We start from the raw sequence: 72,089 nt of genomic DNA, 5'->3' as shown, positions 1-72,089 counted from the left end.
ATAGCATCATAAATTTAAAACAGACACTGTCTGTATTTTTGTACCCCACCCACTTGTGCTCCCTCAGGAGCGCTCCACAACTGCACGGAATGGTGGCAATCCTGCAGCTGAGGCCTGCACAGGAAAATGGGTGGAATAGTGTCTACTTTGTGCTTGTTCAGTAACTTTTTGATGTGCTATATGAAAGTGTAAGATGGTGAGCACAGGTGGGTTTCTGACCCAAGGTGCCACAGATGCCACAGGAAACCAGAGCACGCTGTCTCTCTCGTGTTCAAGCCAAGTGTGCAAGCAACCAAATCAATTCTGCTGCATATGCTCTTCCTTATGGGTTTTTCAAGGCCAAAATGACAAACATTAGATAATGATTTTGTCTGTAAGGTTTTAATGACATAATAAAATTTCCTTTTCAGTATAAAGGATAACTTTATAATGAACTCATCGAAGGAAGCAAAAACATTAAATGAAAAATAATTAAGACTGCTTTCTGTGTAAATACGGCATAGACAGTTTTATATATATTGTTTGTCAAAGACTGTATTAAATGATAGCTAGCACAGAATTCCCAAACTTCATCAAGCTTTCATCTTTCTTGATATGAAGAAATCTAGAAAGATCTTGTCCCAGCTTTGCAAGTCCATGTTAAATGCTGTAAGTTTGTATAAATTAGAACTGTACAGTCACCCTAAACCCCCACAATGTCTTGTCTCAGGCATTAAAATTGTACTTATAATACTCTTTTCATAAATCTTGGCATTGCTGTTAAATTATTTATATGCTGTTATATGAAAACACATGACATTTTTTAAAAAAATGTATCCATCAAGCATCTTTCAATCAGCTGAGATGCCACTCTGCTGGTGATTTTTCTGAATCTTGCCATCTGAATATTCTGAATAAGTTTTAGTTTATTCAGTAAGTTTCACTCTTGTTTCCAAGTGTTTCTTTTATGATTTCTAAGATTCACTTGTATTACCCTTCTATTTTATTCTTCTCTTGTCTCAATTTCTCTTTCTATCTGCCATGTTCTCTTTCTTGCCATTCTTGCAATCTATAATTTTAGCACTGAAAAATATATTCCTTATTATCTGATTTTCCCTGCATGTACTTAACTTTGTGACATTTTTCTTCTCTGAGTGACCTTTGTAATATAAACTTTCATTTCTGCCTCCTGAAAAGGTATTCTGACAGTAAAGTCTGGCACACCTTTAATTCTTAAACACAGAAATCACACTTCTTGATGTCCCCATACCCCTTTCCATGCTTACATTCCAGCAATATGACAATTGGATTGGGTTGTTAAGTTGCATTATACCTTTCCATTTTCCTTTTATGGATTGTCATACACCATTTCTTTGGTGATCCAAAATGTGAACAAAGAGTGGGTTCTCAACTGAGAAAGTAATTCAAGAACAATGAAGTAAACAAAACTCAAATTCAATAATAATAATTTTCTTTGTTAACATGTGTTTAAATTGCAAATATCTTTTGGTTATTTCTAGCACAGAAGTCTTTAGAGTGTATTTTCAGTGTTAGTGCCCAAAATCAGAAATAATTTGAAGCACAAAAATGACATGGGGTAGTTTCAATTTCTAAAACTCAGAGCATCATGAATATGGAGAGGAGCAATTAGGGTATCTAAACTACCCAAACTATCTTAACTCTCTACTTACGTCATCACTTTGACAAAATAAAGGAATGTCAGCAAACTCTATCAGAATGCTACTGGTGTACACCCAACTAGTGACCCAGCCTAGTGTTAGCCCTCATCTTGATACACCCCTCCACAACTTAGGAGCTTGTTTTATTCTCAGCTTATACTTGTAGGACTTATTGTAACACCCTGTGATTGTTTGGAAGCATTGAAAGTTCAGGGAGGTCTCTTTATTGAATTCACTGAAGTTTAAACTAGGAAAATATCTTCATGAAAGGAAACAAACATAAACATCAAAACAGCTTAATGCAATTTCTAAGTACATTTCATTTTATTTAAAGATACTTTTTTTGAAAGAGCAGAACCTTCAGATTAGATTTTCAGACTATTTCAGAAGTGTGAAAAATTGGTCTGAAAATCCACAGGTATAATCCCTGCATCAGTTTGTTGTGTGTCTGTTAAACAGGAAGTTAGCATGAGGGAGGCACAAGTTTATCTGTATTATAAAAGAAAGCTACTGGGGAAAGAAAAGAAAAATGCAAACAAAAATAAATTATATTCTTTCTCCCAATCAGAGTCTTATGTAAATCCTGATGAAAATTTCCATGTTTTTCTTTAACACACCACAAAAATTACAAGAATGACAACAGAATAATATTAAGATTAGTTTTCAGAAAACAGTTTTTGTGTCCTTTGCACCATGTTCACAGTGTCCTGGACTTTAAAAAGGGCACAGAACTGAGCCAATGATCATTAAGCATCTTGATGATTTCTCTAAAACTCCTAGGATGCCCAAAAATCAAGTCAGAATAGAGATACAGATAATGTGTGTGTGTGTGTGTGTCTGTGTGTGTGTGTCTGTATTTTCTATCCCTGTCCACTTCAAATTCATCTGGTGTTTTCCCATGGACATCAGCTGACCACAAAGTAATTTATTCCTGGAAACACTTCCAACAGGTTATAATTGAAGAACTGAAGTTCTGTACAAATTTGTTCACTCCTTGACTCCCTATTTCTATCATATTATTATTTATTTGTGACCTATCATCAAGCTGAAATTTATAGCACTTATTTTATTCAAGTGTTATTTACCTGAATTATCTACTGAACATGTCAAAGAAAGTGTTACATTTCTTAAATAAATCCATGATTGAATTTAATTGATTTAATAATTAGTTTCAATAACAATTTTCTAATCCCTGAGAAAGCACATAAAAATATTTAATAAGAAGTTTATGAAATTTTTAGGTAATACAGAAAAAAAAAAAGAACAGTCTATTTTAACTAAAAAAACCCCAAACAAAACAAAAACTGTGACCCCAAACATTTGCTTCCAAGAAAAATAATTTTAAAGGAAAAAGCATATTTTTAGTCAAAACACGCAGTCTGTTAAACTGAAATGATATTAATTGCATGCACCATATTTTTCTCTAATAGGATTCTTAGCAAACTAGGCATCAAAACAAAACAAAATTTTCAGTAATAAATAGTGTAAAAATGTCATGCCCTTATACTGAAATGTTTCTTCCTTCATAATGTCTCTAAATATAAACAAACTCCTTTTTAACCTAAAAGAATAATTCCTTCCAATTCAGAAACTGCTTAGGAAAAAATGCCATAACTGGATAGCAGAGGAAATTACTTTAGACAAACATAATAGCTCTTTCTGGTCTTGCTGTTTAAAAATCTAGTAAAAACCACTCCTAATCCCACTCTTTTGCAAGTCTACAGCAAAACATGCCTTTACAGCTTCCCTAGAAGTCAAAAAATATTCTCTTGGCATTCACAGAAAGTATATAAGAGCAGGAAAGAACACCCTGTCAGCAGAACTTTACTTTTATAATCTCAGAAGATAAGAACATAAAATTACCATGCTAGGTCAGGCTACATGGTCATGTAACTCAGTATTGTAACTTTACTGGTGGCTACTATAGGGCATGTAAGTTCTCTGTATAAACTTTGACCTTCTGCTCACTTCATAGATTACATATCAAGCCTGGAAAAAAACCCAAACAGTTTCTTGTTTTGTGATTAATTTTTTTTCTTATTTTTCCCATGCTTAAAAAAAAAGTTATTTCCATTTTTATGTGCCTTACTGTGTGGGATTTTTTTTCTGTAATTTTTCTACATTTTTACTTTTTAAAGCATTTTCAGTTGGCTATGAATAAGGAGGCTAATTCCCCTTTTTTTCAGATTTGCTTTTGCTCTCTACCTTTTCTGTTCAGCTGTACAGTTTCCAATGAAACACATGAGAAATATATTTTGGTGGTAAGAGTGATTCACTGTTAATTGAATGGCTAATACATGATCTTGAAAAATTTTCTATCACTTGTAGGCATTTTATCCTCTTTTTTTTTCAGTTTCTTTCAATTTGTCTTTAATTAGCTGCCTTCTCTACGGAAGTGTGAATTTTTTTTCTGCTGCTCTTAGCTGCAGCAGGAGGAGTTCTGCCAGGTAAGTGTACATCAAAAAATTTAACACTCTGCTAAGCTAATATTCTCATTTTTGAGTATGCCTGGAATAAACAGTTCAAGAAATCCCCAATTTAACTGTCACCACAAAAGTTCTAACAACATTGTGGTTTGTAGATTGCCACTAAACTTTGTGTAATACATTAATAGCAGACTACCTCATTACCCATTTTGTTTGGACTCAGCATAAGTCATAAATAGCAAGTAAAAATGACCAAACCCCAGAATCTTTACTTATTTGCTGAAATCCTTCCTTTGAGATTATTCTATTTAGATGTCAGAATGAAGGCTAAGGAACTTCATCATGGACAGTGGTAAAAGACTCCTAAAAGTAGAAAGAAGTTGTTAGGTCTTGCCTCTTCTCCTTTGCTCCCAAGGACATTGGAAAGATCGACATACAGAAAAGATTTTTGTGATTCATCCAGAATTCCCTGAAGAACTATGATCTCAGGTACAATATAATCTGCATACCAGAGATTCCCCCCAAACAAAAATTACTTTACTGAACCTCATGTTAATATGTCATAAGACAGATGAAAAAATAGGGTCTTTCCTACTTATGGGCCTTCCAGTACACTCTCAACAACATTTTCAATTAAAGTTTGCAATTTCTCAGTGGTTTTGGGTCAAGATACAGGGAAGAACATGAGTCTGCTACACTGTGATTTAGAAAGAGGTTAATTGTTTCTGTGAGTTCAACTTTCAGATCCCTTTGTCTCACCTGAAGGAAGGAAATCAGAGTGAGGAACTTAGTGTTGGTTGGTACAAAACATGACTGAGAACCCCTTATAGCTGACAGCTTCTTGTGCAGTGCATGGCTGGATCTGCTAGGGCTCCTGGTGCTTTCCTTCCCAGCTTCTCAGTCCAGGGAATTTTGTTCTGTTTCATCACATTGGTGATTAACTGTTGTGGAAAATTTAATAGCGATGGCTTATGCAAATCATGTGCTCTACAAGTAAAACAAATAAAAATGAGGAAATGTACACATTGTACCTTTGAAAGGTTGCGAGCAGTGGCGCAGAAGACTTGGGTTACAATAACATCTGAAATGAGCCTGGGAGTGAGAACATAGCAAGGCCTGTTTCAAAGGAGAACCAGTTCACTAAACACCAGAGTGATTTAATGCACCATCAATTATTTCCTGCTTGTCACTTAAACAGGCTCCACATATGCATGGCAGGTCATGAGTGCAAAGAGGAGGTAGAAGGCATGATTTATTGGCTGGGGCAAACACCTGCGAATTAAGCAGCTCAGAAATTAGCCACAAGTAGCATATTAGTGCAGCTAATCAGGCACGGTTCAGTATTTCAGTTTCTTGATTTGCCCATAAATAAGGCTGTATGTGGCTGCCCTGGGGCGTTCTGGTGATTAACAGCCCTGACCTACAGTAAAGTGTGCAATCTAAACAATTTAGTGGGATCTGCAGGTGTACATTGTAAGCTTGTTGCCTATAAGGCTGCTACATTCAGTACACAGAAAAATTCTGGTATCTGTATGTCTTGTTCATACATTTAATTGCACCATTTAATGATCAATTTTCTTTTCATTCATTTACCAGGGCCTGTTAACATTAACGAGTTTCAAACTATGAGGCACTGATGCGCAACTGTGAAACCAAGTTGTCTTCTGTCTAATTCAGATGCCAGAGAACAAGATCACCACTCTTCGCTGCACATTTCCATATCTGACACCACAGTTGTTGACTTCCAACACGGCTGAAATGACAAGCTGCTACTTCATTATTTTGAGACCTGTGTTTAGCTGGCCTACCTGTTGATTGCTGATGTAAAGTGCTCTGTGGAGGAGCCTGTACACAGCCAAAAGCAAACTGCTGTTCTGGTTTTGCAAGATGCTGTGACAAAGACAGAAATGCCTGATCACTAAAAACTAGCACTTTTAGCTTGAAGGAGGTTTGGAGGTCTCTTGAAACACTACATCTGAATTCACACAAACCTCAGCACTAGCCATGTGACTTTAACTACACTTACAGGAAAGAAAAGAGAGAAAAATATAAAAAGAAAAGAAAATATCCTCCCAAAAAGCTAGATACTTGATAAAGCACCCTCGTTACCCAAAGTGCTCGCAGTAGTCTGCCAATTCCTCAGCTCCAAAAGAATGCACAGGGACATGAACAAGGATGAAGGTGAAGGACTGGTGAGAAAGTTATGTCAGATAGCCTCACCTGTGAAGTAATAACATGGCAAATCTAGACCTGTCCATGTTCTCATATAAAAAAGTGCTGGAACATTTTAGGAAGGAAGCACAGAATGATAAAAGATACATGACTGAGGAAAAGCAAGGTGACCATTGCTATTCACCTTTTTCTCCTGTTGTATGAATAACGTGGTAGGACTTCTTGGACCACAAGGCAGCAATTATTTTTACACAAATGCTTTATTATTTTAACACTGAGAGCCTTGAATTATTTGAGCAAAAAGTATTAAACTTAAAAATTATGCACACTGATAGACAAAGTCCACAACTGTGTTTCATAAGGGAAACTTTACTCACAAGGGATACATAATTTCCTGTTTCATATTAAACATTAAATTTAATTAATGCTTTTTTCTTACCATTTCAGTTTATTTTTTCATCACACTATGCTGTACCAATGACTTCTGGGGTACGTGACTCAGTGTGATACTGAACCTGACCTGGAATGCTTAGGTTTCTAGATTGAAAACACCCAGGCTCAGTTCTGGTCAGTTGCTGTTCACAACCCTCATCGCAGAATGCCCTGATAGACTCCACTAGACAAGCACAGACATCATGTCCCAGTATTCTCAATAGAGGGTTACCCCATGTCTTGCATAGGATAAATAGAGGCACCTGTCAAGGTTGTTTTTTCTTGATGTAAAGGTATTGGTTTTGTTTTTTGGTTTTTTTGGGGGCTCGGTTACAAAATCTGCTAAAGCTTCTTTCAGAATTCACATCACTTTATGTTGGAACAGAGATAGTTATGTTCAGTGAAGTGAAGCTGAGGGTGTGCAACCTGTGCAGAGGAGGGTGGGACGAATGTGATTTTGAATGTAAGGTATTGGATGACTGGAATGGGCAACAAAACAAGATATCTTATTCCTGTACCTGCCTACCTAAGTTTTCAGCCAAGCCTGGGTGCTGCCTGGGTAAGCATTGCTTAATTGGTATTGCTCAATCCCAGGAAATATCCAGCACTTCTGAAATGTTGCCTGTCAAAGAGGCAGTGCAAGTGAGTCATTGAGTCATTAAATTGATGGCATAGGCACTTCTCTGGGCTTTTTGTTTTTGTTTTTGTTTTTGTTGGGGTTTGTTTTTGCCTTTTTTTTGTTTTGTTTTGTTTGATTTTTGCTTACGTTTTTTATGTTTAGTTGTAGCAGAAATAAAATGGACAAAATGGTTCTCCTGGCTGACATGAAAGATAGCTTGTTTTGGAATAGTTTAAAAAAAAGTGCTCTTTCCTAGTGCATGTTGTCCCCCTCATACCAGTGTATTATAAACTCCTCATGTATTCAGTAAGAGAGGCATAGAATCGAAAACATAAAAGAACAGAAATGTAATGGAGAACTTTATAATATTTTTATATGTTACTGTGACATTTAGATGATTTACAAGGTATGTGTGCTAGAAAACAATCAAGAGTCTTGCAAGTATTGATAACAGAATAAAAAATGTTCAAAATATGATGTATAATCTAGAATAAATACGGCAGTGTAGGAGCAGAATGAGATTTATTAAGATTCTTTTGATGCATCACAGAATTTCAGGCTATGTCTTTGGCAAAGTTAAAGTAAGATTTGAAGATGTATCTATGATTTTGAATAGTATATGGTATCATCACATCACCAGTGTGTCAGAGCTTTTGTTATAAAACAGCCTTTGTGTTGTGGTAAAGGAGATGCTACATTTCAAGTACAGGAAACTCAAAATGTACAGGGTACATAAAACCAAGCAGATTTAAAAAGTGGTTAAAAAACTCCCAGATTTATTGTGAGAACTATGAAATGATATCTAGATGATTCCCCTAGCAGCCCTTGAGATGTCAGAGATGATAATACAGTAACAACATTTGGGAAGTATTTCTAGTTTTACACTTAGCCTTTTGGCAGGAATTTATTAAGACAGAATAAGCCTGTGACTTTTCAATTCCAAGTACAATTTGTTTCTCTAATATATCTGCAGGAGTAATGTGTGATGGAATTTTTCCTTTGCTGGGCCCAGTACTTGTGGGTGATGATGTGCTATAATAGGTTCTCACAAGCCATATCTCAACGAGATAAAACACAACACATGTACATCTGTGGCCCAGTGTCAATGCCTTAAATGTACATCAGAAATGCATTAAATCTTCTGATTGCTATTTTGTTTGTACAGCTTGTTGGTTCAGACTTTCCTCTGTAATGTAACCTGCTGATTGCCTTGAATTATTGGCATATCCTTGGTAGAACAAGCACACCTTGTCCTGAAATTCAACAGTACAGATGTGGCTTGAATCCTTTCCTTTATTAGTAGAAAGAGAAGAAATATTCTTCAAGTAATCCCAATATGCTTCCTGAAAGCACTTATTTCAGAATCAACTGGGTCTAGCAGAACTTTGGACCAAAAGTGAAGGCAAGTGATATCACATCAGAAATTCAGCTACACAAACAGTTGTTTGTGTGCATCTGTGCCTGTGCCTATAAATAAAGAAAAAACCATGTAGAAAATAAAGTATTATGGACAGCTGTGGAAAATGGTGCATCAGAAGAGGCACTTTTAGTTTTGGATGCTGTTTCTGCACTGGTTTAAAGCTGTACATCTCACATCAGCTTGTTTGTTCATATGTGAAACTTTTCTTTTTAGAGAAATCAAATATTTTTGAAGTAATCTTGAGCTAAACTGTAACGGAAGACATGGTGTCTGATACAAATGAACAAGCATATAAAAAGTAATATTAATTAACAACATTCAGATTCAATCTCCTGTGTTCCTGAAACATGATTTCTGAGCAAATCAGCCTGCTGAAAGCATATTCCTGGGCACAAAGATAGAGAGGTGCGTCCTTGGGGTTTCAGTTTATGTTAGACTACTTCATAAGGTGTACAGCATGGGATGGTTACTGCTTTTGTAGATGAATTCTCCTTTTTTCCCCATTTGGTCACCAGCTTTGGTTGTTAAGTGTTGGGTTTCTGTGCCTGCACTGGTGCTGTGAAGCTCCATGAACTGCACATCTTGTGGCCTTAAGGACTGACCAGATTGGAGACGTTAATGTAGGGGGTCTTTTCTCATTGGCAACCCAGTGTCTTCTTTCTGAAGGAGAATCATGGTAGAGTTACATAGGGAATGACAGACGTATTTTTCTGGGAAAATCTGTCTCAGGCAAATCTGGTGGCCTTCTATGATGTGCTTATGATGTCAGTGGTTAAGGGAGGACTGACTGATGTCATCTACCTGGACTTGAACAAAGCATTTGACAGTGTCCCACTCAACCCTTCATCTAAACCTGAGATATGGATTTGATGGATGAACAGTTTGGAGAATAAAGAATTGGCTGCATGGTCACACTTGCAGTTTTGCAAGGCAATGGCTTCAGGTCCAAGTGAAGACCAGTGACAAATGGCTTTCCTCAGGGGTCAGTATGAGGAGCAGTATGGTTTAACATCTTTGTCAGTGACGTGGACAATGGTCTTCAGTGCACCCTTGGCAATTTTGTCCATGTCACCAAGCTGTGTGGTGCAGCTGACATGCTGGAAAGAATGCATGCCACACAGAAGGATCTTGACAAGCTTGAAAGGTGGGTTCAAACCTCATGCAGTTCAATGAAGCCAAAGGCAAGGTCCTGCACCTGAGCCAGGGCAATCCTAAGCAGAGATACGGACTGGGTGGAGAATGGATTGAGAACAGCCCTGGGGAGAAGGACTTGGGGGTGTTGGTGCTTGACTTGACCTGGCAGTGTGTGCTTGTAGCACAGAAAGCCGACCATAAGCTGAGCTGCACTAAAAACAGTGTGGCTAGCAGGGCAAGGGAGGTGACTCTCCCCCTCTACTCTGCTGTCTTGACACCGCTCCTGGAGCACTGCATTAAGTTCTGGTGCTCCTGGAGAGGAACCTTCCAGAGCAAGACCGGAGGAGGGCCAGGAAGATGATCAGAGCTGGAGCTCCTCTCCTATGAAGGCAGGCTGAGAGAGTCAGTGCTGTTCAGCCTGGAGAAGAGAAGATAGAAGAGACCACACGAGCCTTGCAGAACCTAAAGGGGGCCTAAAAGACAGCCTGAGAGAGAGTTGTTACAAGGGCATGGAGTGATAGGACAAAGGGTAATGGCAGGTTTACAGTAGATAATAAGAAGAAATTCTTTATTCAGATGGTAAAGAGGCACTGGAACAGGTTGTCCAGAGAAGTTGTGGATGCTCCATCCCTGGAAGTGTTCAAGGCCAGGTTGGATGGGGCTTTGAGCAGCCTGGGCTAGTGGAAGGTGTCCCTGTCCATGGCAGGGGAATTGGAATCAGATGGTCTTAAATTCCCTTCTAACCCAAACAATTCTAGGAAGCTACAGTGTAAATTTTATTAAAATTTCAATTTATTTTTGGCTTTAAAAGTAGATTTTCATTCTTTTCCATACAAATATATAATGTGATTTCAGTAGAATAAATTCATTTCCACAATCCATTCAACACCTGATTAATTCATATTATTGAGGCAACAGAGATATGATTAACTTACTTATGTCTTACAGTTCATAAACTCTGTTACAGATAACAATGTGAGTCACTGCTTATTCTTTATGCAATAGAAAAGCTTTAGAAACATCAGTAGAGACCTGCTTTTTCATTAAATATGGTTGTAATCTAATTTAGTTGTAAAAATCAGCATATTTCTTGAAACTGGCATCCTACATCAAATAAAATGGAGCTTGACAGCAGCGTTTTAGTCTTCCTAGCAGAACTGAAACACAGCTATGGGAAACTTATTGTGCTGGCCCCATTTTAGATAATATCCCAGAAACTTTTCTACATATTTCTAAGTGGATGAATTGTATGACTCAGTGAACTCTCCTGAGCATTCTAACCCAGTACTTCATTACAGTGAAAAAACACACAAGGAATATGCCTTTTATCCAGAAGATGTTTTGTAAATACATCAGTGCCCTAAATTTACAAAGCACTCGTATTGGAAACTGTAATGACAGAACACAGTGTCAGTGCTTGGTTGCCCTCACAGTAAAAAAGTTCTTCCTCATTATCATATGGAACTTCCTGTGTTTTGGTGTGAGTCCATTGTACTGGGTGCCATTGAAAAGAGTCTGGCTCTGTCTTTGCTTCTTTCCCTCAGGGTTTTGCACAATTTGATGAGTTCTTCCCCGTAAAATTTTCTTCTTCTCTTCTACAACCATGGTTGACTCATAGGACCAGCTGTTGACCCATAGGGTTGATAAAATCCCCAGGTCCTCCTTTGCCACTGGCAGGATTGAGGGGAGCACTGGCTCCTCCAGTGTGACACATTCTCTGTGGCACTCACCACAACAGCTAAGGATGAGCATGTTATGAGATGTTTTGCTGGCCTCTCCTTTGTGCTCTGTTTTACTGAACTAGGTGATACTTCAAACTATTCATATTTGCATAAATGTCTTGGCATTTCTCATTGCCTGAATGTATTAGGAGAATAATTTGAGAAAAGAGAAAGACTTTTAAGTTAGTTAAATTTAATCAGAAAACAAGTGAGCAGACAGCTGGAGAATATGGTCAGTGGTTGTGAACACAGAGACTGGTAACTGGTAACCAGAATACTGATTCTTTCTTCTTGAGACACTACTGAATGTCATCTCCAGCATACCTGGCCTTCTGGAATGGTACCTTTCCTCTGGGAGTGAGTAGAAAGACTCTGCAACCCATTGCTTAGATGTAATGAAGAAATTATTTTGGTCAATTTGAGTCATTTCTGTGAAACCATTTAAGGCAAAGAATTAAAAACCCAGTGATTTTTAAGTCAAATATATGATGAAAAGAAACTGAAATATAGGAACATTGAAATAAGGTGAAGGCACTGATTAGAAGAAAATGAATATATAATTAATGTGTCATGCATAAAAGTGGATAATAAATTAAAACATTTGCTAAAGTTAGAAATAAACACAGGTAGGTATGTAGCTATAAGTTGTACAGCAACACAGTAGCTCATATTTTTGTAAATTTAGAGCAAGTCAGTCTCAATGGAGTTAACGCCAGAGATTTTTATTAATTTATTTATTAATAGGATAGAATATGTAATCAGTACAAATTTATTATTGAGAGGGCAACAGCTTATCCTAAGCTGCAATAGCCTAATATTCATCGTTGGAAGAGTTGGGTTATTCACAACAAATAATAATTGTTATCATTTTTCTCCCATTTTGGCCTGTAAAGAATTCACAAATTCTATCTGACATCTAAAATAATTTACCAGAACTGTTTTACCTTAACAGATTTCAGTGTTATTTCTGAACAAAACACTCCAAATTGTATATTTTATATATAGCACTGTGTTCTTCTGAATACCAAAGCATAATATAGTTTTATATTATATTACTTAAAGAGAAGAACAGAGTTAACAGTGATAAACAGGAAATTTTTCTCTTCTGTGAAGATGTTCCTGAACAGTCATGTTTCAGGATTACTGCTTTGGATGTAGGCTGCTAAATTTATCTATAGTCCACTTCTTCAGCTTTAGTTCTCTTTGGATTTGGCCATGAGGTGGCAATGTCTCTGGGAGACAGGTATTTTTCTGTGTGTTGGTTTTGTGATTCATGATTTGTGGTGTGGATTTGTGGACACTATTGCAAAACTGGTCATAGAAAAAAACTTCAGTAGCTATTGTGTTCAGCTTTGGGATGTAACCTTCACAAAAAAGTCTGGTTTGCATAACCCCCACAAAATATGCCTCACTTCCCTTTTAATTTGATTATGCCTAAATGTGACAAGATGCAGATGATTAAAGCTCTCTATTTTTCACAATCCTTGTGAGGACTATGTGCTTTTGCCTGTAGCACTACTCAGTTCCTGGCTGAAGTTTTTTATCTAAGTGACTAATTTCCTTCTAATAATCTCATTCTCTCACAATGACCAAAAAAACCTCCCTCTTTCATAGACCTTCATATTTGTATGTCAAGAAAAGTCCTCATGGTGAAAAGCCAGTTGGAACAAAATTGAGTGAACATATGATGTTAATAATTTAATTCTGCTGCCTTCCATTATTATTCTTTAAACTGAATTATTAGACCCTACTTGCAAATCTCAAAGTGTTCTGTGAATTACAAACACTGTCCCTTAGCAAAAGTCCTATAACCAGACCCTATATTACCACACAAGAAAAACTTTGTTTTACAAAGCTGAAAAGTGGACGTGCTATTTAATGGCAATATAACATAATAGTGATAACATATCTATCCTTAAATCAAAGAAATTTAGACCTAAGTGGCACTCAAGAGAAATCCAAAAGTATTAGAGTACAAACCACTCCAAAGACTTTACTTTTGATCTGTGATGAGGCCTTGCAGTGGGTGAAATCATATGATTTCAAAGCACTAGCCCTGGAGATCCAAATGATATTAAAAATTTCATAGTCATTAGATTCCTTCTGTCTCCTTTTAGTTCTTGTCGACTAGTAAAGAGATCTGTATCAATTCTGATTATAATAAAGGCTCTTTCTGTAGGGTCAAAGCATTTTTGTAATTGCAAGAACCATAAATGAAGGACATAACCAAACCTGGCAAGGTAATAGAGGTGGGCACTGATATTTGTCTGCTTCACATGTATAAATTTTCAGACAGCCTTGATCTCAAAAAGTTTGTGGGTTTAGTGTCAGCAACTTAAAAGAAAGAAACAAGTAATACCAGGATTGTATGCTTGGTTTGCTTCTAAAATAGGTGCTCCTACAGTGAGCTTGGATGGGTGCATCAAGAAAGTTTGCAATAACCTCCCCTCCTGCCTCACAGCCCTGGGATGGAGATGGAGCTGTGCTGAGAAGGATTCTGCAGTTGGCCAGTCTGCAAGATCTCTGTGGGAACTTCTGCTGCAGTCCTGTATGCATTCCAAATAAAGCAATTTAGTTTAAGAGCATCTGCTTTTCCCTGTTGCAAGATACTACTAATCAGCTAATTGGCATTGTTTTGCCTCTCTAATGCCAGGGGCTCCTGAATAAAAACATTAGTGCTGCCATGATGGATCAGATGAAAGAGTCCATCTTATCCTGGTTTCCTTTTTTTTGTTTGTGACTAGCAGCAGATGCCTAGGGAAGCAGTGATAATTCCCTCTGTGCACCCTCCTAGCTAGGAGAAGCATGTGGACGTGGTGAGTCAAGGGCAATGCCTTTTTTGATTTTTTTTTCCTGTGGATCATATCCAGGAATTTCTGCTTCTGCTTCTTGTATTCATTAAATGGTACAGTATCACTCCTTTAAATGCAGTATTTTGATTCACCCAGGTCGCTTCTGATTTTATATCACTTTCTCATAAATCTATTTATAGACTCTTATCTTTCTTCCCTATGGTAATTATTATCTCTTTAACAGTTCTTCATGGAGAAAATGTGCCACAGATCCTCCTCACTCCCTCTCCCAGTGCTGTTTTACCTTCTGTGGGACCAGAATGTCACCTGAAATAATGTTTTATTTTCTCCTAAATAATGGTTAACCTTTGTCCTAGGCATTTTCACATACCTAGACCTTCCAGCTTGAGAACCTTGAACAAGCTAGCAGTGACAGCTTATTTTGGACACTGCAGGAGCTAATGCAGATTCCTACCAGTCTGCATTATTGACCTACCTCTCCAGAACCACAATTTATCCTTCTTTATGTTCCATGCTCTACAAATAGGTATTTGTGTTGCACCTTAAAATTTCAATTTCTTTTAGAGTCTTCCTCAAGAGATGTGGCAGATAACTTTGAAAAAATCAAAATATAGTATTTCAACCAGATCACCCTCACCTTCAATCCTAGAGAGATCACTAATAAACTGCAAGCACATTCCTTCTCAAGGAGTTCTGGGTTATTTCTTCCCCACTGATTCACAACTCCTTGGACTGATTGTTTCCATACATTATTAACACTTTTTGCAGGTTTGCTCTGGGTTAGTGCCATCTGTGATGATCTCAAGTTCCCCAGATAGATCTCTCCACTGGAGTAATTTAAAAAATCTGGCATCCTGTGCTGGCAGACACTTTTTAGAAATTGGCATTCTGAATCACAAACACTGATAAAACTAACATAAGCTAAATATAGATATGCAAATTGATGTTTGGAAGCACTGCTCTTGAATTACCAGCAATTTTATTTCATCCTATTCTATCAAGTGCACTGAATCTTGTTTACTTCTGGAAAATAATTTTTTTTTCTTTTTCTAAAATCTAACCTTCTTCCAAAAATAATGGATTCAACCAAACTCATTTGTGAAAATTCTTTTCTAAGTTAGAAAGAGTAAAATAAATGCTGTTTTAATAGAAGATCTCACAGAAATGCTATGTCACTGTATTGTAGTAAGAGAAAATTTTTAGAAAAATAACCATGACTCCATGATATTCTTTTTTTTCCTTAGATTTTCTGGTATATTTTTCTACTGGACAATATTTGGTAAACAGGATTTAAAGCTACTTAATTTCTGTGAAATATTTGACTTTTCTTCAAAAATGTTAGTTTATATTTCTTTTGTTAAAAAGTTAGAGTGTTTTCTGACAGAAAGTAATCTGACATGCTTAACACTTGGGTAAATTAGGCCACAAACCAGACACTGTGCTGATGTCAGGAAGAAGAAATGAATGACCTAACCTTTTATCCAAGCTACCAGAACTGTAGTGCCACCTCAGCATATGGAACACCTAAAAATCACACGTTAGTACGTTGTGCTGATTCTTCCTCACTGTCTGGCCCCTTCCTTGAAATGAGTTGGACTTCCTGGGGCCATCTGGGCAGTCGTGTCACAGAGATCTGCCAAGTGCCTGCAACAATTTTATGGCGAATATAAAATGGCTCTCTAGATGCTGGCTTCTATCAGTGAAGATTGGGGTTAATTAAGAAGTTTGCATCTTGAGAAATGTGAAAGTTGTTTCAGTAGAAGCTCAAAGGCTTCCTCAGACCACATAGTCAAACCCAAGGCAAGATGACTGAAGAACTGAAAAGATTTGCTTTAATCTTATTAACCCAATCTTGCAGCCCAGCTAAAGCTACTTTAAACTCCTTTTACATTCCTGAAAGAAGACAAAGTAAATAAGTATATCCATGAAAAAGAAGCAGTGCTGGCTTAAGAATGAACAACAGGAGCCTGTGGATCAAGAATCCTCCCAGCTTCACTCAGTTCTCCCACTTTCGGTTTGGAACAAAGAGAGTCTTTGTTGGGATGATGCATATTAATAGTCTGTGACAAGTTATAAATATATTGTGGTTGAATGGATCTTTTTTTACAATAGATTCTTGCAGTGTTTCTCTATCAGAATTATATGCGTGGATTTTAAACAACCTGAATACATTTTTGGGATTATATCTCTGAAGGTTGACTTGATAGGCAATAATGCATATTTAAGATGATACAGTGTAAAGTCATTTGGCAAGTCTGTGACCCACTAAGGGAGAAAAGAAAGTATTCTCAGTAAAATAATAAAAAAACCCAACTAATTTTTTATCATGAAAGAGATTTGAGAAGTTAAAAAATGTCAATTTCACTCAATTTTCACTACCTTTTGTGGCTTGAATTTAAGGAAGGAAGAATAACTGATAGTATCCTGATTTAATATTCTGTGTTTTCAAAATATGTCAGTGAAAAAAGGATAGTATTGTCATATTTCCTTGACAGTTAACCCACAGTTATATATTTCTGTAGGGACAATAAACTTTGCTTCACAATACTCTCTTACTTCCCCTTTGGAGGAAGCATATTAAGGTTTGAAAAGAACACTGCATAACTTTTATTAATTCCTCATAATTAACAGTGGATATTTCTAGTGAGACTCATTTGAATAATTTGAAAAAGCTTAGATTCTTAAACTGCTCTAGAATCTCAGGGAATGACTGCAGTGATCAATGTTATGATGATTTAATTTCTTTCCAAGGGAAAAATGTGTGTCTGCAGTTTGAATTTTATGACATCCAGAAACCAGAAGACTTTGCATATGAAAACCAGTGAAAAAACACCAAATTAAGACTACTGGTTATGAATATCTTCCAGTGATCTAATTTCCTGCAAATATATATAAAAAAAAGAAAAATACAAAGGTTCTTTAAACTCCTAAATAGTAGAATTTAAGACTGTCTTCTGAATAAGAAAAAAGAATATTTCATAATTAATAAGATGGTGACTAGCACTCCATCAGAAACCTGATTTTGAGTTCTCTCAAAATGTGCCTCTGGCTGAATACTGAATGTATTAAATGTATATTAAAATGCATGTTATTTGAATACACCCATGATGCCATGTGATCTGGATGCCTCTGAATAAACAGCCTACTCTCACCATTAAATTTAATCAGCCAATCCCTGTGTCATTGATAAATCTGATCAGCTTTTTCTTATGAGTGATAGAATTACTGAATACACTGACCAGACTTATTCACTGGAAATAATCCCACCAATTTATTTTAAAGTGTTTGGTTTTGAGATATGACAAATGGTTATTTTTTAATTCACACAATATCTATTGTTTTGATTTTGTATATTGTAGTTTTTTTAAATAGTGCTGATATCCAACCATAGTTAAAATATCTGAAAAAAAGAGAAGTATGTAACTTGATCACCTTTTTTCACAGCCAAGTAAGTAGAGCACCTTCTGAAAATAATTTAACTTATTCATGGTCAGTTTTTTCTTAATGATTTGAGATAGCAACTTAAAGTAGTATTACTTAAAAGAATCATATATATAATGTAAAGCAGCACCTGTTAAAGGCTTTAATTTTATTTGCAACACTACTGTGGAGCTCTTTAAGGTCAGTGAAGGCTAACAATACTTTTTGTATCACTATATAGATTTATAGTTTGGAAAGATATTGTCCATAATCACTTCAGTAAATATTAATGCAATGGTTGCCTATTTTTTTTTAAAAAAACAACCAAACAAAAACCCCAAGAATGCTATTTTGTTACTTACCTTACTTTGTTGAAAGTGGAGGGGTAAAGGAATGGTGGTTTATTTTACTAATCTTGGTTTAAGCATTTCTCTATGAAATCCAAATTATCTTCTAAGGAAGGAACTGCTGAGAACTAGCATAGACAGTCATGCTTGAGCATGTGCCTGTCTTTTTCCAGACTCTGGGAAACCTATCCAGTCTGGAGCAATAGAAAAGAATGTTAAGCTTTCTTCTGGAGAAATAGATTACACTTCCTCCTTGAAAATATAGTAAAGCACAAAGCCTCATGTTTAAAACCTCTGCACAGTGTGTGGTGGCCTGGATTCCTCAGCCTCAAGTTATTGGGATCAAGACATTCTGTACTTTAGGGTCTACCTGAACCACCTGACTACAATAATAGCCTTGAAACTGTTCCTACACAGGGCAAAACCTTGTCTGTCCACAGGGTTTAAAGAGTGACAAAGAAGACAAGAGAGAGCAAGTTCTCTAACTTGGCACTTATTATGATATTTTTAAAGTATCATCGAGTGGCTTGGATTGAAAGGGACCTTAAAGATTGTCTGAACTGTCTTCACAGGAGAATTGCTCCAGCCCAGTGGTTCTCCAGAATATTAAAATACAATTTGCCAGACCTTGCTTCCAGGTTAGTCTTTGCATTCTATCTAATGACCATATAAAAATAAGCAATGCTGTACTGACATTTTATAGTACCATAGGAGCTTCCAGAGACTTACAGAGAAATGTAAAAATAAGTTTAAGGGAAGCATGAACTGACTTGTGAATGAAATATGATTTTGATCAAAAATGGAGATCCTGAATAAATGAAAAAACCCCAAAGTGACAGTTTAAGGGCTGATTCCTTAAGTACATGAACAGTTCCTACACAATAAATGTTCAAGTTTAACAGGGAAAGGGCCACTTTGATATTATGCCTTGTTTTTAAAATACCCCAAAACCCAGTTTACATATAAAATGTATCTGAGACAGAAGACTAATCTATTAGTTGAAGAACCTGTTTTTTTACTTGATATTTGATTAATTTTTAAAAATTGCAAAAGTTCTGTTAAAATAGAAAAAATTTCCTTGTTCTATATCAACGTATTTTAGTAACTCTGACAGTCTATATTTTCTATTGGCAACTATGCCAACAGATTTCATATAGATTTGGTTTAAAATGAGTTTGGATGGATATAAAACTTGCCTTAGAAACTTGGTCACTTTTGAGGGAAATGTGGCAGTGTTTTAAAGGCTGGTGAAAACCATTTTTTGGTGATTTTTTTCCTGAGCATACGAAATACATTAAAAAATGTGTGATATTTTTATAATGTTTTTGTTTCAGCATGGAAAATGAGGATGATCAGGTTGTAAAATGTTTTTCAGTTGTTCACTTACATGGGAAGTCAGTCTGAAATTACTTTAACAATTTTGGATCATTTTGCCTCTTATAAAAAAAATATTCATTTTCTGAGTTATTTTTGGAGGGCGTGTGTTTGGGGTTTGTTTTGTTTTTTCTTAAATGCTGAGGACTGTCACTTCTCCTGGATCTTTGTTATGACCCACGGGGCATGTGGTTCCTTTGACATGAAGTTTATTTTTCTAAACCCACAGCTTGATATTCTAGCACTTAATTTCAGAATGCAGCTTAAATCACAGAGACCATAATATGTCAAATGATCCTACACTTGCAGGGGAAAACAGTAAGTAATGAAAAAGCTATGATTGCTTTTCTGTCCCTCCAAATGACAGTTATCACCTCAGTGACCTGCTCCGGGCGGACCCATCTAAACATGACACACTAAGGGATAACGTCATCTAACAGGGTAGTTATAAAAATCAATACAAAACCCATTTCAAAGATACTCTGTGTAAGAATCCTGGTGTAACGTTTATTTATTGAATAGGCCTGAGGAAAAAAACCAACAACTTTTCTGATAGATATGCTTTACCTCCCAAGCAAAGGAATTCTGTAGGTAAGCAATAATTGCATTTTTCAATCTATTATTTAGTCTTGCCGAAGCTCAGCCTAGAATCTAATATGTGGATGATTGCTATAACTCAATTATGAAACCTAAGCAGAGCTCTAATGCATCTGTAATGCAAAAGGAGCATAACAAGACAATTGACTGTACTTCTTTTAGTTGTGGAGTAGCTGTCTGTGTTTGTGCAGGGATGAACAGAAGCAGGGAGGGAGAGTGCAATATTGTATTTTTCACTGAAGGATTAGGAATGTTCTGTACTTATCTTCACTCATGAATATCGAAGGTATGGTTACATCATTGAAACAATTGCAGGCTCACAACTGACTGAAAATAGGTTTCTATTGTTTGCTTTCTCAAATGACAATAATACTGAAGCCTGGAGCAATTTTTTCCAGTCATATCCCATATGCAAGGCATGCAATTTGATTTGCTAAAAAGTCTGTTAAAAAAAGCTAGTATTTATTTTCCTTTATCAAACTATTTTCAAATCTTTGTGAGCTTTATTAATTTAGAAAGTAAATAATAAGTATAGGATGTATCTTCAGTTCTGATTTCTTACAAAAAGATGTAGTATAGTTTGATAGCTTAAAAAAAAAGATTTTTTTTCCCCTGGATGTTAATGTGAAAGCATGTTTATATTTAGGAAAACATAAGGTTTAACAAATATTGAGATTTTTTTTATGTTGGCTTTTATTGTCACCATTTTGTTTTGTAGCATTATATAGGATCTTATTTACCTTCACACTTAACATAATTCTGGAGATTCCACATTCATTTTGAGAGGTGTTTGATTACTGAAATTGTCTCACTGAAATAATCTTACAGACTTTGAATCAGAAGTGTAAGGAGAGGATGAAAGAAACAATGCAACAATTTCTAGGGCTACTCAGCAAATTCCATGAAAATCTGGACTTTCTGGTATATAGAGGTTGCACTTCCGAAGTCAGAAAGTATTCTGTCAGCTGTCTGCACACCTAAAACATCAATACAATTCAGGAATGAATGACCTATGATAGTGGAATCTGAATGGGGATGCTCAGAAATGTTAGCTAATTTTTCTTCTGAAGCATTGATCTGCTAAAGATCTTTATATCCCTCCCAAAGCCAAACAGTTTTGAAACAAAAAATTTGCTTTGCTGGATCATCTCTACTTTCCACTCCTTCCTGCAGATCAGCTGCCATATTGCACACAAAACAAACCTTGGCATCTGAAATAAAATTTACTGAAGCAGACTTTCCTGTGAAACAGAGCCAGTATTCTCTTCCTGAGTAAACTGTACCTTAATTCCATACTGTGTTTCCTCCAAAAACATGAACTACTTGGATAATTTGAGTGCCTTGGGCCTTTGTATTCAATTCAGTCTGGGAAAGTCTGAAAAAAAACAACCTCAGAAAACACTACCCATACAAAGTATATCCAAGTGTGGAAGAAAAGGTCTGCAACAGTCTGCATATATGCCATATGAGTGGCATGCAGAAAGACACAATTTTGATTCTTTCTAGTGTACTTTATTAATTGGCACAGCAGACTCTTTTTAATGTAATTAAAAAAAAAAAAGAAGAAAAAATTTAGTACTGTTTTACTGTTCATATCCAAGTTATGGTACATATCCAAGTTACTGGTACATATCCAAGTTATGTCACAGAAAAACAGAGCCCCGATGAAATTGGCAAGGTAAATCTAATATTGGGACATGTATCTCATTAACAGGTGCTAATGAGAGGCAGGAGAACACTTTTTTTTTGGAGAACATGATTAATACCTGACTTTTGTTTAACAAAATTACAATTGGGAGAACAGAGAAAATCTATTTTCAATGATCATTGACTAGAAAACAGCAGCTAGCAGTGCCCTTTGGCTTAATGGCTGCTTTGTGGAGCTCTGTTGCTTATGTTGCTCAGATACAGATGCTGATATACATTTTTTATTCTTTAGAAGTAGTGATTGCTTGCTTTCATCTTCGAGCCCCTTGTTCAAAGCAGTATATAACAGCCAGGAAAAACATGAGCATGAGTCAGGGTGGGGGAAGGCCTCAGGACACTGACACCATATGTGGGAAGTGATCTTTTTAGCTTGCTTGATATTGTCATGGTTGCTGTCCTAAAGATGGAGACCTGGAAACATCATAGGATGGGACATATATGGGACTATTGTTTTCCTTTACTATAGTTAAATATTGCTATTGGAACAGGGAGGGCACATCTGGTGTTAAAGATGCCTTCAATTAGTGCATAAAGTTTCTCTTCAAGCAATTTAAACTAGAATTTTAAATTAATGAAGAGAGTCTTCATATTAATAAAACTCTTATGAATAAAGGACTATGGCAGTGTGCGTGCTGAAATGTCTTAAACCACAAACATCCAGCTGGAAATTATGTTTGGAAAAGCTGTTTACAGGCTGTACCAAATTATGAGGTCAAAAGAAAAGTCATTATTGTGAAAGCCCAGTTAATGAAAAATCAATCACAGACCCTTCTAAAGGTGTCTCAAAATCCCTCGAAGGAGCAGGGGTCTACAGCTGTAAATCAGTCCAGTAAAAGACCCAGACCCTGTGTGACTGGTTGCCCAGAGAGGACTGAGAAAAAACTCTAGCAGCCATTTTTCTGATGTGTCAGTGTGTCCTTTGAGAAGAGTAAATGGCTTTGTATGAAAAAGCCAGGGCAATATAAAATGTTGTTTTAGCCAAGGAAAGTTTATTTAGAGAAACCCCTCTGCATTGCTGTGAAAGAGAAGATGGTTGTCATGTGGGAATCCAGGTTGGGCAACTTGTATTCCTCTCTCACTATGGCTGTAAACTAAAGTCCTGACTAAAATTCCAAGATAGGCACTGATGACTGGAGGCTGCTTCACAGATCCACATTCATCCTTCAGGTCAACTCACCAGATTTAAAGTCTAATAATCTTGACTTTGAGGTGGATCTTTTCCAGTGAGGTGATGCTTCGGTTTTAGGGAAGAATGGAGATTTGCAGGAATCAACTTCTGAATTAATTTATGACATTTAATGTTCTTGTAGAACTTCAGTAATGTCAGATGGAAGAGTCAGATTTTGAAAACTCTTTATTTACCAAGATGGCTTCATTTGTTTCCACAAAGCTTTTGAGGTGAACATCTGGGAGAAAAACTGTGAACTCCAAAAAGCATTGACTTTTCCAGAGAACAAACTTTATCAACATTTTATGGAAGAGACTCTCCATTTCTCCAGGTATGCAGTCAGATGCTACACTGTGACAACAAGGAGAATAAGAGTTGCTGCAGAGAATAAGGGTTTTAGAGGAACAATTGCAACTGCACAACTGAAACACCATGGCATGGGTATGCCACCAACTCAGAATGTCCAAGAGATCACTTTGCAGCAATATTCTGCAATATTCTTTCTGTTCTTACTAGAATTGAGCTGAACCTTGCATCCTTGGATGTCATACTCAGACTCATTATTGAATTGTTGTCTTATTGTTGCTTTGATCAGAGTGTGAGGGGGATGCAGTATTTACTGGAGCTCTCACGTTTTTTCAATAAGCTCTTTGATTTCTATAGATGAGTATTAGAGTGTTTGTATCATAAGCCACATCTCAGAAAACAAAGAGAATATAAGAAATTTGAGAAGGCATTCCTAGTTTTCATTTTTTGTAAAGATGGTCTGTACTAAATTCTTCCTCCTAAGCTGAGCACTTTGTTCTCTGTCCTCTATCTTCTTCCACATTTTTTCCTTTCTCTCAGTTGCTGTCTGAACCTTCTCACATCCATGCACACATACAGTCTGTCTCTCCAGAAAGCAGGATGTTTTAAGGCTCCAGTTAATGTCTTTGCATCAGTGCTAAATATTTAACCATATCTTGAAAGGTGCTGAAGATAGTTAAAACTCTTTTTAAATTAAGAAACCCGTTGTTTCACAGGACTGGGTAACTTGTGTGACAACAGTGAGGCCATTGTAATTTCCTGGGAAATATATTGAGACATTGGCAAAACATGTCCTATTAAAAAAAGGGGAGAAGTAACCAGAGCATTTATAAAGAGCCCAAGATGTCCTCAACCAGAAGTAGCCAATCAGCCAGTAACATTAAAATTAGATGTGTTGAGACATGTGAAGGTAGTCTTTATTTCAATATATCAACAGGGGCACATGCTGAGATTTTTCCAGTATGACAATGAGCATCTGGCTCATATTTGTAAACCAGTTAGAGACTCATTTATATTTAAACCCCGTGTTTGCCTTTTTGACCTTATTAGTTGGAAAGGAGGTGATACTTTACATATAAGGTATATAGCCTCATTCTATTAATCACATAGTGTTTTCCCTCTGTAGTTTTAGCCACTGTCTAATGCCAGCATTAAATGCTTTGCATTTTTGAAAGGTGGAATTTGGTCCAGATCAGTTATGATCAGGTAGGGCAGGAGGGGTGTGAGAGGGCTCTGCAGTTGAATGACACGTCAGTGTCATGTGAACTGAAGCATGCAAATTGTATGAGGCCATGGTAATCATGGGGAAGAGATTCAACTCCCTGTGTTTTCTCTCCTTACCCAACAAATTCATGCTTGAAAAATGTCAGCCAGACTTTTTAGCTCTGTAGGTACTTTGATGCATTCGTGAAATTTTGATATAATCAGAGATGCATGCAAAATATTACAGTCTTGTGTGTATTACCAAAGTAGTTGTGCTTGGGTAACACTGTGTCTTCATGTTACACACCAGGATTTCAGAGTAGCCTTTTCAGAGATGAGAATCAACCAAGTCAGGTCAGGTCATAATGTTAAGTATACAGTATCTTGAGGGAAACTCAATCAAACCCAACCAAACTTTTCATAAGGCATCACAAATCATCCTGTATTAGCATCACATGGATTATTTATGAAAATGCTGTTGCTTGTCTGACAACCTAGGTGACATTACCTCTGGAGGATGAGCATCACTGTGGCAAAACAGACATGTCACCATTAGACATTAGTCTACTGTAACTAATTTATAAGGCTGTCCTGTAATTTGTTTTGATCAGGCAGCCTGAATGTAGTTGAAGGGGATGAAAGGGAGGAGGGAGTGCAGGCAGGGAGGAAAGAAAATCCAATATTATTATTAACTAGAGAATTCAAAACTGTAAAAAATAAAGCAAGAAAATGGGTAGCAATTTTTTAATCTCTGTACCTTCTGTCTTTATACATAGACAGAGATCAGAACCTCTAATATAAGTTTTCTTTCTTGTGGAATTTTTCCCAATATTTTTCTAACTTTGTTTTCTATGCTTTAAATTTGTTCAAGACACTATATGATAACCATCCCCTTCTTCTTTTTTTAATTTTTTTTTTTCAAACAAAGTACAGATATAGTCCAAAAGTGACTTTGCAAAAATGGCACCGGAGTTCAGAGTTAATCATGTTACAGAGAATGTCATATCGAGTTTGTCTGTCAGGAAGAAAAAGGGAGTGTTTCAAACTAAGGCTTACAAGCCAAAGCAAACATGTGAATGTTCAAGCTTTGGGCTGTGTCCCTTCTAACTTAGCAAATTCTTCAGTGGAATTTTGCAATTTAAGTAATCATTTTTCCTAGCTGATAAATAACATTAAATAAGAAATAAAGAATCAATAGGATAAGCATGAATATGAAATAGTGAGCACTTCTTCAACTGCACTTGATAACTGCTAAAAAGAGATGAGAAGGTGCCATAATTACATAATAACATCTCTATAATTTCATAATAACATCTCTATAATTACATAGTAACATTTCTGACCATAAATGACCTTGAGAGAACTCGTTGTCATAGACCCTGCTTGTGCCTGTGTTGGGATACAAAGCATTCTTTTGAGCTGAAGTTTGCAAGACTGTGGCTCTGACTTATAACTCAGTTTTGAAGGAATATATTTACCTTAGGAAAACCAAGATTGCTGTTCTAAAAAGAAAGGTATTCTGTTCAGAGTTGGAAAAAGGAAGAAGGATATCAATCATTCAGGGAAATTACCAGCATTTTAAAGGCCTACAGAAAAGGGTTTTAAAGATTTCTAAAGTGTTCCAAAGAAAATTATTCAGCAGTCTGAGAAGATGCTGCTATTGACACAGAAAGTGAAAATTTTGGAGCCAGAAGAATTTTATTTAGCTGTAGTAAAAAAACCAAAGCATTCAATTATCTTTGGTTATTTTTTTGTTTTGTTGTGGTGTGTTTTTTTTTTTTTTTTTTTTTTTTTTGAGGTAACATCCCCACTTCTTCTGTTTTCTTTCAGAATATCACAGCCGCAGAGTAATCTATATTGAAGTATTATATCATTATTAATTCAAGTAGTTGCAAATAGAGAGTTAACAGTAAAACATAAATGAGGGTTGCTTTTCTATTTGGAAGTAAGTGTGGTTAGGAATAATAGATGGAAGAAAGGGATTGCTCATTTGGAAGATTTATTCCTCTTGTGAGCAGACATGTTAACTTTGTTAACATTTTTGCTCTAAAATATCCCACCAAAATTTTCCTCTCCTCTTCCCCAAACTTTACCAGACATTGCATAAACCTAGAGGCAAAACTGCTTCTGTCAGAATGTCTAATCTAAATAGAAAAATTAATAATGATAAAGAAGAAATTAATAGGGGAAACATGGGGAGATAAACAAAGCATCAAGAACAGGGCCTGCTTATACTAATTAGATTTACTTTTCCCCTTGTATTATGGGTACTCTGATAAACTCAGGAGGAAAGCAAGAAAAATACATGAGCATAATTTGTCTGGTGGCAATGTGAGCTTTTTCTCTATAATCACGTGATAATGACTTCTTTTTTCTATTTTTACTTTCTAGTGGCTAAGTTTCATGCCATGGTTTCTGGCTCAAAAAACCATGTCTGTCTGTGTCTCAGATCTTTAAACTTTTGGTAGGCACATCTGAAAGCAAAAGAATGGGCCTTTCATCCCTTTCAGCAGTTATAAAATGTATCTTTTCTATTTAAGTAATATTACAAAATGCCACCAACTACTAGAAAAATATATGTTTCCATCAAAAAAAACCCTTAGCATAATTTTATTTGCTTGAGCCAATTATTCTGGTAAATTGTTTATGGATTTGTGTAGGTCCAGTTTTTTCAGTCCCAGCTGCAATATTCTTTTGTCCTCCAAGTGGACAGTTGGCATCACTGGGCATGGTGCACTGTATTCTCCTATTTTTTCCTCTGATTGCCAAGGTATTCAAATAACACAGCAGCATGGAATGTGTTCTTCCTGTCCTTTCAACTCCTTAAATTCTGGCCTATTTGAAACACAGCTTTTACTGTATATTAGTCAAGTTCTTAAAAAAACCCCAAACCCCACAACCTAAAAATATATTCTCTAGAGTTACCATCTATAGCTCCTCTATAATAATAATTAAATTCAATGGTAATTAAAAATTAATTAATATTGTCATTGAGTCTTGTATGGGGAGCCTTTTGGAATATCTACTATGAAAAAATTAAAAAATCAAGGCAGCTTTTCTTAGCCCAGTTAATGATAAAATTCAGCAAGATTTTCTGTACATTACACATAAAGTTAAATTGCTCCCAGCTTGTTATTGCCCATAGTGATTTTAAAATCCAAGTCTAACATGTGCTATTGAAACAACACGGTGTTCAGACATCTCTCAATACATCAAGTTATGACATAAGCCTGGTAAATATATTTAACTTTTAAAGAATATTATTGTGTGGCATCACCATTCTAAACTGACCTTTACATTGCACAGAATGCAAATAGGAGCAGCAACAAATACCCCATGTACACAGATTTCTGGTTTTGTAGATTGCTTGCTTTTCCTCATACACTAAATTTTCATGTTACAGCTCATAAAATTTCAAGATAAACCAAAAAAAAATCCTTCAGCAGAACATTTACCTTTATGGAAATGCACCTTTTATGCAAGATTTCTTTTGCAGCATTCTAATTCTGGGCATTGTTTTCCAGCATTCATACATAGTAGCATATATGCATATATGCATACAATATTCTTTTTAATCTTGCACACAAAACTTCAGAAAAGTAAAACTATGTCTACACATACACAGCAAAAGTAAAGCACAGTAAATTAGCCTTCATAAAACTCCACCATGCTGCCGTGAGGTTGATTTCAGCCAATAGTTGAAACAGTTTCTTAAATTTAGGCTGGGTATTGCGGCAGCTTGAAGTGCACATATAATGTTAGAAACCTGCTAGTACTTCTACAGTTTATTATTTTTCTTTCCCTAATAGCAAGATGCACTATTGCTTTTTGTGCCAATTTTTATAGCAAATTTAATTTTTAAAAAACCCCAAAACCTTCTTTTGCTACAAAAGTTGGTTTCATTGTATTTAAGTCTGTAGTAAAATTTCTACTTTATTCAACAACTGGAAAGGACAAGGGTGCTGAGGGTCATAGCAAGATTGAAGAACCCAAACAATATACGCAGAAAAGTTTTTCAATTAGTTTTGATAAAATCATTTGTAGCATGCTAAAATTATCTTTTTGAGAAAGACATTATCAGACTCTTGTTTACAAAAGATCTTTTGAACATGCGGTATCAAAGTGAGAACTGCTATAAATGTTTAGTAGCAGTAGAACATGAAAAGTTTGGGTTTTTTTAAGGTACTAGTTTAATAGAAAATGCTCAGAATGGTTCCTTCCACAAATAGGAGCTACAAGGTGTGTCTTTAATTAGAGGCTCTTTCCTAAAATTCCCAAAATAATGTTTCTTGCAAAAAGATTATCAAAATAATTTCATTAATAAACCCATTTACAAGTATCAATCCAAGAAGAATTTGTGTCTAATAAAAATGCTTGTGGGGAGGTTTTGTTTTATTTTACTTATGATAAGCCAGAACATTTGGAAGATGAATAACAACATTAATATAGATGCTGGGTTATTTGAAAGCTAAGCTTCTTGTGCTGTTCATTATCAGACCTGACTAAATCTTTCAGAACATGAGATTCTTGTTTATTTTTCTCTATTTCAATTAGCTGCACAGTGAGATGCAGACTATCTCCTCTTACAGAGGACAGAGGTTTGTGACAAGCAAGCAATGTTTGATTTGAGCATGTGTGTCTCAAAGTATCGCAGATCTGACACTCAGCTTAAGGCAGAAATTCTGAAAACTGTTGTTTGCCCCATTAGAGCAACATGAACAGTTCCTCTGTCCTGCGAGTGGACACATGAGCAGACATCTCCACTGATGGAACTTTACTACTTTTTCTTACTCACTGCTGCTTGTAGGACCTCAGAGAGAATCTGGGATCCACCGTTCCTCTGCACCTTCCCTCCTCAGCCTCAGTTACTGTGGAAAGGATACCCAGGCCAAAAAAATCATAAAGCACGTAAATATTCTTTGCAAGAAAAGTTTGTATCAGTAGAAGTGCTGCCATGATTTAATTGCAATCACAAAATGGAGCACTTGCTTAATCTCTGCTGTGCAAATACATTTTGAGAAAAATCCTACACCTTCCCATTTTGAGCATCTCTCCTTTTGTTCCCTCTTTTGTTCACAGTGTCTGAAAAAGCATAGCAACTTGCAGTGCAGAACCTTTGACTTCCCAGGGATGTAAAATATATTTCTAAAACTGCATATGCCCCACTTTCTTCAGCTGTGAAATTTAGGTAAAAATATTTCCTGATCCCAAAAGGATGTTGTTAGATAATAACCAATAAAACAATGTCAGGAAGTCTTTTTTTTTAGGAAGTGTTTGAGAAAAATGGTAACAAAATATTATTATTTATTAATCAAATAACTAATTATTTATTCATCAAAGGAAATGAACACAGAGCTCCTGTTACCTACATCATGTCTTAATTCTCTGTTTCATATTCTGGTATTTGTAATTAGGAAAATGAATATTACTGGTTTGTCTAGGAGCTGAAAATGTGCCTCCTCACAGAAATGCAACATAATTATAATGTTAACTATAGAAATGATGCAGGATGAAAACTTGAGTTTGGTGCAAACCCTCACAGATCTCATATTGATGACAATATGCAAAATAATATATAAAATTACTTTCAAAATAAACTTTAGTTTTTGTCAACAATAATGCATTTTTACTCCACTTCTACATGAAACATATTTTGTGGTGTTAAAAAACCATTTCAACTCAGAGTGTAATTTTCTCTTTAGTGGTGATATTAAATTTTATAGATTGCTTGTATTTGCTTTATCTGGCTGTCTCTTTTAATAAAATTTGGAGGAATTTCACCTTTGAGACCCTAATATATGGTCTGCATTTGACTGAAATTGGTAAGTTTGTTTGAAAGTTAACGTGAGGGGAGGAACAATTGTTTGCCAGATGTACAAAACAAGAAGACAGTCACACAGTCACACATTTTCTAAGAAGTACAGGGAAAAGTAATAGCTGGTTATTGAGTTAAGTTTTTGGTTTGTGTCATATCTAGTCTTTCTGGTTCCTTTTTTTTTTACAGATAGGCGACATACATATTCAGTATGTTTGACATAAAATGAAAAATTATTAGGATAAATACTAGTACTATAATATTATTTTGTCAGCTTTTCCTGTTTGCTGTGCTACCATAAATGTAGCTGTGAAACAACTTCAGCACACTGAAAATGTTCAGGACAACACATCAGCTGGTTGACTAATTTTCTTCAACCATTACTTGCATACCTCAGACCAGTAGTAATATTGTTGTTATGGTACTGTCAAATTACGATTTCTTCAGTGAAACAAGAAATTTCTTATATTTCACCTGAAATAAATATGAATTTTGAAGAATAACTTTTCCCAATGAATCTGAAATGGACATTTGATTTGGACCAAATATTTTTAGAAACACAAGATATGTAGGCTTGGGAGGGACCAGTTATGACCTCAAACTCACTTAGGTCACCAGATTTGTCCAGTACAGTAAAAAGCAGTCATGAAATTAGGTATCCCATGATGAAGCATTTCCAGAAATTGTCCTTTCTATATGTGACACACATAAGCAGAGTTGTACACTCTGCTTTACCTTCTTTCCAGCTGATTTCTAATTCTTAAGAAATGGATGGATACCACCTTTCTTCTCCTTGTTCTTTATTAAGATAAACTATTAATGGTTAGCAGAAAAAACTCTCCAACAGCAAGGCAAGCCAACAAACATATTCCCATTTTCCTTTGTACTCATTGAGTAAGGTGGTCCTACAAAACTAACAGGCAGTCTGTTTCCTCCTTTTAAGCAGACAACAATAGTGTCTCACCTGTTGTTTTAATTCTCTCCTGATGCATAAATGTGGCACTGAGGGACATGATTTAGTGGTGGATTTGGCAGTGCTGGGTTAACAGTTGGACATGATGAGGTCTTTTCTGTCCTAAATCAAGTTATGATTCTGTGATTGCAAATGCTGGCACTCCTAGACCAAGAAATAAGTACAGAAAAAATTAGTTTCAAAATAAAAACAGAGGACAAGAAGAAACGTAAGTAGAAAATTGCAAATTGAAAAGTGTGTGGAAGGACTGAAAGCTGCAGTCTGAAGATATTGACCCGTTCTTAGTTCCCAGATAATTAAAATGCAATGGACAAGAAGTGTTTTCTTTATCTGCTAAAGTCTGCTATGCAGGTAGCTGGTCCAATAGACTGACAGAAACAAAATGTTATCTGTCTTCTCCATCCCTTTTCTTTTTAGACATTGACCCAACTTCCAGGAATGAAACCTATATAGTGAAGGCTCCTACTTTTATTGAAAGCACAGGCTCCTTCCAAAATAACTAAGGTAGCTTCCTAAATTACAGAGCAGAATGTACACTGACTGGTGTGTTTTGGGAGTCCTCCCTAAGGGTGGATCAATGGACCTAAAGAAATCTAAGGTAAGACCAATAACTTTTTGAAAAAAACAGTCAGATCTGTTAGTGCTGAGGCAGATAGGGGGTATTAGAGATTGATCTTAATAATTGTTTTATTCATAACTGGATTATAAACTTGTTAACTATGCATGTGAGGAAAACATACAGTTATTTTTATTAAGTGATCTAATTCTTACTACTATCTGATTCCTATTATTTTACCTGTTATGTATGGAGACTGGAATTTTCACGTTGCAGCAGTGTCATTTCACCAATATCTTTTAGAAAATTTGGAATCTGGAGAGATAAGATTCCTCAGATTTCCCTATGGTTATCACAGAATCACTGAATTGTTAGGTTTGGAAAGGATCGCAGGAGATCATCTCATCCAACCCCCCTGCTGAGGTAGGGTCACGTAGAGCAGGTGACATAGGAACTCTTTTAGGTGTTTGGAATGTCTCCAGAGAGGCAGACACCAAACACACCTCCACGACCTCCCTTGGCAGCCTGTTCCAGTGCTTTGCCATCCTCAACATAAAGAAGTTCTTCCTCATGGAAGGAAGAAACTTCTTGAGTCTTAGTTGATGGCTACTGTTCCTCATCCTGTTGCTGGGCACCACCGAAAAGAGTCTGGCACCAACCTCTTGACACCCACCTCTGAGATATTTAAATGCATTTCTGAGATCCCCTCCCAATCTTCTCTTCTCTAGACTGAACAGGCCTAGCTCCCTCACTCTCTCCTCATAAGAAATGCTCCAGACCCCTCATCATCTTTGTGGCCTCTGCTGGACCCTCTCCAGTAGCTTCTTGTCTTTTTTGTGCTGAGGAGCCCAGAACTGGATGCAGCGCTCAAGGTGTGGCCTCACCAGGACTGGGTAGAGATATGTGGTCATCCTTGTTCTTTACAGGAGTCCAATAGCTCTGGGAAGCGAGACTTCAGACCTGAGTTTGTTTAACTCTGCAGCATGTATTAGATCATGCAGAAAAAAAACTTTTTCATTTTTTTTGGGTTTTTGTTTGTTTGTTTGTTTTTTGGGTTTTTTTGTTCCACATTCTTCCAGAAGTTCAGCATCAACAAAATCCTCTAACAAGTCCTGCACAGAACAGGGGGTATTTTGGAGAATCCTTCTTATTCTTCTCCACAGGGAAAACAGATGGAAAACATGTGCTGAGTTTTCCCACTATAACTTTATCTTCTTTGAACATTCCTTCTATATCTGGTTACTTACTGGCCCTACAGGTACTTTGGCAACTTTCCTGTTCCTGATGTGTTTAATATAGGGTTTATTAATTTTATGTCTTTTGGACATTTTCCCTCAAGCTCTTTCTTCTCTTCCTTTGTGCTTTTAATTTTCATCTATTGTGTTCAGTATAGCATCTTAAGTCTTCACAGAAGTCTGCCATACCACTAAAAGGCTTCACATGAATTTCAGTTCTACAAGGACAGCTGCTCTGAATAAATATCTTTGCTGCTACTGTGGAAAGGAAGCCAATTAAAACTGCTGCAGGAAAAGTATAGACTTTCCTCCACAAACACTTCAGTGGTAAGAAAGATTTATGGATAAGAAACTGGTATTTGCATGGCTGAGGACCAATGACTGATTAATCAGCATTCTTATGTTGGGTAAAACCTGGGTGGAGTTGGTCATCAGGATACAAGAACTCTTGCTGTGTGAAGCAGAACCAGCTTACCTACATTTTGAACACTTGACATCTCTGTAGCTGTGACACAGTCATGGTGTGGAGGGTAAGAAGACAAATCAAAAGGACAGATCCAACACAGTTTCACATTTAATCTATGTTTTAGTTAGTATTTTGACTTTAAATGTCTCATTCACTATTTTGAAATCTTAGCATTGCACTGGTCTAAGGAATACAGCAGGAAGTATCTCCTGCTTTATTTTTTCAAGGGCTTGCTGCTGACATATGTACTTATTAGGCAGAACAAAGATCTGATCCCAAAAATTATTTAAATGTTTTTTGATTGTTATTTGTTTGGTTTCTTCCTTAATTATAGGTTTATTCTTTAATCATTTTGTCTTTCTGTATATGCAGCATGCTTTTTAATTTTAGTCATTGTGCAGTGCCAAATTCATAATTTTGTGTAGATTTGAAAATTATTTTATCATTAGTTATAGCAGTTAATTATAGGTTTTAGTAGATTTTATTATTTTAAATGTAATTAATAAAATATACCATAAATATTTTTTTTCCTGATATGAAAACCTTATGACCAGACCTTGAGAAAACACAAGGGGGAGCACAAGGCAGGGCAGAAAATGTTTTTCATCGGCATATATTGTTGTGAGACAATGAAATCTGAATATTGCCTATCCTTATCCCCACTGGGATGCCTGAGTCCACAGAATGATCCTAATTGAATTTTCCCTGCCTAAATGGAGTATGCCCTGTTGTGAACCTGCTTTGAGCATGATGACAGGATGGGATGTCTCAGAGCATCACTTCTGTGAGACCCAGGGCCTTCCTTCTATTACCTCTATTATCTAAACAAATAACCTTGGACAAATCAATTTACATTAATCCAGCCTCATGGTTTAAACCTCTCTCCTTTCCTTTACAATGTCTCAATCAAGTTTCAAGTGAAATTTCTTGAACACTTATCTCTTAAAATGTGCCTGTGTATTACAAGAGAAATCTGTAATTTTTATTAAAAAATAGAGATGTTTAAATTAATGCATGGGTCATAGCAAGTTCTTTCTGCTTTGTAATACTGAGCACAGAGTCCCTTAGGAACACTTGTGTTTTTATTTTTGCTAAAACTAGTTTGTTAGTGAGATTAATCTTGGATTTTTACTGTTTTCTTCTTTCATTAAGTACATGAAGGACTTAGTATTTCAGCATTTAGCTGTAAATTAAAAAAAAAAATTAAAAATCTGCACTCACAGTGAGCTTCAGTCAAGTTCACTGCAGTAATCACAGAGGATTACTTCTCTATGATACTTCCTATGAAAATGCACCTGAAATAGATAGCAGTATGAACAATGGTTCTTCAAAGTTATGGGAAAATTTTTGAAATTTAAAGAATTTCATTACTCCAGTAACTCATATGATTACTCATATCAAGTCTTGCTCCTTTTTTTGCCGATGAAGGATTTTATCTATAAATGAACCAACTGTAGCTTTCTCGTATTTTGAAAATTAGAGATCAGTACATTATTGTTTTTACATATCCTGAGGTAATCCATAATCTGTGTTTGTGTAATCATTCTTGTTCTTTATAGAAGTTAAAGAGCTTTATGAATAAGAATAGCTGTATTGTCCAGTTAAGCTCTTGTGTATAGTATATTTTAGCTGTTTTTCTTCTGATTTCCTATTCAATGAGACTAGGCACTGACAGTGGACACTAGGAGCCTTCTCTTACCCAAGATGAACAGTCCCAAGTCACTCAGCCTTTGTTCATGGGAAGAGTTGTTTCTGTTTTTGTTGCTGTGCTCTGGACACACATGGTTGTTTTATACATATTGAGTTACAGCAAAGAAATTGTTGGCCTTATCTGTGTTGCGGATGCAACAGAAGTTCAAAGATTTTCTAAAATGTGAAAAAGTGGATCTGTCTCTGCAGTGTTTGTATTCTCACAGCACTTTTTTATCGGTCTTGCAAGAGGAAGGAAGTATTCTTCAGTTAAAACCAAGCGACTCATGGTTGAAAATTTCTTGTTAGCTTCAAGTTTTTCTGTTCTCCCTAGGAAGTTTAGCTCTTTACATTTTCTCAGAGTGGCACTAGGATGCTTTTCAGCAGCCCTTCTTCCCTATCCACAGGTACTGATTCTGGTTTGCATGGGGTAATCAGCATACTCTTCAGCAACCCTTCTTTCCCTTGATGCCTTAAGTTTCAGCTTTTGTATTTTTTCAATTCTGTGCTGCCTGGGTGTGTAGTTCTGAGCTTCATATTAAGTGTTGGTGAGCTCTCTTCACAGAGTAGGTTGACAAAACAATTCCTTTTCTAGCTTGGGACCAAGGACAACCAATACAAGTTTCAGGCCCAAGAGCATAAACAATGTGGACTGAAGAGGGAAAACCAAGAAGGATGGGGCTTCATAATCTGAAGCTGTAATTGGACAATTGACCCCAATGTGCAAATGGACCAGAAATAATAAAAGTGTGAGACCTCATGACTGGTCATCCATTTAGTGACTATTTTGGGTGCATCTTGGGTGTAGTCCTGGCCAGATTCTTGTACTGGCCATGGTGTATCCATTAACAGCTTTTAATAAATACCTATTTTATTCTTTAACTCTGTCTAGCCTCTGTTTTAGGTCAGCCTTCTCAAAGCATCACCCTATCCTCCTCAAGCACTGATTCTGGATTGCATGGGGCAATCAGCATCCCAGCTACATTTCTCCTGTGTTCTGGTACAAAGATAAAATTTGAAAATCTCACTGAAATCCTTCTGTAAATATTGCAGGAGGGGTGAGAAATGTCCCATCTGGGAGAGCTGTGATCACCTTGCCCTCACCAGCCTGGTGATGTCATGGCCCAATAGCTTCCTATAGATCTTGCTCTAGGAGATCTGCACAGCCTTTCAGCCTTAGACTAAATTATCATCATAAAACCCTCAGCTGATTCCTTTGTGCTGCACTTTGGTCTCTATAAGGGAAAGTTTTATCACTTCCCTCACATTTTGATTGCATCCATTCTACAGATGGTAGCAAGATGTCCACACCAATGACATGGCTTGACAATCCTTTCAAAAGATTGCAGGGACTGGGTTGTATCTCTTCATGTGGGAGAGGAAAAAGGAGAGTAAATGAGAAGAAAAAGTAAAAAGTTTCTTCCCATGCACTTTTCTCTCCAACAAAGCAAAAAGGTGAAGATTGTATAACCCTTCTAGCCTCCTGCCTGTTTATGCAGTAAATCTATACCAGTAGGAGATTTATTAATTTAATGGTGATCTTGCATATAAGAATGGTATGGACAGTCTCAGAACATAATTATTAATCTGGTAAAGGGATTTATTGGAAATGTCTACTAACCACATTTTTTAGTTTAATTGTTTCCCCTTAATATTGATAATTTTTCCCTTTCTATTTAAAAAAGACGACTCTACAGACCCAAACAGCAAAATAACTTCCCTCTTTATCTGGATGACATAATTTTCCAATCACCAAATTAGAACAGCATGTCGCTTCTGATGGAAAAATATTAAATATGTGTCTCATAACTCTGCTGCTGAGCTTTAGTTAAACACATAACCTTTATTTGAACTTATCTCATTAATCATAGGGAAAAACATAGCTATTTCACATATGGGACTATGGAAAAAGATAGCATGGTCATTTACCACTCATTCCCCAAAGAAGAAAGATAATTTCTGCAGGGAGAGTTGACAAGGTGCAGGTTAAGTGCCCATATTGGCTTTCCCCTGGAAAGTTCATGAAAATGAGTACTTTTTTTCCCTTGAAAATTATTAAAAGCTCTTATTATTAGAGGCTGTTAAAAGCTGTTAATAATAGCTCAAATTTTGCAGGATTTATTCTCTTCAATGTGACATCAGCATACTACGATGGACCCCCAAATTATCTTCTTTTCATTTGCAGTCACTTGCTCATTTTTTTTGTACTTATATCTGCAGCTTCCAGCTTCATACAGACAACTAACTAGTTTCTCAGGATTTTACCCATTTAGGTATTCCATTACTTCATTGTTTTCTTGCCCCAAGTTTTGCAGCATCCACCAGCCACTGTTTATCTGACTTTTATCAACCTTTTGTTCCTGAGTGTTAGAGGCAGGCTCATTGCTGGATGCTGTGACCTTAAAGAAAGCAGTGCCCTGTGAGTTTAAAAAATGACCCTATGCTACTGAAACACTCTATACAAACCCTCCCCTGAGGGATGAGCACAGTACAGTGTTACACTGAAATGTTGCTGTTTCCTTCTGCAAAAAATTACAGGTCCAGGATTCTCCTAACAAACCAAATCCCTGGCTCAGTCCACTCTGACATATGTGGAGATTAAATTTCATCCTCCTAATGATGTGGGAATTTGGGAAATTAGCATTCAAAGCTTTTATTTCTAAGAGGAGTGGTGAGCCTGTCAATTTCAAATGATGACATGTGTGATAAGACTGTGATCTTACTGAGTTTTCTTAGGAAACCAAAGCAAGTGTATTTTGGATATATACACTTAACACTAATCATCCTCTCAGGGAACCACTCATAGGCTGCCCTCCATCTGTGAGGGCTGTGTATTTGGGCTGTAGATAAAGCATGAGACAGCAAATATGATTACTAGGCAGGGCTGGGTGTTACTTCCTTCATTGTGGGGTGTTTTTGCTGTTAAATAAGAATGCTGTTAGTGCAAATTTCTCCAAAAATTTGTAGTACCTTGAACACCAAGCTCTTTAAGTAGAAAATATAATTGTAGATTGATTGAGGCTGGAAAAGGCCCTTAAGACCATAGAATCCAACTTTTAGCCTAACACTGCCAGGTCCATAAGTGCCACATCTACATGTTTAAATGCCACCTTGGATAGTACCAACCACTTCACTAGACATCCCATTCTTATGCTTGATAACACCTCCAGTGACAAATTTTTTTCCTACTATTCAATCTAAATATCCCTGGGGTAATTTGAGGCCATTTCCTCCTATCCTATCTCTACTACTAGAAAGGATCAGTGCAAGTATTTGAAAGATAAAGTTTTTGGCTATGTATCTCTTTTTTTTTTCATGTCCTAAGTAAATTGTATATTAGCACCAAATCAGGCCTGTGCATCCCCAAAGACTGTAATGACATTTGACTATGAATCATCAGATAAATACTTTGGGACCCCCAAGATTTAGGGTCTTTTGCAGGAATTCAATTCCAGTGAATGTCTGGAAAGTGAGGATCCAATACCGAAGTGTGTCTCATTGCAGATAAGTGATGAAATTTAAAAGGTTGTATAGTCAACAGCTTTCCTTTGATCTCAGTGAATGTAGAAATACTGGTGTAACATGGCAGAGTCCCAGTGAGGCAGGCAATATTATCTAAAGTAGTCCCCTGGGATGGAAATTCAAGTCTGTCCTCTATAACGCAGAGAATGAACTTTGAAGTCAGGGACTCCACCATTTCTGGTGATTGATTGTAGTATGAGTTTTCGGCAACTCTTGGACTCTTTCTCTTGCTGTTGGCAGAAGGGTTTAGTACAAATCCCACTAATTAAACAAAACAAAACAAAACACCACTTTGGAAGTAGCTGCCCCTTTTTCTGGTTTTCAAGACAAGAATCTTACATGATCATGCATGACCATAACACTTTTGCATGTATTTCTGGGACCTAGGAGGCAATTCCCAGTTTCTAGTTAACATCTCCTTTCTTCTCCTCTTCCCTCACTTCTCCCTTTCCTGCCAGCCAGAAGAAAATCAGGGAGTAATGTGCTACAGCAGAATATTTAAGTTAAGACATGAATGAGTTTGGCAGGTTTGAGACAGATGCTGCCTTCACAGATTGCCTGGGAAGGTGCACATCCATAAAGCACCCAAAGGCCTCCTACTGAGAACCACCCATGTGTCCTGCTTCAGGAATCAGCTATAGTCTGATTTGTTTTCAATATGTTGCTACATATTAATACCAAATGAAAAATAATAGTAAATATATCAACACAACAGGATGTGCTTCTCATGCCTCATAAACATGAACAGGGTCGACTCTGCTCCATCCTGTATATTCACTGAGTGCCAGGCACCAAAAGCTGTTTGAGCAAGTGAGGGTAAACCACTGAGGGCTGCCAGAGGACTTTCAATCCATCAATGACTTCCCAGAGAGCTCTGAAAAATCACCGTGAGCCCAGAGCTGGCGACTGCAATGTGCACATCCCAGCACCTTCTAGAGGTGGCTGTACTTAAATCTGTTCAGGTTGTCTAAATAAAATCAGGGATGTGGGCAGAACACCACTGTGTTACCCGCAGATTTTTCAAGTTAGATCAAGCTGGGAAAGACTGGTGGTGCAAGGCTCTTATCAGCATGAGCAGAGGCTCCAGGGTGCAGCAGAAATGTGCTGAAATAGCCTGTCCTCTGACTGGCTTCACCATCATTCTTCATTTGTCAAGACCTATAGAATTTTTCTGCCATAGCTGTTTTGACAGAGCTAACACATCTCACAGCTGCCTGGAGTAATAACAGAAACTGTGTTTATGGAAAACAACACATTTATAGCTTTTTTGAAGACCAAATTCTGCTGGCTTTCCCCTTTTTGCCATGTGAGGAATCAAAAAGAACAGGAATACCTTATTGAAGTATTTAATATAATATGAATTGAATTGTATCTAGAAGATATCAATGGGATGGGGACACTTCTTTTCTTGCAATTGAAATGGCTCAGAGAAGTGAAAAGGACATAGTGATATTTTGAGGTTTCTGAGAAATTGGAAAATATGGAATATTAGAAAGCCATGTGCAAATAAGTGTAAGGCTTTATGGGTAATTTCAGAAGCCCTAGATGGTTTTCCAAAAATTATGAAAATTATTTAAAATCATTCATCAAAATCTCTTGTAATAAACAGCACCACATGTGTGATGATACAGAGAGTCACCTGAAAGTTGAGAATTACTGCCCTAACACACCCATTGGCTCATACTTTGAGTTATTACCGTCCTATTGTGGATTTAGAAAGACAATTCGGACAATTCGGACAAGACAGGTCTGATACATTGCTTTGGTTTATTCCAGTTTCACCCACTACAAGAAGTGGAATCATAGGTTAAGCTGTGGTGATGATGTTAAAGGAGTTGTGCCACACTTCCACTCTCTGAGATGTTCTGTCTAGTGCAGGAACTCCTTGAAATGGAGGAATTAATTAGGGACCTAGGAGGCATATTTGCTGTGAAGTGTAAATTCTTCAGAAAGAAAATTCCACACTTGGAGAAATATTTGTTTTATTCTTTACTCTTCTGCTTGAAGTGACCTTTTGATATTTTTTTCCTCTTAGGGAATAGCGTTTGGGTAATCTTTCAACAAATTGTACTAAACCACTGCAGGTTATAAAGAACGTGTGCTAGATGACCATTGATTTTTCTGTTAGTGATCTTAAGAAGAGAAAAATTAATTAGCAAACAGTGGGATTTGTCTGCTGTACACCTCCTGCCCACTCAGCTTTGAAAATGCCTATTAGGTGAATTGTTAACTAGTCAAAAGACAGGAAAAGCATTACACGAAAATGTAGAACCATGTTTCTTGTCAGAAATATTTCCTTTTGGATACAAAATGTGGCTTATAAAAAGTTATTTCAACATTTAAAGCCTTTGTGCTAGTCAAGTGGCAAAAATAGTCTAAAAGGAATTGCAAAAAGTGTAATAATGTAGGAATTAGCATAGTTCAAACCATGAAAATGGTTGACTATTTAATGAGTTTCTCTCAGGCTTCCAAAATAAAAAAGTAATTCATATGTGAAACATCTTTGACCATGACTTACGTAGTAACTGGCTCTCTGGGTTGAGTTTTGTTTGTATGTTTGTATGTTGTATACAAGCAGTTAAAGAATATACACTTCATTCTACCTGGTGAAAGCTTATGTTGTGTGTCCTGAACCAGGGCTCCACAAAAAACTTTTGCCTGTGAGATGAAGAGGCAGTCTTCCTCCAAATGCAAGGTGTGGTGCCCCATTATAGTGAACTTCAGTAAAGGAAAGTGAGAGGGAACTGCAATGGAGTGTGTACAGGGCTTCAGCAATAAAAGAAGATGATAAAATAGGTAAGAATGAGAACTTCACTACCTTTGCCTATTTTGTCAAGAGAATGCTAAAAAAGGTTTATAGATCTGGCCACAGAGGTAAATTAGGAGAGGCAATACTTAATTGGTGAATCATGGAACAACAGTTCAACATAATGAAAAGTAGATATTTTGAAGAAAGGCTGTATTCTTTGAAGATGCTGAGAATATACATTTTGAAAGAATTTTCTCTCCGTCTTTGTGCCAATTAGATGGCAGCTGAATCATGGCTTTAAAATACCTCTGTTGTGGGCAGAAGTAACAACAACATACCCTGTTTTAGTCTTTCTGTGGATCCAGCCAAAATGCTACAATTCTTATTCACACTGAATAGTACCTGTTCACCAGAACAAACTAATTTGAAGCAGACTTTCCCCATGGGACAGCTGTAGTAAAAAATAGGAAAATGTAAAAATACAAAGAAAGTTCATTTGTGCTAGTAAAAAAAAAAAAAAAAAAAAGTAGTAAGTTTAAAACAGTGAAATAAATAAGGATTTATATTTAGTTAACAATGAGTTATCAGAAACTATTCCCATATATTTCCTGATGGTTTACCATTACATAACCTGCTCTATATTTATAAAGTACATCTGGCATACTGTACTTCTATTCAGATCACTTTAATTAAACCAGCCTCCAAGCTCCAATATAAAACAATGGAAGTTCTGAATGCAGGAAAACAGCAGTATGAATTCATGAATAGCCCTGTATGTGAAGGCAGGCAATCTGCAGATTAGTGTGGTGGTTTCCTGTTGTTAACACCTTAAACTTGTTGAACTCTGTTAGCTAAATTCTTCTAACTTCAGCCCAGTCTCTGCAGCTACTGCAGAAAAGATGAACCAGATGAGAAAAGGAATAGATAAATAGCTTTTTTAGATTGGAAAGTAAAAAAAAGAAAAGAAAGAAAAACCTAGTTTTGTGGGCTTGAAAAGAACTGCAGTACTTTGTGACTCTCTTACTAAAACTACAATATCTGTCTTCCCTCTTAAAGACAAAAATTTCTTAAACCAAGTAATCAGTAATAGATAGGTAGGAGGGGCCAATGTTGAAACCACTTCTAAAAGATGCTTTAAGATACAGACTTAATTTTTAGTACAAGTCTTGTTTAGTCACCAGTCTCAGAAAAACTGAGAAGTTCCCAGTAGGCAGAGTTCTTCTCATGAGGACCTCAATTATATGTATTTAAAAATAAATGATACTGCAGTGTTTGGGTGCAGAGGCTTATTTCTAGTCTCCAAAAATCTTGATATCCTAAAATGCTTTTTAAATCCTCAAGCAATAAAGAGACTACTTTTAAAAACTACAGAATTGATATAATTCGTTATTTTTAGACCTTGATGTGGGCCTCTAACAAATTCTCAGTATGTATAAGGATACTTAAAGGCAAATAAGTCTTCTGAACAAGGGTTCAGTTTTCTTAGCTACTTTTAATGAACGCAGCAAAATATGTGAACAGTCAAAAGAGCATTAAGATAGGATAGAAACTGCTAATATATATATATCTTTATATGAAAACAGATTATTAGCATATTCTATGGTCATTTTAATAGAACGATATTCTTCTACCAGCTCATGGTATCATAGGATAATTCAGACTGGAAGGAAACTTCTGAGGATCCTAATCAAACCTTGTGCTCAAACCAGGACGAGCCATGAAATTTATTTCCTGCAGCCAGATATTTACAACTAATAAACCAAAAAATTGCTGAAACCTTCCTACAGACCTCAGACACAATATAGCTTAGTGGTTTTAAAATGTTGGTCTACTGCTTTTGACAGCAATTATTCAATTCAGCTGAAAGTGGAATTAATTGGTAAAAGTTGTGCTACCTAATTACTGAACAATGTGTTCCTTAAGCCATCAAACGAGTTTGGTACGAATGCAGACTCTATGAACTACTTGATATGTAACAGATCCAGACTGTAACATCTGTTTACAGTACATTCTCTGTCAAATGCTTTGCCAAATGGTGCAGTGATCATTTTTACCTCTCTTTGCACTTTTTTATCCTGTCTTTCCCTTCTGGAAAAATGTCCTGAACACAAGGCCATAGGCATTAAAGTTTCGCTTTTTGATCTCTTAAACAGAAAGGGCTAATTTCACCAAATAAATTATTTGCAACACTTAATATGACCAGTGTAAATAGCTCCATGAGCCACAGGGAAAGAAAGTTTATCTTTTTTCCTGCTGCTTCTGTTCTTCAGGGAGAGATTGAAGTTTGAGACATTATGAAGATTATCCAAAATGACATTAGTCCAGTCACAATTGTAGCAAAATCCTCCTGTGTTATACAAATTAATTTGCTGTGAAAACCTGTATAAAGAAATTCTGAATAAATAGAGGACTACTGACATATTACTTTGCATTGTACAAATAAAATTTTTAATTAAGATTTAGGATGGGGAGCTTCTATTTCTGCTTCTGCAGTCTTTCTCTGAAGAGCATTGATATCTCTTTTGTTTAAAGACTCATGAATTAGAGCAGTATTTCATTGTAAATCACAGGATGTAAGAATTAACGACATTAATTCCAAAGGGAAATAATTTTAAGATAATGATTTAATATTCATGTAAGACAAGAGTCTGTATGGTTGTGTGGAGATGTAAGGAACAGGGGAAGAGACAGAAGGGAAGAATGGAAGAAAAAGCAAGAGGACAGGAATTAGGATTCTATCCCTATATATAAGCACACAGATGGAGTGACAGACAGACATCCAAATGCCTTACCTCTGCAGTGGCCAGCTGAGCAGTGGCTGAATTATGAGGCAAATATGGTGTTCTGCTGCCAGGCAGAGACCTACAGGATTTCTCCTCATGGTGCTCTCTTTCCCAAACTGCTTGTGCAGACTCAACCCTGATAGCAAGGGCATTGTACTTCCTATGGCTACCTCATGAAGAGAATGGCTGCAACTGCTGCAAAGAAATTGTGGCTATGCAGAGCAAAATGTGAATTTTCTATGACATTACTTGGCTTGTGATTCACAAGTCAAGCTTATTCTGGAAATCGTGAGTTTCTCTAATTCCCAAGGAAAAAATTGACACATTGACATCCAATAGGATACCATGATGACCATTTTAATTTGCTTTGAAATTCAAGTTCTAACATTCACTACTGCTCTAATGACAATGTTCAAGAGCAGGATGAAAAATATTGATGTGTGAGTCAAAATGGTACACACAGCTCTCAGTGCTCCTTGGTCATCCTGCCAGGCATTCATCAACAAAAGCAAAGAGATCCTTCATATCCTTTCTATACACAAACTTTGAAACTGCATCAGAAAAGACAAGACTGTATTACTTAAGTGAATTCATGACTACATGTGGCTTTCTAATCAATGGAGCTTATCAGTGATACATGTCCTTCTGGAATGGGAGAAACAGGTCCACTTGAGAGAACAGCAGCCATAACACTGTGAGTCCAGGAAGTCTGCAGAAGACGAAAAACAAAGTCCAGGTCTGCAAAAATAAGTAACTCTGCCATCTGCAGTAAAGAATATTAGGCGAGTTCTTTAGATGAACAAACAGTAAAGCCCATCTGCAGATACTACAGTGCACTTCAGAGTCCGGGGAAGCTGGCATGAGAATAGCTGGATGAATGGAGAGCAGGACAGAAACTGTCAGTGACCAATTATTAGCCAGTTACAGAGAAAAGCAGAAAAGAGACACTTGCAGCACTGCAGTCTTTCAAACAATGCACCACAAATCCTGCTGTTTTCTCCAGGTATTAGTCTTTCTGTTTTCACAGGGAAAAAAATCAAGAAAAACATGGAAAGGATCATGTGTAAGTTATGGCCATGTCAGGAATGGAAAGTTCCCTCATGGACATATCAGTTGACTTAAAATAACTGGAGATCAGGTGTCCAAATTCCTTAAGATGTTTGAACATTTTAGTCACTTCATTAATCAGTGAGGAGGGGATAGGATGTACTTTCTTCCATGCAAAGAACCATAGAACCAAAGATTTCTGTGACTGACACAAATCTTAGACTTTACATACTGAGAAAGGTTTCTTTGGTTCATTGTTTATTTGATGAAAATTGGAGCTTTAGATGAAAGAAAAGAATGTAAAGTGCCACATTGTGTTTCAACATTTGTAAAAGAAATTATCTTGAATTTTGTGGTGATATTTCATTTCAATATTTCCTGACCTTAATGCATAAAAAAGAAAATAAGTAATTTTGCAAATAGAGATGAGCTAAAAAAGACATGATATTTTTATGGATTGATAATTTCATGAGGTTTTTGAGGACTGAAAGACAGGTAGAGCATAATGTACTGTCTGAATCTTCAACTGGCTTGCCTCCACCCACAAGCACAGAATGGGACAAATATCTGATATATTTTAATCTGAGATTTGCCTTTGACTTTAGAAGAAAGAAATATACATGTTTCCCAGTGAACTAAGATCTCACAGTAGAAACTAGATAATTAGTTAATTTCAAGTTGCCAACAAAGTACTAAAGTGTGAGTAACATCTCAGGGATGTTTTGCTACATGATTTGATTTCCACTAAAACTGTCAATCAGTAGCAGTGACATAAAGATTTATATTTTATTTTGCATGAAGAAGACTTTGCTAGACAAGAAACCTTATTTCTTAGAACTGTATTTGGATTAGGTCTTCTGTGATCATGCTGAACTGCATGAAATTCATTAAATACTTTAGCATGTGAGGAATTGTTTCAGCAGTCAGGAGATGCTGCATGAAATCAAGCAAAAGGGATCAGCTGAACACAGATGTAAATGTGAACAAATACATTTAAGGCAACTCTTTTGTTGCAATGTGCTCCTCCTTACTTTAATTATTTTTTATTGTTTTACCAAGTACCTTTTTCTACATGGAGTGATTGTTAAAAACTTGAAAAGGATGCAATCATCATTGTATATCCTCAGACTGTGCTATTGAAAAGCCCCACAGCCAATTATATCTTTTGCAGTAAGTACATTTGCTGTTAGATTGTTTGGTTATTTGTGCATTACAAACTCACTCACATTCCCAAATATGTTAAAAATCCAAACTGAGGTTGGCCACAAATTACCTAATTGGAGACAGTTAATTCATTGAGCTTTTAGGATATGTTCACAGTTTTTCTTCTGTCTCTATTTTAACATTTTGAGTCACTAAAACTCCATGTTGAAAAGGTCTAATACCTGTGGTTTACAGTCATCTGTTACCCATTCATTAGAGGGGCTTCTCTGAACCACTCCTTATCCTGCCCAAAAGTGAGGTTTGAGAAACAGCCCACATATAAAACAATTGCAGTCAACAAAACAATCAACCCCATTGTTCTCTGTAGGGATTTGCTCCAAAAAGTACAACTGGAATTATTTAGAAAACTGAATTACTGCAAGATGGAGTCAGAAGCATACTAGCAATACTTTGAAAAATCATCTTGTTCTGCTTGCCTTTAAAAATAATTTTCCATTAAAAATATCAGTGAGAAAATATTAGTAAAAAATTGAATAAGCAACATTTCAGTGGATGAATGAGAGTTTATTACTTAACTTCTGTGGTCTACTGCAATCCTGTAATGTTTTACTTGGGATGTTGCATGAACATAAATCTGTCCATTTGGACACAGAGATGTGTAACTTCACAGCTGAGGCATTTTTGCCTTTTTGCTTTTATCAAAATTTTAGAGATAATTTGTGAGAATCAAGTGGAGTGGGGATGATGACCAGCTCTTTAAGCCATAGGTCCTAAAGCAAGTTATGCAGCATTTCTCAGGCTACTCCAATGTAGCAAAATTATGACATTCCTGATGCTGCTAATGACATTTAAAAAAATTTAGTCCATGCTCTGCATGTCAGCCCATCAGAATCTGCCTTCACAGAAGATCACAATGAGCATGAAGACACAGTGTATGCTCTTGGCCATTTTTTGAAGGAAACAGCTATGTCTAAAAATCCATTTCAGACAGCCAGTATGAGCTGTTGTTATCCACAACATAAAAAAAAAGGGGGCAAAACTCATTATCTTTCAAGGCACCGGAATTTTCCCCAGAATCTAGTTTCAGTTGTGACATTGGTTTACACATAGTTGCCAGTAACAATTAGAGAGTCAGACAGGTCAGTATTTATCACATAGCAATATCTGAGAGGTTTTTTCCTTCCTAGTCTAATTCTAGTAAGCCAGAAAGATAACAGTTATCACAAGATCAGATTAGCAAAGTCATTTAGATTACAGTTTTCAAACTTGAGAGACCAAAATCAAGTGCTAAATGCATATTTAGAAACCAAATTAGCCACAGGGTGCTTTTAAGCCTGTATCAGTGAGAGATACCAGTCAAAGCTAATGATTTACCAGCCTAAAACAGATGGGAATTGCTAGCTAGCCCAATAATGTATAGTATGGGTGTTTGGAAAATTAAATACTGGGGAATTAGTGCTTGCCTTTAAAGAGGTGGTGATGCAAAAAAACCCCCTCTAGACCAATGCTCATATCAGTTATCAACTCTCTCGATCGGAAAGCAAAGGATTGTCTGGAGTATATTTCATTAATGTGACTTAAACATGGCAGGTAAAGCAATTATAAAATTCTGGGAGTGAGCAAGTGGAAATACCCACTCTATTTCTGAGCACATGACAAAAGCAACTTGCTATTATTGAATCTGCCTTTTAAAAAAGTTAAATTTCTTTTTATTCTGAATGTATTTAATTATCACTATGTCTACGGCACCCATGAAGTAATTAATTTCATCGGTAATTTCATTGTGAATTTCACGATATGAAATTATTTCATGTGACAATAAACTGTGCTGGAACGATGGAAGTGTATCCCGGGAGTGGTGGGGTGCTTATTCTCTAATTTAGAGACCATCATGTGCAGGAAAGCTATGATGCATATGAAAATTAAAAGTGCACATGGATGTGCAACATGATGAGTGGAACTGATAAACCTACAAGGATGACTCTCTTTACTTCCAAGTTTTTTTTTCTTCACTTTTGCTTGTAAAGCTTCATAACTAAACAAAATGAATTGTCACATGTTCTTTTCAGTATTGTTAGTTTCATAAGAGAATTTTATGATTGCAACTACACATTAAATTAGAAACTTAAAAATATGTTATATTATTTTTTAGTGGTAGAGTCCAGAAATTTTTACCTGTGTGATTCGCATTTTCTCACAGGAAATGAAGAAGATTGTAACTCCAGTACTACACTTCCTTCCCCCCCAGAAAAGTTCAAGCAAAAAGTGATCATGCATTTAAAGTAGTCTCCTCATTCAGAGTGTTTCAATACAAAATCATGATCAAACATCCTTAGATAAAATGTCCGTTTTCTAACACACAAAATTTCAAACAGTGTGCCATTACACCTGCGAATAGAAGACCTTAATATACTATAGTCAATGACAAATATCAATGAGAAAAATCAATAAGGTACGAAAATACTTAGTTCTAAATCAAATAGGAATAACATTTTCAGTCACAGATGTCGATAATGCAATATATAACATTAAATATATATTATATATATATATGGATATATTATATATAATATATCATAATTGAAAAGATATAATATTTAATATTACATAAAAATAAGACTGATAAAATTTAAGTAGGTCTGACTTAAAAATAAGACCACTGAAGATCCCCACAAAATATTTGAGTACAAGTGTACAATTTTAGCCATCTACTGAATAAAAAAAAAACAAACCCAGGCCTACAAAAGACATAGTGCATAAATACAAAAAAATGAGGCTGATAAAAAATAGTAAAATTATATAATTTCTGTTATTTGGAATCAATTATCTAAAGAGAAAGAGCAACAACACAGAAAGTAATTTCCTGATCCCTGAATGACTATTACTTGGGACATCAAGTACCAGAAAAGAGGAAGACGTCTTCAACTCTGGGGTTAGTTCAGAAAATTATGTACTCATATCATGCAGCAAATAATACAGACCTCAGCACAATTAAACTGACATCCAGAGTAGAATGATACAGTAAGGAACTATTAACATGGGACAAGCTGTACAAAGGAGAGTTTAGAAAAGAAAAAGAGGATGACAGAACAATTTATATAAATATATATGCTAGTAAATATACGTATGTAGAACTAGATCTATATTTACAAATATGCATATATTTGTATGTCCATACAATTAAGCACAGACAAATTAGTATGCAAGAATAAAATTTAGATAAAGAAGATATGGGTTAATATGAAATATGACAGCTTTGATTTGCAAAACATAAGGCCAGCTGGAAAGGAGAAAGGGCCATGAGAACTAGAGGATAAAATAGCATACATTTTTAACTGCTGGGTGGAAAGACATCATCAGGAAGATTTGTGAATATCTTGCTTTATCATGGAGTAGAGGAAATATTTAAGGCAAACACTGAATTTATAAGCTAGCAAATTATACCTTTTCATCTACAGAATGTTGTGACAAATAGTTTCAAAGGTGAAGTGTCCCAAAATAAATCTATTCTAACACTATAAACTGACAGCATAAACTCCACTTACAGCAGAAAGATTTTGAAGACCATTGATTTCTGGTCTTCTAATGGTTTTCAGAGAGAAATTGAGGGAATGCTGCAATGACCATGGTAGTACAGAGGAAGGAGGTCAGCTGTGGGACTGAAAAGAGTCATTTGATTAACCCAGAAGGTGAAGGCATACAGAAGGAATAGGTCAGAAAGTAACACTGGTTTTAAATAAAATTAAATTTTTTTCCTGAAATGTCTAGCAATTTATTTAAAGAATCAAAAATCTCTTTTAGGGTTGTTGCATTCATTTTTGAGAAATTGCAAGGCTATATGTGCTATGCAAAATAGCAAAAAGAGACATGGTACATAACTTCAAAATAGTGTGTGGGGGGGAAATGTAGAGAGTTATGGACTGTTGAACTTAGAAACCCCATACTGGAATAACAAATGAAAATGTATACTTTCAAGAAACCAGGGAGATCAGTAGCAGTCAGCACAGGTTACTTAACTAAGAATTAGGTCAAGCATATGTCATATGTTTTTCTATGACAAAGAAGCATAATAAGGACAGAGTGGAAGAAAACATCACATGTATCTTACTTTAGACTTAGCAAAATCTTAACTGGGATCCTATATCTCATGATATGTTTACAAGAAAGCAGTCTTTTATTAAATACATTTTAGGATAGTGTAAAACCAATAGGATAATCTTTGAAAAGTAGTATTTTTTACTACTGGGAAGCACCGACTATGATTCTGCATATAACAGTCAGAATTTGGCACTTTTTTTTTTTTTTGTTAATGACCTGAATAATGGAAAGGCAGTAGTAATTAAATCTGCAGGTGATGCATAGATGGAAAGCACCACATCATACTGATGGATGGGAGTTCATTTCAAAAGGATCTTGACAGATTGAAAGCATGGTGTGAAGAAAACCAAAATGCAGTTCAAGAGGCACAAGCAAAACAGTGCGGATAGACAGGCCTAATCAGCCAAACAAATTCAGGATCTAGAAAAACTGGTTGAGCAACCGGCCAATAGACAGGGATTTAAAGGTATTAGTGGATCACAAGTGGAACACAAGTCAATAATGTCATGCTGTTGAGAAAAAGATAAGCACTATCCTGGGAAGATTAAAAGGAGCAAAGTGAACAAACATATGGTATAGCTTTCTGCTCTGCTCAGTATTTGTATGAGTCCAGGAGGAGCCCTGTGTGGGGCATTTTGACAGAAGTGTGGGAGACTCTGCAGGAGAAAAAAGAGAACAGTCAGAGATCTGAAAAGCATATCTTGTGCAGACAGGCTGAGAATTCTGCTCTTTAATGTGTGTCATACACAGAAATGAGCAGGGAGAGTGTTTGACTCATGCTGGCCTTAAAAGACAGCTGGAAGAGAAACAGAAGTGAATTTCTCTATGGCCATAGTAAATAGTAATAAAAAGATTCTATTCACCCAGCATTTTTAGTTAGATATCAAACCTCAGGACTATTAGATGTTGAAATAAATTGCCAAGGCATGTGTGGGATCTTCACCACTGTTCTCCATGACAGCTTCATTAATTGCTTCAACAAAGGTCTGTTGGGAATGGCATGCTTAAGCTTTCTTGGGAAGGGACAAAGGACTAGAAGGATCCTTTGAAAAGCCAGTGTCCGAAGTCTTAGCGACTCCTTGCATGTTGTGACCTTTTCAAAAATGTAATTCGAAGTATTTAGCATGAGAGCAGAAGAAAGACAATGATGGAGTGGTGGGATAGGAAAGCTTGCTTCACTGACTAATATTCCCTCACACCAATAAATATGTTTCTCAAACATCAACTTAGAAAAAGAAAAGAAGATTTTTTAGAAACCATCCTTTCATTCATCATTGTTTGCACTGAATCTTTGCTGCTATTTCAGTTGCATTTTTGCTGAAGGTAAAACCGATAATAATGATCTACTTACATGGCCTGTTCTCTGCATATCTGTCATATTAAAGTCCATGCTGTTTGTTTATCAAGCAGTCATCTATAATTCTCTATTAATTTAATTATACTAAAAGATCTTAAAAGCCTTGGGCTAAGTAACATGTCAATTACAAATGAGTTTAACTTGGAATAAATATAAACGTAATACTTGTAATTTATTGCTTTAAATATAAACAAAGCCCTTACTATGACACAATCTATTATTAATTGCTCCAGTGCCCTAAGTCCAATTAAGCAAATCCACTTACATTTTCTTCAGAGAAAGTCAATGTTCATTTCTCATAGGAAGTGCAAGGAGCCTACCTTTCCACTTCTTTTAAACCACCTAATACAACAAAGCACCTCTGTGTTTAACGAAGTGTATCATGTCAGGGGTGAGGGGAATGCTGGTGGCATGGGGCCAGAGCCACGTGTGAGGGGTCATATTTAGTCGCACAAAGTAACTTCCAATTTAATACCTGGCTATACACATATTTTTTTTCTTCAGATATAAATAATGATTACATGTTTTCTAGTTGAAGATTCTATATTGTCTTTCTCTTGCACCCTTTCAGTAACAAGGACAAGCTGTTTGGAGTTACACTATGTATGTGTGTATATGTGTATTATATATCTTCAACTGAAAGGCATCTTAAACTTTTTTTTTTATATTAGTTATACTTGCATGTATTAAAGTAGCTAAACTAATTTTTTTTTTTTTATATGTGTGTGAAAACGTGTACATATAAAAATGTCAGCCGCTGTGCTGAGACCTGGTACTTCATGCCTGGGGTAAAATTTTATTGCCTAGTTATAAAAGAGAGGGTTTATAGTGGAAACCCTGACACAACATTAACTATGGTTATGCTATCAAAGGAGTGCAGCATTTAAGAATTTAGGAACTATTCCGTTTGCGTGTGTATAGGCAGTCATACATCTGTCTGTGTCTAAAACTTAATATTGATTTACACATGCCATTTACATTTATTTTTAAAAACTTTGAGGAGGAAAATCACAAACTGGTTCTAACAGAAGTATCTTCATATGTGTTTCTGTCCTGTTTGTTGTCTATAAACAATAAAATAATTTTAAAAACTGGATAAAAAAATCACTACTAGTGTGTGCATAGCTTAAAAGTGGATCAGCAATGCATTTTCCTCCTATTTGTTCAAGCTAGGGAACCGAGTAATGCATAGTGAGTTGCAAGAAGATACACTCAAATATGTTGCAGATTTGGGTCCAGAGTATAAATCTTCTGAGTTCCAATCCTGTTCTTCAAATACCTGGCCTGTTTAATGATATTAATGAAAAACTGAATTCCCTGTGGTGCTTGCCTGTTTAGTTGCCTGAACTGGAATGGGTCTGACAATCATTCTTGAATCCACCATTCATAAAATTATGAGAAACATAAGGGTTGAATCTATGAGACCACACAGGGTTTGCAAAATTTCTGATGGGACTTGCAGGTAGTTCACTGACTCTTCTGAAAATGAAAGATTGTGTGGCAGGGGTGGAGACCATCACTAGGATTACCTATAACAAGAAACCAATAAAATATGGAAAAAATATTTATGCTAGGCACTATTTCAAAGAACCTCAAGGAAGCTTGGTGCTCTAACAATATTCAGTCTTGAAGTAAAAGTGTTACTTAGCAAATAACTTCTGTTTTTTCTATTGTGTGAAAATGATACGAAGAAAAAGTCAAAACCAATTCCCATCACATTTCCAAAAACCTTTTTTTGGATCTCATTATTTTGGAGGCTAAGAGGATAGCAGAAGTGCAAATATAAGACATTACAACTTTTTTTTCCAATCTTACAGCACATAACATGCCAACATAACAACCCACCATAGGCAACATGTTTAACTACTAAATAGACAAGGGTAGCTTTCTTTAAGATATTAAAATTAACATGAATGTTAAAGTGTTGATAATACAGCACTTAATGGAAATGTTATAAATTGAGATTTTTCTCCCTGGGGACTTTTTGTGAACAAAGGGAAAGAGATCCACTAGTCCCAGTGATGTTACGTAGTTATATCCATACCATTTAGGTAACTGTGCTTGAAATGTTGTCCTCACATTACTTCAAATATCTTTGAAGTAGTGTGGAATCACAGACTCATTGAATACTTTAACTTAGGAGGAACAACTTGAGGTCATACAGCTCACACCCTGCCTGGGTGTGATTTGATAAAGGTGTAGTGCAGGTGTAATTTGACAAAGGTTACTCAGGATCTCCCCATCATGGGATGGGGAGATATCCTCAGGGTCATATCTCATCATTTCTTGAAGACCCAGAAGGATGGAGACACCACAACCTCTCTGATCAGAATGTTCCAGTATTTGAATCCCTCAACAACAAATAATTTTCTGTGCATCTAGCCAGAATTTCCCATGTTTTAACTTGTATCTGTGGCCTCTGGACTGTCATGGTGAACATCTGAGAACTTTCTGGCTCTTATCTGCACATGCTGATCAATTCCATTGCAAATTGAAACCGTGTCCCTTTAACTTTGTCTTCTCCAGACAGATTAAACCCAGTTTTCTCAGACCCTTCTAAGATGTCACATACTCCATCAGTAAATCATTTTGGTTCCTCCACTAGACTGGCTCAAATAAGTCAGTATTTTTATGGTACTTGTCAGCTTTCTTACAGTGCCCATTGACTTTATTTCAGTTCTTATTAACTTTGCCTGACTGCCGTGAGCTTTAAAAGATGGCACAGTGTTCTCACAGTGACATTGGCCAACTCTTTCAGCACTTGCAGACATCCCATGTGATGCCACGGACCTTTGTGACTGAATGATCAGATGCCGTCTAAAAATTTCCATTTGTACACCTCTGCTTTTCAATTCCTTCAGAAATGTCTTAATGCTACATTTTTAATAGTAACATAAACACAGGTTGTATTTAGACTTGTTTAATGTCTCCTTCACACAGCCAAAGCACTGTGAAGGCTTTTAGTAAAGAAGAGAATAAAACTCTCAGACTGTAATTAGAGGAGCATTTCTTTCCGTGTCAGGCTGGCTAAGCCGTCCTCACTCCTCACCACTCCTTCCTGCCTCCAGACAAGACCCTCCATTGTGCTGGTACAACTACTGGAGAAACTGTTTGGTGAAATGGATTTTAGAGCTTAACTAGCCAGGCTGCTTGATTAAATTGATTGTAGGGGTTCAAGCTAGCTTTTTTTCCCCTGCAGGTTGAAATCCAGCTCCCTTATCTTTCTGGTTCCCCACAGAACAGTCCCAGGCCAGAAATAAAGACAGGAATAAACATTTAGTTGCAGTATTGAAGAGGAAACAATGAGGATGATGTTTAAATGCTTTGTTTTACTGTGTCCTCAGAACTAGAAACAAGAACTGGCTGATATAAGACAGGAAGAAAAATGCAAACTAAAAAAGAGGAATCACACCATCCCATTTCTTACTTTTATTTTAGTATCTTAATATTCCAGCAAACCTAGAAATCTCAGCATAATGATGCCATTTCAAGTAGCAGGATCAATTGGTTTTGTTATGGTGATTGTATATATGCATGTATATGCCCAATAAAACCGGATTCCACCTACATTACAATTTATGAAACTGTTACGATAAATAGAAAAGTACAATCTTTATTACTCCATTCAAGCTATGATGCCTTAATGAAATAGCAGGCACAAAGAAATGTGCTAAGCATAGTCTCTTCTGGTAAATGTGAGGTGCTTTTGAGCTGAGCTGGTCTCACGACTGAGATGGACTTTAAGAGGAGCAGAGGTAAGACGCAGAGCAGATTGAGCAATAAAATATTCACAGAATATATGCCACAACTACAAATAATTGAATTAAGCAATAACAAGGCAGACACAGGGCATTTCCTGGGGATTAATGACTAGCTAGGAGAGTTGATGGTCCACGGCGGTCATCAATTCCCCAGGAAATGTCCTGTGCCAAGGTCATCGTTGCTATTATAGCCCCCTCTTCTTTCTTCTAGAAAAAAAAAAAGTCCTATATTTTACCTGTTTTCACACAATGCCATCATTCCTTTACTCCTTTAGATGACTGTGGAACAGAGGGTGTGAATGGCAGATCTGCTGAAGGATTTCTGTGTAATTGGTGTCCAGTGCCACAACCAATCAAAACCTCCTTATCACCACTGAAATTTTAATCAGGCTTATACAATATTTCAGTTTTTGACTCATCTAACTCTCTTGAATCCCCAAATAATAATTTTATTTTGTTGTGGCCTGCAACTCAGACAAATCTCAGTCTGCATTACAGCTGGGTGAACTGGAGGAAGATAAACATATTTTATTCCTTTAGAAGTTTTCTGGCATAAAGAATCTGCTGAGAGAACTGGCAGAGAATTTATGCATTCAGCCTGCTCTTTGGCAATAATGTGTGGATTTATAACATAAAGTACTTGCCTACAACAGGTCAATAATGGAGATAATTAAATCTGTCTTTGCTATTCAATAACAATTATGAATTAAAATTTGTTATAGCATATTTTTCAATACAAGGCCTATCATGACTGAACTCCTCTAAGCCATAACTTTATCCAGACATTTTTAAGATATTGTTCTGTGGCAAGTATGTAAATCTTTAAAATCTATTTTTCAGACAGTAAAATAAAATATAAAGCACTAAACACAAAGGTCCAGAAGATAAAAAAGCTTATGATTATCTGCATGCTCTTGGGTCAAATTTATTTTACAGCTATACCAATATTCCTTAACTCACTTATCTCCAGGATTTGTGAATCTTAGTGTATCACTTTTCTTCCCCTTAAACTAACATTTCACATTCAATTAACTTAATCTTGAAATAGAACAGTGTAGAGTAAAATTTTTTTAAATTACTGTTTATGATCCTTTATACATGTTCCTTTTAAGCACATTCTCTGTTACTGTTGGCATTTTCATGGTTTGTGGTATGCAGCAAGTAACTCTTTCTTCATTTTAGCATGATGTAGTTAAACTGCTTATTTTCGCATGCCTGAAATTTTTTGGCTTAGTATACCCATATTAATTTAACTGGCCAATTAGTTGTTATTAAAATATTTTAAAAGAACATACAACAACATATGCACAACAAATTATTTCTTTCCACAATTTTATTAACATTTTTGTAGGTAGTTTCCAGTTTCTCACCTCCTTTTCCCACCAAGAGAGACTCTCCAAATTTAGGAAAACAGAGTGCATGTTAGATTCAGGGCTCCACTAAGTTTCCTTACATTCCTTAAAGCTACGTTGAGATCATGGAAAAAAGGGCTGCACTAATGAAATCTTTGAGTTCTCTTGTCTCACTCTAACATTACGAGTTGATGCCACACTTAAAACATGATAGGTTCAGATCATCCATGTCAACAGGCTGATGCTCCAGGAATTTTCAGGAGTGGGTGAAAGATTACTGTCAGATTTAACTGCCCAACAAGGTGAAAGTTAGCAATCAACATATTATACAGAATAAATTGTCATGTATTTAATTTCCCTTTTTTTGGCCAGCTTTAACCATGTACCACATGTTGTTCAAAGAAATTATTCTAAAGAGATCAACATAGAGTTGGTCCTTAACACTGAAGTTTTAGCTGGCACTGGCAAAAAGAATATCCTATATTTGTCTTGTAAACCATTTGTGGCAAAAATAGCATTTTTTCTTTGTAGCTTTTGTTTGTAGCTACAAACTAAACTAAATTAAGAACAGATTTAGTTTTTAATCTGTGAGATGGATTCTCAGATAACATATCAGTAGAAAAGTAATATAAAATGAAAAGTGCTAAATAATTTAGCCAGACATTTTAAATTTTCCCTGACTATTTCAGCTCTGCAGTAAAACCAGTGTCCCTTAAATGCACAACCCCACCAGGTATACCATTGTTTCCCATTGTACTTGCAGCTCTTCTTGGAATTAATCACAGCTTGGCACAGTAGTAGTATCAAAGAAAAGCAGTACTACAGTGGAAGGCTGCAACTTCTTACATCTGTCTGTGTGTGTGTGTGTGTATTAGTGCATGAGAGTTATTTACCTTGCTAAGTCTTTGTCTAATGACAATATTATATTTAAGGCATGAAATTTCCAAAAATTTAAAACAATATATTTTTAATGATGGAAGAAAAGACCGTCAGAAACAAGTAACAAAATATCAGAATGATCTTCAACTATTTCTCCCCATAAGTAAAAAAAAAAAAAAAAAGGCAAAAAACCCCCTGAAAACATAGTCATAAAATGGTATCAACAGTAAATCTATATTGAGGGAAAAGGAGCTATAGTACAGCAGCTGAGAATCTGGCCTAAAGTTTGCACATAAAATAAATATAACAAAAAAATGCCTCTGTTTACTTCAGAGGGCTACGCATTTCAATTTATGGCCATAGATAAGGTACGGTCAACTTTTAATCACTGGAAATGAAGAATGTGTAATGCTGTTGTGTTTATTTAGCATTTCATAATATTTTCTTTTTGAAACTACTATAACTACTGAGGTCCACATTTTATTTCTGGAAATATTGCATCTATTGTTTTGGGATATCTTATTTTACCTTTGTGGAACAGTTGGCTTACTGCCAACAAACTCAAGGCCAGGGTCCTGCAAAAATTAAAATTTCACAATGTAAGAACATTTACAATAATTGCCACTATTACTGTAAAAAAGGATGGTGACAATAGATTGAAACAACAAGCCATGTTGCCTCAGTACTGGCCACTGAAGGAGATTGTCTTAAATATTGATTCCAGAAGTACAGTCCTCTGCTCCCTTGCTGCTATTATAGATAGCTAAAGATAATATTTCTAGATGCCCTTTTATGTCTCCAGGCTCTTCCATTGCAGATGAGAAAAGAAACTCAAAACTACTCTATAGCATGAGCCAGAGGCAGCAAAAAATATACAATTGCTTTCCCACCGAAGTTGTTACTGTCCAGGGAATTTCTGTGATGACAAATGGAGAGGAGGTGGTATACACAATTATAGGCAAGATGTAAGCATATCAGTCAGGTATTCCTTCTACCAGGTGTGCCATGAACCAGGAAGCTGAGTGTGGAAGCAGAGACTATTATGGATTAAGTGGGTGCTGTATCCTAATGGAAACGGGATGTGACTGAGTGGTTGCATGATGGCCAAGGACTCTTCCTCCTAAAACAGCTCCTTACTAGTTTTGACCCACACGAACGAAGCACAAAGGAGAACTGCTTGGAGATCTCTTCTGAACTGCTGCTCCCTTCTTCTGCCTGGATCCCTGAGAGGATTTGTCCACAAGAAAAAAAAAAAAAACCTGACCAGCCAGATGAGTACAAAAAGGTTTAAAATAACCTCTGTACTCAAAGCACTTTGATTTTAGTGATGGAGCGCAGACACTGCAAACAAAGAATGGAGAGAGAGCAGTTTCTAAACAGGTGAACACACTTGTTTGTTAATCATACAATTACTTCTGGCAATGCCATAAGGTATTTTTATACTCTTCTTGTGTCAAAGAAAACTTTCAGTCTGATAAAACATCACACCTGTGCAAACATGAGGTATGATGCCGTAAGCTTTACTTACAATTACAGTTGTTTTTCTTAAATTGCATGAAGTATAATCCACAATAAGACACTTCATTGTTTGCAATTACAGATGTATCTCTGAAAAGACTGATTGCCTAATTACACCTCTTATTATGACTATTCTGACAAATTTCTAAAAGGAATCTAACAAAGAACCGGATGAAGGTTTCCTCAGTGTTTTTCAGTTAGGGTTTGACTGTTCAACCTTTAGATTAATTGAAGTCAAACGGTTCAGCTTCGATTTTCTATTTAGTGTAATTTTACTTCAGGCAAATTTGTCTTATGTAGTATTTTATCCAAATAAATAATATTATTCCAAACCGTCTTGCTTCCTATTGCACAAAGTTGTTAAACAATTGTCTTTGAAAACTCCAGTCATTAACTGTGACATGTCTCAATGTTAATATGTTATTGTTAGCAGCTGTAGCAAATTGCCTTTCTTACTCATACACACTTGTGCTAAACCTTAAACAGACTTTTTTTTTTTTTTTTTTTTAATAACCCTTTCATTAATTTTACTCCTTATGCACAGATAGCTTCCAATTCGATGGCTGGAAATTTCAATTCACCAGTTTTATGGATATACAAATTTGGTCTTTGTATCAGAAGCCTGATGAAAATGTCGTGGTATAAATGTAAAGAAAATGCAGAAAGCAGAAATTAATATATGTACTTTTCCATTGTTTTTCAATCAGATCATTGTTCCCTGAATAAAAATAGAAATTATTTTTGAGGGTTTCAAAACTATTTTGTTGATTTCATTTCATGAGGATTTTTATTAGGTGGACTTTTTCATTGGAACTAGTCTGGATTCCTAAATTTAATCAGACATCTGAGTCTTGTCAGAATTAAGGCTAGAGCAGAAATATATTTTATTAGTTCTGGAGAAAAGACTGCTGTGATGAGAGTATTCATGAGTGCTGCCTCTAAATGAATGCCTAAAAAAGGGCAAGAAGTCTACTCAAAAGTTCTTAGCCAGCTAACAATGTTCACTCTTTTCCTTCTAGACCTTTACTTTCAAGTACTTGTGAAATATTTAGAAAATATTAATTAAATTGGTTGTTGCCATTGACTGGGTCCTATTCAGAACCATAGGCATGCAGAAGTCATAGTGTAATGAATTAGTTGTCTGGAAGTAGACACTATATATCCTAAAACTGTGTCTCGGGAAGAAGTCCCACTTCTGTTTTTCTAAAACTAGAGTCCTCAGATGGTTAAATTCATCTGGACAAGCCCCCGACTGACATGATCTAATCTTAAACATAGCCCTCTTTGGGGCAGAAGAGTGGCAGGGGTCTTGCCCAAAACAAATTATTTCACAACTACAAGAGGAATTTTCATGAACATGAGGAGGACTGCAGGTACCAGGGCCCAAACAAGCTATGGCAGGAGGGAAAATGTGGCTTCCTGTTACTGAACAATAGCTTCCTTACACACAAAGATGTTCAGGAATGACATAAAATGGAATCCAGCCAAAATGAAGAAGAAAACAATGACTTTTGTAACTGCAAATCCACTGATGGACTGGAAAATCCAGGGCACACAACTTCCTCCGAACCCGTTGACCCATGGTAATAAAAATATACATTTAAATGCATTTGCTTTTTACATACTCAACATTAGTAGTATCAAAACAAAGCAAACAAAACTCAAGCCAAATTAACTGCTTCTAATTTGAACCTGTGCAACCATGAAAGAATAGCACATATCACTCAGCAGAAATGGATCCAAAAATATTTTAAAAATGCTTTGTAAAATACACATAACAAAGTAACACTAACATTATTCACAGACATTCCAGGCTGTTAGGAACATCGCCAATAGCAAGTGAGTACCATAATACAGTGATAAGTTTTCTTACGGCAAGGCAAATAATTTCCCTGGCAGCTGAAATAAAGTGTTGACTTTTCTTGAAAATTAATTAGGACAGAAACACAAGAGAAAATATGAAAGGCATCTTGTTCCTAGAGTTTCTGAAAAGAAATAAATCATATGAAGGTATGCAGTGTGCTCTCCTGTACTATATGATTAAATACTTATAATATAGACAGTCTCTAAGCCTCAGCTTTTGCTAGGAAGTTCACATCAAAGGTGAGTTAAGTCTTTATTATAAATACATGGTAAAATATATAAACCAGAACTGCTTTAAGGTGGGAGATCCTCTGGTTTCAGTAGAAAGACTTTTTTTTCTTTTTATCAACTAATTTTACAAGCGATGTCCCAAATTTATGCTAAGAACATTTTCATGAAGCTTTTCCTCTCCTCTTGGCAGAAGGCCTTAAAATCTGTGTCAAATAAATTAGAACTAATGTCTATGGCTAAAAAGAGAAGCCCGTTAAAGGGCAGTAGTAATCAAGACAAGATAATAATTTATCTGTGATTTTGTGGGTATTAGTCTAATATCCTGTCTATTCACAGCATGTCAGAGATAAGAGCAGTCACCGGTTTACTGTTTTTCTGCCCTCTCCTTTCTCCCTCCCTCTATCCCTCAGGCCTCAGCAGATAAAAGATAAAAAACATGAATTAGGCCAATTGCAATAATATTCCACTAAAAGGGATACACTGTTACTATTATAAATTAATGCTTTAAAGGAAACTAGTAATAGATAATTATCTGTCCCTTAGATAATTATGCACATGAGTAATTCTGCCTCTCTGAAGAGTTTATAGGATTTACTGGAAGTCCCTGGAGGTATCAACAGTCACATGTGAACCTGCTCACAGGATGTGACTGTAGTTCCAAATGGCAGCCACAATAGTGATTCTTAGAGAAAGTTTCAGGGTGGAAAAATAATCAAGAGAGATACCTCATGGGGTTTTTTGTCAAATCCTTTGTTCCTATACGTATCAATTTAAACTTTAGGTTTTAAATCTCACACTTGTGCAGGCCACTGCAGGTACTACTGGAAAAAAGGTGTCTCAAATGTTTTGTTGAACTTCTCTCTGGATGCCTACCAGTTGTCAGAGATTAAATCCTGTTGGTTTTGTCACCTTACTCCTCTGAAGACTCTCCATCCTGATGAGGAACCATTTCAAAAGGTCAAATAAATCATATAATTGTAAATTCTGTAGTTTTTATAGCCATTTTCCTCCATGTAGTGATACAAAGCAGCCTTGAGAGTTGACTCTAAGAGCTTCCCCAGCTTGCAGAAACTTCAGGGTCCCACTAGTTAGTGAAGCGAAAGTGTTTTTCAGCCTCATATTTTTTACAATCTGTTTTTTGGCAGGAGTATTCTTCCTTAACTCTGTTAGGAATTGAGGCTCAGTTCACCTCATAATTAATTAAGGCAAAGTAATTTATTTAAAACAAAATTATTTTACTGTTGTGCACAGTGGCTAACTTTTCACATATGACATATTGTACAGGTATTTTATTTTATTTTATTTACAAATGTCTGTTTATTAAAAAAATTAGTTCTGTAATGTATTCAGCAAGGCTTCTTTATAGCAAAGATCTCCTGGGAACTCTTATTCAAACAAAATCCATCTGGAGATTGAAAGTAATGCAGGCAAAATTATGAACAATATACTTAATTTTTAAGAGGATTTAAAGGAATATAAAAGCACACTTCATTAGAAAATCCAAGCCACCAGCACATGTCCTAGTCACTCTTTTTCAGAAGTGCTGCTTCATACAGCATCATCCATCCTCCCCAAATTATTGAAATTTGTGCCAGCTGAAATACAGATATGATTTATGTATTTACTATTTTTCATAGGTTAGTGACTGGTTTGTATTGGAAAGAAAAACCTGCTAACAATTAGCAAAATCTTCAGTGATGTTAATAGTTCATTAGATTATGTATTCTAGCAGGAGTCTATTATAGTTATTAGGAAATTATTTTATTTAGTTTCTTTTATTTCAAAATGAAAAATGGCCCATGAGTGGATGTTATCAGGATTTGTATTATAGAAATTAATTAAAATTTTGTAGCTATTGTTTTCTGTAGCTATGGAAGAGCAAAATAGCATTAAAAGAATGTCTTAGTTGTCTCTACTTTAAAAGTATACGTGTCATGGAAAATTCAAGTCACAGAGTGTCACACTATGGCTATTGTGTAAAATCTAGGAACCAGGCTTACTTCCATGAGCCAAAAATATGACTCCCAAATCCTGTCATTTAAAATTTGTGAAATCTATAGAGTCTAGTCCTGCTTTACCAATCCCTCACAAAGTAAGCCCCAAAGGAGTAAAGGGTGGGGTTTTTGGTTTTTTTTTTCCTGTCAAAAGAAATGAAAGAAGCAAGAAAGGAAGGAACAAGAAAAGAAAGGAGGAAAACACCTGCTGATTATTTTTTTTTGTGTGTGAGGGGGAGAAATCTGCTATTAAAGTACTCTTTTGGGACACATTTTCACTTTCATATGATGCATTTCATCCATCATCAGCACCAGCAGAAATTTAGAGGCGACAATTTTGTAAAGTTTGATGCATTTCTAAAGGTAAGTGCATAACAAGGGAAAAAATACTGACTTTCTTTTGTGTTAGAGAGGACTAGCTGAGTTTCCTTGGTTTTATCTGAAGAAAGAAAAACTGTAACTGAACAATTTGGACAGTTCTGACAGCATTTCTGAAACAATCTTTGTTCTTTTGTTTGCTTAGAGCTACAGGAGGAGAAACTTTTGGCATCAAGAAACATCCTTAGCAATATCAGCATTTTACAAGCATGAAAATACGCTGTCCAGTCAGTGTTTTAGTTGGAGTTTTGAAAGCAATTTACTTTTGTCTTCATGAGTTAAAAGTTTCTCCTTTTCCAATAAGATGGACATTAATAGTTTCTTAGTTTGTTTAATGTGAGAAAAAGCCATACATTTCAGGTTACAAATACTGCTGCTAAGTACAAAAGAGGTGGGGGATTGTGCCCTTTGGACTTCTGCATGAAGCTGGGGTCTGTGCAGATTGTTGGAAAGGCAAAATGCATAGCAGGACTGTCAGCAATCAAAACAAGTCAGAGAGGATAAAAGACAAATCCAAGCACTGTTGAGAGAGTGAGGCACATTGTTGTCGCAGCTCCTTGCAGAAAAAAAAGCTGTAGAAGGAAAGAGAGTTGTAGCCAGCTTTTTCATCAGGAAATGGGGCTTCAGTCATGAGTTTCTGGCTTAAAAAGCTCTTAAATTCAATCAGATCTCTCAAATCTAGGGGTATATAAAAGAATCACTGTGTACAAAATAATATCCTTCTGTATGGAGACAAAATGCGTTTCTCATTGGGACTGAATTGAGTGTGAAGTCTAAGAGGAAGAATCTTGAAATTTGTCTTCAAAAAGCCATTTTTAATTAAAGATATTATTGATCCCTAAGATTCTTGAACTCAAAGGTGAACCAATCTAAAGAAGAAAATAATTAAATTAAGGTTTTGTGTGAGGCCTTTGTACACTTGCTTCACATCATATGTCTCTTCTGAGACCATGGAATATCACACAAGATTTCCTTTTATGGAGGATGTGCCAGCTGGAAATATCATGCTTTCTTGCTTTCTTTTTAATTGCAACTCATTGGTGTGTTGGCCTGTATGTCACTGCCCATCCTTAATCTTTATTTATAATATACTCTTTTTAACATTCTTTTTAACATTCTTCCTCATCAAACTACTACTCTTTTTTTTTTTTCTTTTAGTTTGGCTTTTAGTTTGGCTTTTTGTTTGTTTCTGTTTTGTTTTTCAATCATTGCTGCCTGCAATGTGTATCAGTGACTGTGTTTGCTCTGACAGTTCCTAGGAAGCTGAGCCAGGTGTCATGTTTGTTTTCTAATGTATTTTCCATTACATTTCTCTGGGTTATGGATTGTTCTGTAAACTTATGTTCATATGCATCTCTACCTATATATACCTATAAATATATGTACGTATGTACACGTGTGTGTATTTCTAACATGTCTCTATTAAATATCTGTAAAGTTTATATCCAGAATATGTACGCTTTCTTCTTTCCATTTAATCTTACCCCAGCCTTTCATATTGAATGTGTTAAGAACCTGCAGGGAAGGAGAGAAAACCAACAAAAAAACAACCAAAAAACCAACCAAACAAAACCAAACAAACAAGAACGTTTTTCAGTGGTTTGTACTACACAAACACATTTTGGGAGGTCCTAAATAGAAACAGTTTTGCCACATGCAAGGCAGGGTATCTGCTAATGGACTTCACAATGCCTGCTGCAGTATGTAGCACTTTTATCTGCATTTCCGACCTGCCTTGATTTCTGCTAATGGCCAGTGCAGTGTCTCCTAAGCTGCCTGTTCTCTGAGCTTAGCAAACAGTCTTGTGCAGAAATGTACTACATTCCTTCATGCCGACATTATGGAGGTCTAAGCTGACTGAAGGCCGGGAAGCAATCTTTATCTCAGATAAATACTTCCATTTGCATTGTAACACTATACAGGACCTATAGGAAGAAATTCTCATGGCAAAACCCCACAGTTTTACCTGTTTACCTACTGTTTACCAGAAACAAAACTACAATTTTGATCTTAATTATAAATGGGAAGTTGGTTAGTTATTTGCCTAATTAGAAGCGTAAGGACCTAACTGTAGATTTAGTGGCAGAAGTCAATCTCATATTAGTAGTGACTAAAATGTGTTTCTGTTTTGCTTGTGAACACATTCAAGAGCAGAAAAGTGACCAGCAGAATTGAAACTAACTTACAACCCTTTCTGACATTTCATAGAGAGTCCAAGGAAAAACTGGATATGGTGAATAAATTCTATTTCCTCCAGAAAAAGTAGTTTTTTAGGTCCAGGTAAAAGTGTGTTTGCTCAGCAGCGAGAGAAACTTGAACTGCCTATGCTGTGTGCAGGCTGTCAATAAATAAAGAAGTTCAATTTCCAGAGCTGTCAATAAATATATTATGTATGAGGTTTTTCATTATGTTCAGATGCAACTTGAGGTATTGTCTCTGCCTTCTTGGAACTAAAGCTATTTCTCTCAACTAGAATAAGATTGCCTTAACATATATTTGCAAATACATTGTTAATAAGCCAACGAATTGCATTTAAAGACAGCAAACAGGTTATTTTTATTTTCTCTTGATTCCTTCTGGGTGCTTTGAGTGAACTGAAAGGTGATCTTAAACTTGTTTTTATGCTGACTTCATATACTGAGAAATGCAATGTTTATAGATAAATGCTCTCACTTTTAATGAAAATTATTAGCTATTAACATTTTGCTTGGAGGCATAAGCCATAGCCCAAACTCCTTTCAAATCCATTAAATATGCTTGAGACCCAGCTGTCAATAGGCACCATGAAGTAAATTTAATTTTCAGAGTCAATACAGAGCACAGCTGCATTAAGCATAGGATAATTTTGGCACATTATTAATTTGAATGGCCATGTAAGGCATTGTCTAGACAAGATATAAGCCCAAGTTTTCATAGGCAATCTGTACATAAAATGAAGTATGTCAAGGTTGTAAAGAATACTAATAACACAGATCTGGCCTATTAACCAATATTGATTGCTCTTACTGTGACACAGTCCAGTAACTTTAGAGGTGAAATAGTAAGATGTTCAGCACTGCTGCTTCTTTTTGAAAAGCAACACTAAGAATGGACTTTTTCAGATGAGGCTGGAATGCATGTGATCTCAAATATTTACTAGTACCATGCATGATTTCTAGTAATCTATTTCTATAGATTAGTCCATTTTAAAAATAGGAGATTCATCAGAGATGGCAATTAGTTTTGCTGGTAATATGAAGCATTTTTATTTCAAATGCTGTCAATATTTGATTTTTTTCATAATGATTATGGCTATGCTCTGCATAAATAATGTCTGTTTTAAAAGGTTAAGTAAATTTATACTTGATACTTATAATATTTATATAGTTGTACAGGGTCTGTGTAACATTTCCAAGAAAAAAGATATAAAAAAGGAAAATTAATCTTTTGAAAACTGCACAACTCTGTAGCAAAATTTTTCCTAATTATTTCTGTGATACTATATGAACTCTGTTAAATGATGACTATTTTGGTGGTTTTTGTCCTGTGGGCAAACAGACTGAAAGTTCTTCTGAATTGCTAGTGAAGTGAATCTTCTTCACTTTCAGATAATAACAATATTTGGTCTGCATTTGGTGGATGCATTTGCACACTGAGCCTGGAGGCTTGGGCTCATTCCTGCCAGCCGTGTCTGTCTCCACATTAAGAAGTAACAGGGCAGCAGGGGGAATCTGTGGAGCGCAGTAGTTGGTGCTGAGGACCAATATTGCCATTGTTTGTATTTCCAGCGTGTTTTAATTCGGACTAGGTCTGGTGTGATACCAGTGGACCGAATGCTCTGTTGCAATTGTAATCCTGTATAAGTGCACTCCCAGGAGCACATCTTAAGAATTTTGAATCAGCCAGGTTGTCTGTCCCAACGTGAACTAAAGCATAGGAATGGGGAGAACTCTGGGAGGTGAGTATCAGAAGCTGAACTGATACCATTGATGTGGAGAAAGCCTTTGGGTTCTTATTTGAGGTGACTAAAGAACACAGACTAATAATTCATAGGTCAAGTTAGATTAGAAGAGACATCAAGAGGTCCTCTGGTCAAACTTTCTAAGCTGGCAACCCAGACCTATGGCAGTAGAGAGGAATAACCTCACAGTTATGCAGGAATAACCTGCACCTTCACAGTACAGGTTAACACATGCCATTATGATCTGAAAGATTCTAATGTGGTTTTTTTCCTTAACAATTGATGGAAGACAGGAATAACACAGTTCAGCAACTGAAGTTAACTGGGATAAACGCTCAACATTTAATGTATTAAAAAAATACCTATACCTATCAAATTCTGTCACAACAGTTTACTTTTCCTGAGGCTAATGGGATATTTTATTTTTGAAGTATAAATATGACTAGCACTACTAGTTTTACCTTAGTTAATGCAATACCAGAGAGTATTCTTTATAAAATTATGATGTTATGACTGTTTATAACTGTATGCATAATTATATTTATTTAGGATTAAATGTACTGCAAAAGTCAATCCCAAACATTTATTATAAAAGTAGTAAATTATTTCCTTGCACTTGCTTAAAACATGTGTTTCAAAGAAAGCAAGTGTTCCCTTATTTCTTTATTATATCATATTTAGTTAGTCTTGTCTGAAATTAGATTGATTATTAAATTACATGTTAATAATTTATGACATTTTTAGTCTTTATGTTTTTTCAAAGAAGCTTTCACTGAATTCTTAGTCTTCTCTCATTGCCAAATGAAAATATTCAGAATTCATGGGACTGAAGTAAAAAAAAAAAATTAATAAAATTCAACATGTAAACCTTTTCTTTTTTGTTTTTTTCACCTTTTTTTTTTTTTAGTTGTTGGATGAGGGTCTCAGAAAAAAGTCTGACTCCAGGAGCATAAACTTTGAAAGGGACAATAAATACTTCTATATTTGCAACAAAATCATTAGAACTGGCATGATCTAAAAGTTTTGTTCTTCTACAGACAATTTTCCTTAAGGAAACTCATGGCTGGTTGGTGCTCCTTGGGATGTGAAATAAATTCTTGGTCCCACTGAAGCTCATTCAATCAAATGTACTGTCACAGTCTGTCAGTGCTAAAATTTCACCTCTTTTACACCTCTTTTTATCATATAGAATAACCAGTTCACAGAATATTTATTTTCTTTGTTTCCTTATTCACAATTGCCTTTTGGCTACTAATTCTGAGGATCTATAATGTTTTTTTATCAGGATAAATACAGTTTCCCTTTTGATTCCTGTATGTATAAATTTCCCCCTCTAGGTTTTTTCCTTAGAACATCTATATCAAATTAAATATGACTGCATTTTTTTTCCTAAATAGGTTCAAATTGCATGCTGGATATTACAAAGTAATCAGTATTTTCTGATTTTCAGATTGCTATGTTGACATATTACAAATATTTTATGATAAAAATTTGTACTTACTTATTTTGACTTCTATATTAATAACCAGCTGTTTCTAGTCTGACTGGTTATTGAAAAATCTACTCTTCAGGTTGTTTCATTTACTTTTTTCACCTCTGTCTCACCTCATAATCTTGCATGAGTAGTTCATGGTATTTATAACTTTCCTACAATCCATTACAGGAAAAAGGATGAAATTACAATTTCCAAAAAACTCTCCTTTATGATTTTCCAGATGCAGTTTCATTGTTATGTGTAGTTATTGACTCCTATATGCAATTTATTTCTGCTAAGTGTTTCAAGTTTTCATGTGTTTTGATATATGCTCAGGCCATCATCGTTTCCTTTGTGTCTCACTAATTACAGATCGACAGCTTCACTTAATTCCAGCTTTGTGAGAAATAAATCCATGTAGAATTCAACGAGAATATTCAGAATCTACCAGCTGTACTTTTTTGCAGAGCCCTTCTCAAAAGAAGAGGGAATCTCCTGCACATTAGAAACCTCCCTCTTTCCCTTCAGTGGTGTGACCTGAAACCTTAGATCTGAATCCATGTGAATATTGAAGGAATGATTTTGATGCAGGCCTGAGCATTTTGGCTAAAGACAGGTACAGTTACCAAGTAGGTTTTTTACATACATGGACACCCTTTTTAAGAAGAAAGTGGAGGATTTGTATAATTCTTACATAGCGTTAGGAAGTGTTGCTGACCAACAGAGAATTAGATGAGCAGAGAAAGAATCAGAAACAGAAGGTGGGAAATATTTGTTAAATAACTCAGCATCAGTGCCTGCCCATATGTAGTGTATGTCTGGAAATACTGAACTCCACAAATCAATTTACAGCTGGGCTTATCAAAAAGATGCAGATGGGATACAAACCCAAAAGTTATCTTTGAAACATACTGAAATCCTTGAGGTGAATATTCTCCTTGCATTTATTTCCAGCTACCAAATGGTCTGGAAGTCTGAGCTACTGCCTGGAACTTAAAACTGCAAAAGAGAAACTTGCTAAAATAAAAATATGTTAGTCTGCTAACACAATGCTACACTGGTATTGCCACTGAATAGGCAATAAAATTTGCCACAAACTGATAATATGTCACATTCCAGTATTAAGAAGAGAAATGTCATCTTTTAGCAAGTTCAACTTGTGGGTCTTGCAAAGCAGGCTCTCTGCTTTCATCAGAGTAGAAATATTTTCGGAGTGATTTATACAAAGAGAGCTGAAGTGTTAAGGACACTTAAAAAGATGGCTTCTAAGAAAAGAAAAACATTCTACTACCATTTTGGAAAGAGAAATTTGAAGTGTCTTCTTACTGAAAAAGAAAAACAGCAAACTAATCTCAAAATTGAGCAGGATTGGTTAATATATTTTTATCAGTATGTTATCTCAGGAATGCTCTCTGTGCACAGAGATTTGGTGTTATGACTGGTATCTTGTAATGGACATACATTGCTCACATTTGAGGTGGAGAAGCAGCAAAATTCTGTAGGCTGACTTTCAAAAAAATTAGACTAGTCCCAATATAGTGTTTTTGTATTTCTGGATCTGGGGAAAGCTCAGCTGTGCCTTGTACACAAATTTAATCCCTCTCCCACCATGCTTCATTTTCTTCTGTCAGTAAAAATCCTAGATGCATAAACCAGCAGGAACAACAGCACACCCCAGGCACCTCTCTCAGGAGGAGAGTAGGAGCAGAGAGCACCCTGTTGAGTATTGCCAACCCTTTACACCTATTGCTTCTTCTGTTGCAATGGAGCCCCCAGAGTCCTTGCAAAATGTTAATTTTCCTTTCATGACAGTAAGGCACAAAGCACAGGAGGATGAAGAGAAGAAAAAACAACAAAGAATAAGACATTAGCAATTAGTTCAGGTATTTTTCACTCCCATTAAATATTTCAGAAGGTGACCCATGCTGAGAAATTGTCAGCACTTCACCGCTGCAATTATGGCTCCAGTGGAAATCTTAGTGCAGCTAATGAGTGCTTTCATGTACAGACGGCCTGTTGGATTAGTGTCATTACTCACTGTACAACCTGGGAGAGTGGCTGCAGCCAAGACAGGTGCCCTACCAGGCTGTGGACTACACCAGCACGGCACAAAGAACAGGTATAACCCCCACCACAGGTTTCTTACAGTCCAGCTGTAGGCAAAGGACAGGGGAAAGGAAGTGCCTTGGCTCCTTTTAGCTCCACACCAGAGCTCAGAGACAGTGAAATAATCAGCTGAAGGTCATAAAGAAAGTTTGTGGCACAGCAAAAAAGTGAATGCAGAGTTTCCCAGGTGAAATCCAGTAATTTCAGCTCCACACTGTTTTTTACTCCCAATCATTCATATGAGCCAACAAAGACCATTTTTTCAGCAGTGCTGTACAGGGATTGAGGCTTCCCAGCTGCTATTCCTTCTCACAGCGTATCTCTTTCACCATAGCTTTCTTTAATAGACTGTAAGTTACTGACTATATGCAGGTAGCAATAAGGAATGATATAATTAGCTAGATAATTCTGTTTTTCTTCAGTAAAAGCTTAATAGTTTGTATAAGAAAGCACTAGATTCCTTTCAACTGTTGTTGTTCTATGCATATGCTGAAACCACAAAGGACATTGATTATTTTAACTATGCTCAATTTGCCTTTGAAACCAACATTCTAAAAAGCAAAAGAGCTTAAACAAACATGAAAGTAATCTAATACTGACATAAACATGAAAGATAATAAGA

Source organism: Passer domesticus, chromosome 1 (genome assembly GCF_036417665.1).
Source record: "Passer domesticus isolate bPasDom1 chromosome 1, bPasDom1.hap1, whole genome shotgun sequence".
Taxonomy (NCBI): Eukaryota; Metazoa; Chordata; class Aves; order Passeriformes; family Passeridae; genus Passer; species Passer domesticus.
The sequence above is the reverse complement of the archived record's forward strand: the minus strand, read 5'-3'. Positions refer to the sequence as shown.